This window comes from Benincasa hispida, chromosome 2 (genome assembly GCF_027475165.1).
Source record: "Benincasa hispida cultivar pf3 chromosome 2, pf3_genome.v1.1, whole genome shotgun sequence".
Lineage (NCBI taxonomy): Eukaryota > Viridiplantae > Streptophyta > Magnoliopsida > Cucurbitales > Cucurbitaceae > Benincasa > Benincasa hispida.
Window position 1 is genome coordinate 66,245,803 of NC_143479.1, and position 72,089 is coordinate 66,317,891.

A 72,089-nucleotide genomic window follows, 5' to 3' on the forward strand; every position below is an offset into this window, starting at 1 on the left:
TTTCACCAAGCAAAGAGGATTAACTCACTATACTCGCACAATGCACACCTCTTGGTGGGTTGCTTCATGCGTCCTATCTCTTGGCTACACGATTAAGCATGCGATTGGCTTTGATAAATGAACGTTGAAGATAAAATATGGTAGAAATGAAGATGATGAAGAATACGATAATGGAGGAATTAGGATTTGCATTTATCACAAAATATCTTAATATCTCAAGCAAAAATGTAATACAATACAGAGATTAGAAGGGAGATGAAGAAATCTGCGTCAAGGCTACCGATGATGCCATGGTTGAATGGTGGAGATGTCTCTCTCGAGCTCTATCTCCGACGAATGCTCCGATCGTCACTCGGTCTGGGTTGTGGAGATGAGGAATTCTCACTGGAAATCTCTTTCAGGCTCTCATCTGTGATCACAAACTTCTGCCTTGAGGCAGAAGATCGGATGTCTTAAAATGAAGGTCTCAAGGGCTATTTATAGAGTTTGGACGCCGACAACTGTAATGATGAAGGTATGGCTCGCTGTTGCTTTTATCGCGGTATGGGCATTGTCACATCGCCTTATCTTGTTGATACTCCCAAGGTATGCGTCCGAGCTGAATTCAGCTGAAGTTATCAACACGTTCTACCCATCTTGCGATCTTCTATTATGGTTGTCAATCCGTGGCCGCATTCTCTATTTGTTCACCGCTTTCTCCATGCGTTAGACGCATGTGTTTACCGCAACTTCCATGCGTTAGACGCATGTGATTGTCGTCCGCGTTGTCTTTGCGGTAGATTGGCTTCAGCGCATGCGTTTGTCTGTGATTGTTAGCTTCAAACACGTGTTTGATTCCTGCGATAGCTACAAATATAGACACTTTGGCACAGAATAACGCATAATATTGGGTCAGTGAGGATTTAGGTGCTAATCGACGCAAAACTCAATTTTTCACAAATTCTAAATATTATCACTGTGTTTTCTACCTGTTAACCCTCATAATTTTAAATAAAAGACTTATAATAACTGACATTTCTGCCAGTTATCAATAAGCGTATTCCTTATGCCTCAACTGTGGGCAGCTTAATATATATTATGCTTTACACTAGGCCATACATTTGTTATGTAGTGGGAATAGTCAATAGGTACCAATCCAATAGACCATTGATGTAACGTCGTTGATTAGTTAAGTTGTTATTTCAATAGGATGACCTATACAACTTAGTTTTAATCTTGAGTGTATTATGAATTCTTGTTCACGATGGACTATCCTTTGATTTGTATTGATGAGAGTTGCCAATTTATCGACTCAATAAGCCTACCATTTTAGGGACAATAACGAGTGGGGAGATGAGAACATAATAATACAAGATAAAGTTCACTCCTTCCCGACTTTAGGGTAAGTAGATGAGTGTTCCTTTAAGTGGTGTCTCTGGGACTTGAATAAAGGACCTTACCCTCTCGTTGGCCTACGAGAGGTTTCTGTTCAATGGTAGGACCATAAACAGATTGTTTATAGAAAAACATTGGTACTTAAGGATACAGAGGTAACCCAGAGTAAAACGATAATTTGACCTAGTTGGTGTTACGAACACTCATGAAAGACTAACTTTCTGTTATTGATCTATATCCGTAAACACCAAAATATATCTATAGTGAGAATAGTGCAACTGTAGGTATTTAGCGGAGTGTACCCACAGTTAACGAATATTGATTAATTTAATTAATGAGTTTAACCAATTAATCTCATATTGTTGGAGCTTCTACTTTGTAGGTCCACCAGGTCCCCTTGTTAGCTCATTAAAGAATATTAATGAGGAATGATTTGAATAGTTCAAATCAATTTAGGAAATTATATATCAATATGATTAATATATAATTAATTGTAGATGTGAAATATAATTCAAATTAGGTTAGAGATAAATATTTGAATGAGATTTAAATATTTAATTCATGTGAATTAGATTCATGAAAAATTAATTAATTATATGTAAGAGAGGTGGAAGCATATAAACATGTGATGTTTATATATTAATTAATTATCTATATATAAAATTAGATTTAATATGTGATTATTTAATTAATGTGCCAATTAATTAAATAACCTTATTTAAGTAATTGACATCAAGGGTGAAAAAGGAAATACTTAGAGAAGGGGTAAATCCTTCTCCATATAAATCCATCCTATTAGCCAATTTAGGGCAAGGATTCATTTTTGTGCAAAAATACCTTAGCCTCCAAAATAATTCCTCGCCACACTCATTCTATAATCTCTCTACCTCTTCCTCTTCCGAGTGTTGGAGACAACTCATCCAACTCTTAGAATCATAGAGAACAACAAGATTATTCTTATAGTAGTATTGGTGATCGTTGAGAAGATGTTCATGTGAAGAAGAAGAGGAATTTCAAGAAGTTTGGGAATCTACGAAGGTGAGAATCATTCATTCCTTTGTTTCTCCTATATAATGCATGTTTGTTATGTTGCTTATCCTTTTCCACTATGTTTTAGTATGCTATCTTTTGTCTTTTTAAAATGGAAAAATCGAATGCAAGGCATTCTCACGCTTCCACTTTGGATTCGATCCCTACAAATGCAACATAAGTCTAAAGCCCTTGAAAAGTTCAAGGAGTACAAGGCGGAAGTTGAAAATGCATTAAGAAAAACAATCAAAACGCTTCAATCTGATCAAGGTGGAAAGTATATAGATTTGAAATTCCAAGAATATTTGATAGAACGTAGAATTGTATCCCAAATCTCAGCACCTGGTATATTTGCAAAATGGTGTATTAGAAAAGAGAAATCAAACCTTGTTGAATGTGGTCCGGTCTATGATGAGTTACGCTTCTTTACCTGACTCGTTCTGGGGTTATGTAGTACATACTGCAATTTATATTTTGAATTGTGTTCCATCCAATAGTGTTTATGGAACATATTTGGAGTTATGGAATGGTCGTAAAGGTAGTTTATGCCATTTTAGGATATGAGATTGCCCAAGACACATGTTTGAGGCTAATTCTAAGAAATTGAAACCTCGTTCAAAATTATGCCTATTTGTAGGCTACCCCAAAGGAATAAGAAGTGGTTACTTCTATGATCCTAAAGATAGTAACGTGTTTGTATCGAAAAATGCTACATTTTTAAAAAAGGACCACATTTGGGAGCACAAACCATAGAGTAAGATAGTATGAATGATGTTTCTAATGAAAATACCGATCCTTCAATAAAAGTTGTTGAAGAGCCAAGTAGGTCACATCCACCTCAATCATTGAATGAGCCTCGACGTAATATGAGAGTTACGAACCCGCCTATTCGTTATAGGGTTTAACAAAAACCCTAATCGTCATAACTAATGACAACATTGAGGATCCATTGTCTTATAAGAAAGGCAATGGAAGATGTAGACAAAAATAAATGGATCAAAGCTATAGATCTCGAAATGGAGTCTACGTGCTTCAATTCAGTCTGGGATCTTGTAGATCAACCTGATGGGGTAAAATCTATAGGTTGCAAATGGATCTACAAGAGGAAAACGGGTGCAGATGGTAAGATGTACACCTTCAAGGCCAGTCTTGTGGCAAAGGGCTATACCCAGGTTGGGGGAGTTGACTATAAGGAGACTTTCTCACTTGTTGCCATGTTGAAGTCTATCTGGATACTCCTATTCATTGCCACATATTATGACTATGAAATTTGGAAAATGGACGTTAAGACTGCCTTTCTAAACGGTAATCTTGAGGAGACCATCTATATGTAGCAACCAGAGGGATTTATAACCCAAGATCAAGAGCAAAACTTTGAAAGCTTAATCGATCCATTAATGGATTGAAACAAGCTTTTCAATCTTGGAATATAATGTTTGATACTACGATCAAATCTTATGGCTTTGATCAAAATGTTAATGAGCTTTGTGTCTACAAAAAAATCATCAACAGTTTAGTAGCTTTCTTATTGTTGTACATAGACGATATCTTACTCATTGGAAATGGTGTAAGTCTACTAACTGATATTAAACAATGACTGACGACCCAATTCCAAATGAATGATTTGGGAGAGATGTAGTTTGTTCTGGGTATTCAGATCTTTAGGGATCGAAAGAACAAATTTCTGACCTTGTCTCAAACATCATATATTGACAAGATGCTTGTCAAATATTCGTTGCAAAAATCCAAGAGAGGCTTGCTACCTTTCAGGCATGGAGTTTCTCTGTAAGGAACAATCTTTTAAGACACCTATTGAGAAAATAAAGAACTCTCATGCATTAGCTATTGGTAGCTTGATGTATATGATGTTATATACTATACTTGACATTTGCTATGCAATAAAGATAGTCAGTAGATATCAGTCTAATCCAGGATTAGATCATTGGACTATCGTTAAAACCATCCTCAAGTATCTCCAAAGAATGAAAAACTACATGCTCGTGTATGGGTCTAAGGATTTGATTCTTACAGGATACACAAACTATGATTTTCAGATTGATAAGGATTCCAAGAAATCTACTTCGGGATTAGAATTCACTCTTCATAGAGGAGTTGTAGTCTGAAGAAGCACCAAGCAATGGTGCATTACTGACTCTACCATGGAGACAGAATATGTAGCAGCTTGTGAAGCTACCAATGAGGTTTTCTAGCTCAGGAAATTCTTGATTGATTTGGAAGTAGTTCCAGGCATGTCAAAGCCCATCACCCTTTATTGTGATAATAGTAGTGTTGTGGCTAACTCTAGGGAGCCTAGGAGTCATAAGCGTGAGAAGCACATAGAGCACAAGTATCACTTGATACAGGAGATTGTACATCGAGGGGGTATGATTGTCATGCAGATCGCTTCGGTACATAATGTTGCTGATCCATTTACAAATGCTCTCACGACTAAGGTGTTTGAGTGTCACATGGAGAGTCTGGGTCTACGAGACAGGTCACATCTAGTTAGGGCAAGTGGGAGCTTTTGTACTGGGCGTGTATTGTATGCCATAGTTTCTTGTTTTTATGTACTGTTGTAATAGTTTGACTTTTATGATGTACACTCAACTAGCTTTAGGACAAGTGGGAGATTGCTGGGGTTGATATCTTAAATCTCGTGTGTCTTGTAGTTTGTAATTGTACTGTACAAATAATTTATTTAACTAATAAAATAAGCAGTATTTTATTTAACGTTTAGTAGCATTAACCCATAAAACCAATAAACTAAGATCAAAGGTTATCTTTTATAACTTAAACATGTATGTGGAGAAATATATTTGTAGTGCGAAAAGTGCAACTGTCGGTCTTTAGTTGAATGACCGATAATTAATGGAAGTTGGTTAGTTTAATTAAAGAGTTTAATTAGTTAATCAAGTTCCATTGGAGTTTCAATCTATAGGTTCATAAGGTCCTCTCGATAGCTCGATTGGGATTAATGAGAATCAAATTAATTTTGGATTAATTTGAATTGTTCAAATTAATTCAGGGAATTGATTATGTACGACATAATTAATATAATGTATTTGATACATTATAATATAAAGTTTTATTTGAGAAAGAAATATTTGAATTTGATTCAAATATTAATTATATGAATGTGATTCATATATGAAAACTATAGATTATAATTATATGAATTTGATTCATATTGATTACTATAGGTTAAATGCGAGAATGTTAAATTATAGGTTATATTATATGTGATATGATGTAAACTATAGATCATATGGTTTAATATATGGTATATATAGTACATATAGTAAGGTAGTTATTATATATATTTATACATTAAATTGTTTTAATTTTTTGAAAATTAGTTTTAAATAGTTTTTTTTTTAAATTATTTTTTAAATGAATTAAAAGTGATAATTCTCTCCCCTTAATTCTCTATTTACATGGAAGCGGAGAATTTGATTTATAGGGATTCATCTTCCCACTTCATTAAATGCAGAAGAGTATGTGCTCTCCCAGACAATCCTTATGCAAAAATCGCTCTCTCAAATTCCCCCTCTTCCCTTGTTAAAATTACTATGAGAAGCCCATAAAACTCTCCCTGATTCTCAACTTTGAGAATACCTTGGTTTCGTTGTGGTGGTGTCTATTTTGGGGTTGCTATAATTTTTGGCATGTTCGTATTCCACGGAGAACGTGGAGATCATTTGGAGAGGAACTGTGAAGAATTATGGATCTTCAAGGGTAAGCGTTCTCCAACCCTAAGTTTCTTATCATTTTCATTGATTAAAGCATGTTGTATTAAAATACGTATGAATTGTTTTCGTCCTCTGTAGTTTTATGTTTCTGTAAAAATAAAAATTGGCTAGATCCACTTCTACATCAGATGTTCACGCATCCTTCGGTTTGTCCTATAGTTAATGAATGGAGATAACTAATTAAAGAGTTTAGTTAATTAATCTTATATTATTGGAGTTTATAGTCTATAAGTTGGTCCATTGCTAACTCACAATGGACCAACATGAATCAAATGTATGGAAATAAAATTTGAAATGTTCAAATTATTGAAGGAAAAATATATTTGTTGTATTTGATACAATTAATAAGCATTAATGTATTATGATACATTATTATTATTATAAAGTTTTGAATTAAATTCAAATTTAAAACTTTATAATATGAGAGATTAATGTATTTGAATATGTTTCAAATAATTAATTAAAATTATATAGTAGGGGATAATTGAATTATTTGAATATAATTCAAATAATTAGATATTTTTATTTTAATATGAGATATTACAAAATTAATATAAATAATTAAGATTGACACTAATTAGAATCTATAAATAAGACTTTATAGAGGAAGAACTCTTTGCCGTTTATATACGTCCCCCGAAATCACGGAGAAAGGTTCTATGTTCTCCCAATTCCTTCCATTATTTCAATTCATGAAAAAGAACTTCAATTGGAGAAGAATTTTGTTGCAACTATGTTTCTACAAAGGTATGAATATCATATGTTAACCCTTTTAATGCTTATGTATGTTTTTATTTCTAATAAGAAATCAAAGTACGCAATTCCATCATTTTCGCTGTGGAATTGAAGCGTCCCTTCAATCAATGCAACTTTTTGAAAGTCTATGCATAATATTAAGGAGGTGTCTAACTCATTAATATGAGTTGGGTCGAATTAGTAAAAAATACCAGCTCAATGTTTGACCCACTACCTTTAAATATTGATAGAGTTAAGTTGGTTATTTTAACCAACTCACCCCAAACATCCCTCCTGTTTTCAATGATTCTATTTGTTGGCAACTACTGTTGTCATACTCTAGCGACCACTCAACGATCAACCCCCAACTCCGACAACCACCCATAACTTTGGAAAATACCAACTTTTTTGTTTCTTTAGTAAAATATCAACTTAATTAATAACGATATAAAGTTTTTTGAGGTAATGGTATAAACTTTTATTTAACGAGGATGGGAAAGTATTTGAGGTAATTGCCCAAAAGACCCATTTTAAGGGTTCAAAATGACAAATGACCCAGTTTTTGAAAAAATGTCAAATGTCTATTTGTTGGTGTCATGACCATGTGAAGTTACAGTATACTTTTTTTTTTTTTTTTTTTCTTTTTCCTTCTTCTCTGGTGCGAGAAATCTTCCCGTGCATGTCATCTTCTTCTTTTCTGGCTTCTTCTCGTATGTACTTCTTCTTTTTCGACATGACGAGTCCATGCGAGCAACTTCGATGAGCAAGAGATGAGAGAGAGGAGTGATTTTGTGAGTGAGAAAATGAAGAGAGAGTGAGAGACACAGTGATTTGTGAGTGAAAAAAAAGGAGAGAGCGAGATGAGCGAAAGTGAGACTATTTTTTCGTGTGTGTGAATATATTATGGTAATTTCACAAGAATTTGATGTCATCAAAAGGGTCATTCAACCTTTTTTTTCTTTTCAAAAATCGAATCATTTCATATTTTTTTTATCTAATTTTTGGATCATCCAGCCGGTGGACCAAAGTATTTTTCTCGACGAAAAATAACCCAAACTTAGAATAGTTTCATTTTTCTTTTTATCCGAAACTTATAATAAAGTTAATTATGTCATTCTTGGCAATTTCCGAAGGTTATGGTTTTTGGGGGTAAAAACTTTGGAGGACTTCAATTAGTTTTGTGAATGAATCGGAAGAGAGAGGTGTTGGCTTTCTAAAATCACTGATCTGTCTCCTCTCTTCTCTTCTATCTCTCACTTGCAGGCTTCCGATCCGCCCAGCTCTTCGATCCCACTGTGTTTCTCTCTGCTTGCAGACCCTTCTACACAAGGTAACTCTCTTTCCCTCTCCCTTTTTCGATTCGCCAATTCAATTCAATTCCACCGCACCCATGGCCATCTTCATTGCCTTGCTTTGCTTTGCCTTGATGTGGGAGCACTTGCTTCCGACTTGATTCCCTTGATTCCCTTCATTGCAATTGTGTTTTAAGAACTTCCTTGCTTGGGCTAGATCTCTTTTCTTTTCACGCAATGCAAGCTTCGATTTCATGCTCCAATTTGACTTTCCCGGAATCAATTGACCATTTTCTCTCTCTCAAATCTTGTTTCCTCTACTGCAATTATTTGCGAACCCAATTGACTTGTGAATTAGTTTCAGTTGTGTATGCCTTTTTCGAGTTATGCTTCCTCGATGCCTGCCTCTGCTTTCGGAAATTCTTCTGTTTAGCTAAAGAATCATTTTGAACAATAACAAAGACGGAATCTGGGGGATTGTTTTGCCCCCATCCCATTTCATCGTTCTATTGTAATTTAAACGCGGTTTCGCGCAGACTTAGCAGATGTCTGACTTTTTAGTAAGATTTGTGTCATGGAAGTCCTTATTATTTGCGCTTTGATTGGCAATTCATTCCTCTTTTCTTTAAGAATCGTCTTGATTTTTGTTTTCTTTACCTGTTGGCTGGACAGGTCTGCGTCATGCTAGCATCCCATTAACTCAAAGGGCGTGAGAGTGCGATAATAGAACCCATGGGGACTGAAAATCCTGCTCATCAGAATTTTCCTACTAGACCTGCCGCCACACCTTTTGCTGCCACTCAGACCACTTCACCATTTTCATCTTCTGGTCCTGTAGTTGGATCAGACAACACTCGTTTTAGACCTGCCTCTCCTGCTATGCCCCCAAACACAATGCCTTTTCCTCCATCCTCGGGTCCTGCAGTTGGATCAACGGTTCCTGGGTTTAGACCTATGCAACCGAGTAGGTATTCTGATCCATCCGTTCCACCCCCACCAACATCAAGCGTCCCAGCAACTGCTGGACCTTTCCAGAGTTTCCCAGCTCCGCAGTTTACTTCACCATCTCAACCACCTCCTTCACGAATTCCACCAATGGGGCAACCCCCTGCAGCTTATGTACCACCACCCCCAGTTTCCTTTCACCAGCAAAGTCAGATTCCTTCAGTGCCTATGGGATCACCTCCTCAAATCTTAGGTCCTCCCCCAACAAATGTTCCACAGCCTATGTCAGATCCATCTTTTCCATCAGCCAGGCCTAATTTTCAGTCCTCTTTGCCTGGTTATGTCCATAAGCAACCTAATGCAGATTTACAGTCCCAACAAATGCAACCTCCTCCTTTTGTTAGTCACCAAGGGCAGTATGTTCCTCCTTCAGCACCAGCTTCCCCTTTCCTTCGTCACCAAGGAGGTTATGTCCCCCCTCCTCCTGCTGCAGCCTCTCAAGGTTTGCTGTCTACGGACCAAAAGCCCTATCCAGGCACTGGACCTCCTCTTGGTTCCATTCAAGGATTAGCTGAAGATTTCAACTCGCTTTCTATTGGATCTATTCCTGGATCAATTGATGCAGGCATTGATCCAAAAGCACTTCCAAGGCCATTGAATGGTGATGAAGAACCTAAACTGTTTTCCGAGATGTACCCCATGAACTGCGATCAAAGATATTTACGTTTTACAACCAGTGCTATTCCCAGTTCCCAGTCATTGGTCTCAAGGTGGCATTTACCTCTCGGAGCAATTGTTTGTCCACTTGCAGAAGCTCCTAATGGGGTTAGCGTCTCTGTTCAATATTTTGATTTCTGAGCATGCTGAAGTTACCTTATGAAATTTCTCTTATTTTCCTACAGGAAGAAGTGCCAGTTATCAATTTTGCTTCAACTGGCGTCATCCGCTGTAGGAGGTGTCGCACTTATATAAATCCATATGCCACATTCACAGATGCTGGAAGAAAGTGGCGCTGCAACATTTGTTCTCTGCTCAATGATGGTATGATAAATTATAATTCTCTTGGCTCCTGGACACTTGAATTAGAAATATGACCTGGTGCAATAGGTAGTCACATTTCTTACGTGGAAGCCTAATGCATAGGAAAAATGTTTTTAAGAGTCAAAGTTACGTCCTTTCTTTTGAATTTTAGCCATAGGCTGTACGCTGTATACAGTTTTCTTTTTATTTTCTCCTTCCCTTTCTTGGACACACAATTTAGTGTTACCGTAGAACTCGTGTGTAAACATTCACTTCATTAGCTTTTGTTTTCTTTGGGAAGCGGAAGATATACCTCTTTGTATTATTTGCTGAGAAAATGTAATTTCTTTTTGTATATCACTATATGCACTGTTGAATTATATTCAATTAGGCTGCTTCCTTATTCAGTTCCAGGAGATTATTTTGCCCATTTGGATGCCACTGGTCAGAGAATTGATTTGGATCAACGACCTGAGCTCACTAAGGGTAGTGTGGATTTTGTTGCTCCAACCGAGTATATGGTTCGGCCACCTATGCCTCCACTATACTTTTTCCTTATTGACGTTTCTATAGCTGCAGTTAGAAGTGGGATGTTAGAGGTAAACATTTCTATACAATTTTTTCGACTATTATTATTTATTTTTTTTTCTAAAGAAAACAGAATCACTCATTGATCAAATGAAACTACAGAATGGCGAGATCATGCCAATGGACTACAATTGTTACAATTATTATTGGTTTATTTTCTTCATCTTCTTCTCTTTTTGTATATTTTTTTTATTTCAATGTTTTTTTTTGAAAAGGATACCAAACTTTTCCTTACGAATATGAAGAGACTAGTGCTCCAAAGTACTGAGAAATCATAAGATAATTCTATTTTGAGAATTGTTCTTCCAATCTAAAAGAATGATCACGATATGGAATGAAAGATACCTTTTAGGTTGTGGTATTCTTACCATTATTATAACCAACTGAAATTTAAGCCGATAACAACTAACGGTCAGTTTAACTGGTTTAAAACTAACAAACAACCTAACAACCTACTAACAAGCAACTCATGGCCTAGAACTTATGCTACATCATTTTGGCATTCATGAAGAGTAATTTACCTTTGTGGTAAAGTTTTTTGTCTGGCAGGTTCTCCATGGTAGAATTAATATCTTAGGTAGGGTTTTGAGGAGGGTTTCCAACTTGGTGAGGCCTTCGTGTTGTGTCCTCTACAGCAGTGCAGAGGACCTGAACCATATTCTTTGGTTGTATGATTATTGGTTTGCAGTTTGGAGCTTTTTATTTATTATTATTTATTATTATTATTTTTAGCTTGGTTTGAGTTTGGCTAGACACAGGGGCTGCAACCTGCAGAGATGTGATTGAGAAATTCTTTCTTCATCCTCCTTTTTGCAAGAAAGGAAGGCTTTTGGGGCACATTGAGGTGTGCGTTATTGTTTGGAGGCTTTTGGGAGAAAGGAACAACATAATTTTTAGAGAGTTTGAAAGACTCTTGAGTAAAGTGTGGTCCTTTATTAGGTTCAAAAAATTAAAGAAATTTTAAATGAAGATTTTGAAAGGCCAAAGTCTCAAAAAAGTTCCTCTCCTCTCTTCCTTTGATGGGTCAAACTCTCTTCGAAGAAGTTGTGGGAGGAGGTTTGGAGGGCAACTCATGTCAATGCCTTGACTTTTCTTTTTTGGAAAGGAAATAGAACTTTTCATTCAAAAAATGAAAAGAGACTAATGCTCCAAGATACAATAATCTTCAAGAGCGGAGATAAAAAAAAGTACTACAAAGGTAGACAATAATATTGAGAGACAATAAAAAGAAAACCCCAAATGAGCAAACTCTTAAAAACCGAACAAACCAACACCCAGATCACAAAAACTTTTAATCCAATGCCAACAAAAGACCTGCGAGCAACCAAGGAAAATACTCCTTGAAGACCAAAATTGTGAGCTTCATTCCACAATTGAATGGGAGCAAGATATCTTGAATAAACGAGGAAATCGAGACTTTACATCAAGAGAAAACCAAACCAACTGCATTTCAAGTGCCGCTTCCAAGCTTGAAAACTGCTAGAAAAAACACAACTTCTTTAAAGCAGAACTGTAAGGCTTAGTCTCAAGGCCATGAGAATTCCACCATATTAGTTCCATCCCTGGACATAACCACCAAGCTAGACTTTAACTAAAGAAAAACAAGGTGGTATTGATTTCTACTGCAAAGCACATTTTTCAATTAGTCCTCCGGATTACTATGCTTATAATTTTTTTGTATTCTTGAATTTGGAACTTTGTATCTGGAGCATTATTCTCTTATTTATATCAATGAAAAGTTTGTTTCCGTTTTAAAAAAAGAAAAAAGAATAGAATTTGGCAGGAATAATGAGTGACTTATTTGGTCGATCATTTTATCCATTCGAAAATAAGGTATCAAAACCGTTTGCAAAGTTAACCTTTGAATTATCCTAAGAGTCTATAGTATCCTCATTACTTACACTAACTACTGATTCTCTATCTGAATCGTAAATAGAAGGATTGTTCTTCGGGGTGAACAACTTGAAACTTCTTTAACAAAATGAATATTTGATCTCGGGATATTGATGACCGTTTGGTTGAAATTCATACCAGGAGGCCATGGGTGTAGTTTGTCTAGCGATTGAGAATCTGCTATTAAGAGACGTGCACAAGACTCCTCAAGAGGATAAACTACTTTAGAAGGTAGAAAAGCTTGAACTTTTCATTACTTACCTCCACTAGACCAAAAGAACTGGAACCAAATTTAAAAAAATAATAAAAAAAGACACGCAAATTTGCGTGTCTGACACCTGTAAGGTGTGTGTCGGTGTCGGACACATGTCCGACACCGACACTTCATCCAAAATAAAGTATATGTGCTTCCTAGTTCACCTTGTTAACTGTTATCAATAATATAAACCTCATGCATGTAAGGGAACGTAAGTTTTTTTTTACAAAAGCCAACCCCTATATCCAACAATAAACTTCGATGAGAATGTGCTTTGTAAGACCAATTTTCAAATGAAAGTTACCATTTTCCTCCATTTTCCATCAAAATCCATATCACCAAAGCTATCATCAAGTTTTATCAATGCCGTATCAACCATAAAGGGATTGATTAAAACTTTAGACTGAAAATAATCTTCCAAACGGAACAAATATCCTTCCATGTATAGTAGGCAAGCACTCTAAAAACCACATAACGATTGTTGCAGTTCATATCCAACACTTCCTTATCTCTCCTAACCCAAAAAGAGGAAACATTGTCAGGAGGAGTACTACTAAAAAAATTATTAAAAACCCGCTGAGGATTGTCCTCAAAGTTTCTGGGCACCTTCAAATCATCTGCGGAAATTGAAACTAAAGACTCACTAATCCCATTCAGAGGAAACACTCCAAACCCAATCCGGGGGGAGGACAACAAACATGACTCCACTTTGATGAGAAAATCTCTAATCATCTCCCAGAAAATCATCCAACCTTTCTTCAAGAAACCAGTTGGAACATGTAGATTTTTCCTACCACCCGGTGGGGGGCCAAATAGCACATTCAAAATATCTTTCAATAATGATTTAAACTTAGACAAACAAATGAAACTAGAGTCATTTGATATTTTTTGGAGAAGAATAGATGAACTGAATTCTGTAATAACTCAATCAAGGATAAAACCGAAGAATATAACTCATCATCTCTATTGAGTTAAAAGTCTTATGGCATGAAGAAAATTGAAGGATGCCTAGCAGCATGACAGCAAAAAACTGTAACCCACTCAAGAAAAGCAAAAATAGTTGAAGGAGACAACCTAGGCCGTGGAGACAGTGGCCGGTGACCGGAGGAAATGATGGAGACATCGACTAGAGGCAAGAGAAGGCAGTGGAAGAAAGAGTGGTTAAAAGACCAGAGGTGGGTGAAAGAAGAAGCAAAAACTGTAGAGAGGTAGGTAGAGAAGGAGAGTCGAGAACGGCCGATGACAAAGGAGATCGATGACTGAGGGTGAAGGGGAGAGGTGGACAGAAATGTCTGCATAGTCGGCAGCAACCGCAATGGATGTTGGTCACTACGGATTCTATGAGAGAGAACAATGATGGTTTAGGATTTTGACGAAGAAGGCTAGGGATTTGGACGAAGGAGGTGGAGGATTAGGGTTTCGGCAAGATGTAGTCGGAGGTGACAGCCATGGATGGAAGTGACTAGGGTTTCGATGGGCTAGGGTTTTGGTGGGTTGGAAGGTCTATGTAAAAAAAAGAAAAAAACAAAGTTCCATTTCAATGCCTTGACTTCAGTGATATGCAAAACTAACTGAGATTTGTGATTTTGTGTGAAATACCTTTCCCTTGTAGCAAGGGGAAGTGTTAAGCGGCCTTACAGTGATCATTCTTACTGCTTCCAAGAAACTTTTGTCCTGAAATTTGAGGGGTATGAAGTTAGGAGGTTCCTCAAATCTTTGTGGATCTCTAAAGACATTACTTGTGTAAATGTAGAATCCAATGGTTGTTAGGAAAGCAAATTGAAGATTTTGGAAGTCCTCAAAGGAGGTTATACACACAATCAAAATTTCCTTCCATCTATGATCCTTTGATTTTCTTTTTGGGCCCGAATCACACTTGGGGCAAGTTTACATTTCTTATGGCTTGAAGGTTTGAAGTAGCTAATGGTGGTTTCTTCAACATTTTGTTCGCAAGCTCTTAATCATTCAGGCGCAATTATTGGATTAGTTCTTTGTTTTTTAATGTTTATTTATTTTCATGGTAATTCTCTATATGGTTGTATTTTCTATCTTTGTTTTTTCTCTCTTTTTCACTCCCTTTGGGAGTTTCTTTCCCTTGAACATTTATCCATTTTCATTATATCAGTGAGAAGTTGTTTCTTGTTCAAAATTACATGAGTATAGAATCCAGACGTTTAAGGGTGTGTCCTTCCGAACACATTACAATGATAACTAACTTTTCTTCTCTAACTTCCTTTCTTATATGCACCTGCTACCCAACCACTCGCACATATTCTTTTGTGAGGTGGGAGACAAATACCTATACCATTGGGCCCAAAACCACACACACATATTTTTCCTGAACATAATTGACTTTCTACGCATACCCTTCCTCTCATCAAAAGTTGTGTGTGTATATATATATATATATATATATTGTTTTTCCCATTCTTATTCTCAACATTGGAGCAATTCCTTGTTATTTTCATATTTTGTTTCTGTGGTTTGCTCCTCGTTGGGTATACTATCATTTTTCTCCATGATAATTGGTTTATTATTATTATTATTTTTTTCTAAAATCTGATCAATATCTCCCGGAAGAAAGTGTTTCAAATTCAGTAATACTTAATTGAGGGATTATCAAACAATGAATGCCTAATTTTCAGCATGTCAAAATTTTATTTCCTTGTGCAGGTTGTGGCACAAACAATTAGGTCATGCTTGGATGAGCTGCCTGGTTCAACTAGAACACAAATAGGTTTTGCGACTTTTGACAGCACAATACATTTCTATAATATGAAGGTAGGAAGGATAGGTTCCTATTGTATATTTACCCCAATTTTGATACTTCATGCTAAAAGTCCTGTTTCTTTTGCAGTCGACTTTGACTCAGCCGCAAATGATGGTGGTTTCCGATCTGGATGACATATTTGTACCCTTGCCAGATGATCTCCTTGTCAATTTGTCTGAATCAAGAACTGTGGTGGAATCATTCCTAGATAGCTTGCCGTCCATGTTTCAGGACAATGTGAATGTTGAATCTGCCTTTGGCCCGGCCCTTAAAGCAGCATTTATGGTTATGGTGTGTTATTTACACCTTTTAAATCAGTCACCAATGTCATATTTGTATTTCTAGTTCTATCATGTAAACATTGTTAGTTCCTTGTCATTGAATTAAAATATAAACATGTGGATAATATTGTAAATTCATCTACGACCTTACTTGAATAGGATTTGTTCTATAGGTTGTACAACTGTGTCCTTGAGTTCTAAAAAATATTGTAAATCCATCTATAATCAAATTGATCTAGAATAAAGAGTTTTATATGACCATTGGTTCATCTTTTCATTTCACCTTCTTTGCAGAGCCAACTGGGGGGGAAGTTGTTAATTTTTCAAAACACGTTGCCATCTCTTGGTGTTGGCCGCTTGAAGTTGCGTGGAGATGATCTTCGTGTTTATGGAACAGACAAAGAACATTTACTAAGACTGCCAGAGGATCCATTCTACAAACAAATGGCTGCTGAATTTACCAAGTTCCAAATTGGGGTCAATGTCTATGCATTTAGTGACAAGTATACAGATATTGCTTCCTTGGGTATGCCTCAGGTTTATCATCTCTTATTTATTTGTGTTTGATAAGAAATGGAAACCTTTCGATCCAAAAGATCAAGAGGAACAGACTAATGGGCCAAGGGACAAGGAATCCCTTCATATTGTCTCTGGAGAATGTATTTGTGGTCACATGATTGAATTTGAATCTTAAGAATTTGTTGGGGGTTGTCCTCTCAAATCCTTTTTTCCCTCTTTCAAAAAAAAAAAAAAAAAAGTTTGACTGGGGCCTGCTATGATTGTTTATGCCTTTTCGTAATCACCGTTGAACATCTAAGAATTATATTTTTTTTGAGCTTCTTTGGTCTAGCTTTCAAGATCATTGTGGTCACTTCTTTTCATTTGGGGGGATCCAATTAACTCATAGAACAATTTATGTTGTCATGTTTCTTCTGTGAAGAATGAGGCCTAATGGTTATTTGTTTATTAAGCAAATAACTTTTACACAATAATCCTGGTGCATTCAAATTTGTTATTTCAGTCAGCTTCATGGGGAAACTGAAATTTTAGGTCTACATTTTATGTTTACTGCCACCCATGTACGTTACAACTTGGTGCTTGACATTTCCTTCCTTTTATTTAATTACAAATTTACTGATTATTGTGATGGATCTAATGACAATCCTCACAGTACCCATCTTTATCTTTTTTACATGACATGCAAATATTGCTTCTGGTGCACTGACAATTTGTTTATTATCTTTGTTTCTCTCTTGTATTTAGGGACTTTGGCAAAATATACTGGAGGCCAGGTGTATTATTATCCAGGCTTCCAATCATCCTCTCATGGGGAAAAGTTGAGACATGAGTTAGCAAGGGACTTGACCAGAGAAACTGCCTGGGAAGCTGTAATGCGTATAAGATGTGGAAAAGGTGATCTTTTCCTTTTAAATTGATTCTCATAGAATGCCCGTCTTCTTCATCACTTACAGGTCAACACTTTTCTTCTCATTATTTGTATTTGTTCTCTTAGGGATCCGCTTTACATCATTTCACGGAAATTTTATGTTAAGAAGCACCGATTTATTGGCACTTCCAGCTGTAGATTGTGATAAAGCATTTGCAATGCAAATTTCTTATGAAGAGACCTTACTAACAACTCAGACAGTGTACTTCCAAGTTGCCTTGCTGTATCCTTTGAGTAAAATGTTTGGGACAACACCCATCTAACATCTATTAATTCCCCTAATAGTTACCCTCCCCCCACCAATTTTCTTTTCTTAATATTCATGCATTTGGTCATGGAGATCAATATTGTAGTCCAGGTTCGCAGATGTGAGAATGAGTATCAGCCAGATTTCAAAAAGAGTTTTGCATATAAGATTTTCCTTCTGATCTGTAGAGTACTGTCAGTGTTTCTTGATAGATATAAAAACACATAATCTGTATTCAATCTTAATGTTCTGTCATAATTAATGAATATAGGATAGCGAGTAACCCATTTTTAGGCATACAAATAAACTCATATGTTGCACTTTTGAAAAATTACCTTAACTAATATCAAATTTTCAATCGGTAATAACTAGTTGCACTGTGACCTTGATCTAAACTAGTAACCTCATGAAGATTGTGTGCATGAAACTGTTGTTTTTTCTCATGAGATTGCTTGTTTCCTTTTACCTAGCACATGTATTTCTTTGATCTTGATTTGGTTGAGTTCAATGATATTTCCAAAGTTGGTGGTGTCTAGGGAAGGCTTTTGCAGTGAAAATTGACTTATTTTCTCTACCTTAAGGGTTCAACCGATAAGTTTGTTCTTTGACGATAAAAAGATATACTGCATCTTGTGGAGAGAGACGTATTAGAGTGCATACAGCAGCAGCACCTGTGGTTACAGATTTGGGTGAGATGTACCGCCAGGCTGATGTTGGTGCTATTGTTTCCTTGTTTAGTAGGCTAGGTATGTTAAGCACAAACTTCTATGTATTGGCATGTGAGATTTTGATAGCCTCAATTATTAAGATTTATCCTCTGTTCACTTTATTAATCTCTTATTCTAAATTTTAACTGAAACAACTTGCAGCCATTGAGAAAACGCTGTCCCATAAGCTGGAGGATGCTCGCACTTCAGTTCAACAAAGAATTGTTAAAGCCTTGAGAGAGTATCGTAACCTCTACGCTGTACAGCATCGCTTGGGAGGCAGAATGATATATCCAGATTCTCTTAAGTTCTTGCCTTTATATGGATTAGCATTGTGCAAATCAGTGCCTCTTCGAGGGGGTTACGCTGATGCTGTGCTTGATGAACGATGTGCATTAGGCCTTGCAATGATGATTCTTCCTGTTAAAAACCTATTGAAGCTTTTATATCCCTCATTAATTCGACTCGATGAGTATCTATTGAAGGTTGCAAATCTTATATTTCATTATATATAAAAAAGAAGTTATACATTCTCATGCATTGATTTTACAGAATTTATGAGGTTTATTCTACTCTAACTTGCAGGCATCTCCCGCTCAGACTATTGACCTTAATAGCATAGAGAAAAGATTGCCACTGGCCGCTGATAGCTTAGATTCCAGAGGCCTGTACTTGTATGACGACGGCTTTCGCTTTATTGTTTGGTTTGGTAGAGTGCTTTCACCTGATGTGTCTATGAATTTACTTGGGGCAGACTTTGCAGCAGAACTATCAAAGGTATGTAGTTGTTTTAAAATTTAAATAATAGAGTTCCATAGTTGAATAGGAGTAAAGAATATTTGTGTTAAAAATAAAGAATAGGGAAGAGAAGAACAACAAAGATTACGTGGAAACCCTAGTATAGGGAGAAAAACCACGATATAAAGACTTTCTTATTTTTTTAAATTTGATTCAATGAATACACAGGGATACACTGTATAAATAGACAGTAGAAAACCCTAGGGGTCTACACAATTACATAAATGCCCCTAGGTTAATAACCCTATTTTCAACACTCCCCCTCAAGTTGGAGCATAAATATCGATAAGGCCCAACTTGCTTACACAATAATTAAAATTTTGTCTCAGTAACCCTTTTGTAAGTACATCTTCAACTTGTTGGTTTGAAGGAATATAAGGGATGCATATGTTTCCACTGTCCAACCTCTCCTTAATGTAGTGTCTGTCTATCTCTACGTGTTTAGTTCTGTCATGTTGAACTGGGTTGTTTGCAATACTGATGGCAGCTTTATTATCACAAAACAATTTCATCGAAAGCTCATTATCTTGCTGGAGATCTGATAATACTTTCTTCAACCAGATTTCTTCCCAAATCCCTAGACTCATGGCCCGATACCCAGCCTCAGCACTATTTCTAGCAACAACTCCTTGTTTCTTACTTCTCTAGGTGACTAGATTTTCCCATACAAATGTACAATACCCAGACATCGATTTTCTATTAACAACAGACCCTGCCCAGTCAGAATCAGTATAGGCTTCAACAGATCGTTTATCGGTTTTCCTGAACATTAGGCCTTTACCAGGAGTTCCTTCCAGATACCGAAGAATACGTTCAACTACTGTCATATGATCCTCACAAGGAGTTTGCATAAACTGACTCACAGCACTTACTGCATAAGAAATATCAGGTCTTGTGTGAGACAAGTATATCAACTTTCCGACTAACCGCTGATACCTTTCTTTATTAACAGGAATTCTATCATTCTTATCACCGAGTTTCGCATTGTATTCTACTGGTGTGCCAACAGGTTTACACCCAGTCATACCTGTTTCTTTTAGCAAGTCCAGAGTATATTTTCGTTGAGAAACTGATATACCTTCTTTTGAGCGAGCCACTTCCATTCCCAGAAAGTATCTTAGCTTCCCGAGGTCTTTAATTTCAAACTCTCTGGCCATCTCTGTTTTTAGCCTCATGATCTCTACATCATCATCTCCAGATAAAAAAATGTCATCAACGTAGACAATAAGAACAACTATCTTCCCTGATGTCGATTTTTTTTATACAAAGAGTGTGATCAGAATGCCCCTGAACATACCCCTGTGCTTTCACAAAAGTTGTGAACCTGTCAAACCAGGCCCTTGGAGACTGTTTTAATCCATATAGTGACTTCCTCAATCTACACACCTTGTTTTTGAATTGACTCTCGAACCCGGGAGAGGGACTCATATAGACTTCTTCCTCAAGTTCCCCATTCAAAAACGCATTTTTAACATCAAGTTGGTGTAGAGGCCAATCTTTATTCACAGCGACTGACAAGAGCACTCGGATAGTGTTAAGTTTAGCCACAGGTGAAAAAGTTTCAGAATAATCTACTCCATAGGTTTGAGTAAAGCCTTTTGCAACGAGTCTAGCCTTGTACCGGTTAATCGTCCCATCTGACTTGTACTTTATAATAAACACCCATTTACATCCAATTGTCTTGTGTCCTTCAGGCAAAGTCATCGGTTTCCAGGTTCTATTCTTTTCTAGAGCTCTTATTTCTTCCATAACAGCAGACCGCCATTTTGATTTTTTCATTGCAACACTTATGTCATCTGGAACCACCTCAGTATCCAAACTAGTAGTGAATGCTTTGAACTCGAATGCTAGATTACTATACGTCATGTAACTATGCATAGGGTATTTAGTACATGAACGAGTACCTTTCCTTAGAGCTATAGGAAGATCAAGTGATGCATCACGTTCTTTCACCTCTCCAGGCTCCTCACCATGATCGACTATCTGTGTATCAGAAACTTTAGTAGTATCTTCCACATCATCATTAGCAAGAATCATTTCATTCTCTGCAGTTTCAATCATTTCATCCTCTGCAGTTTCCCCTTCTGTTACCCTTTTAGTATTACTGCTACCTTCTCCCTTGTCTTGCCTGCCTTCATCAGTCTCCATACATGTATCAACATCATTAATTTCAGGAATATACGTACTTGGACCTGATGGCGGGTCTGACTCCTACACTGGAGCCAACAGTTCTAGTTTAACAGGTGACACTGCTTCCTTCTTGAGATTCTTCCAGTAGTAAGTTTTCCAAGGAACTTGATTGGTAGGAAAGACCAGACTATCATGCTCAGAACTAGGGTTAGACAAGGTTTGAATGGACGCTGACTCTAAAGGAATAGCATAAGATGACCAGTTAGTCTCTTCATTTATATTCTCCCCCTGAAGATGACTAACAGGAAAAAACGACTGATCCTCGAGAAAGGTGACATCCATGAAGACATAGTATTTCTGAGACGACGGGTGATAACACTTATATCCACGTTGATGGAGTGGATATCCAACAAAGACACACTCCTAAGCACGAGGAGTAAATTTCGTGCGGTTTGGACCATGGGAGTGAACAAAAGCAACACAACCAAAAACCCGAAGAGAAACATCAGAGACCAATCGAGTAGTTGGAAATGACTCTTTAAACAATTCTAAAGGAGTATGAAGATTAAGGATACGAGAGGGCATCCGATTAATGAGGTGGGCAGCAGTGAGAACTGCATCTCCCTAGAGGTATGACGAAAGAGTAGCAGATAACGTAAGAGACCGGGCTACTTCAACCAGATGCCGATTTTTACGCTCAGCTACTCCATTTTGTTGTGGAGTGTAAGCACATGAGCTCTTGTGGACAATACCCTTAGAAACAAGGAAATCCCTGAAGGAGGTATTAAAAAATTCTCGCACATTATCACTTCTTAAAATCCCAATCTTTGTTTTAAATTGAGTTTCGACAGTTGTATAAAACTGTTGGAAAACAGAGGACACTTTAGATTTTTCAGTAAGAATGAAAATCCAGGTGAGGCGGGTGTGATCATCTATAAATGTGACAAACCACCGTTTTCCAGTGGAAGTAGTAATCGGTGAGGGACCCCATACATCACTATGAACAAGAGAAAACGGACTCGAGGGTTTGTAAGGCTGAGAACGGAAAGAAACACGATGTTGCTTGGCACGAATACACACATCACAATTAAAAGAAGAAGTACTAACATTGCGAAATAAATGGGGAAATAAATACTTCATATATTGAAAATTCGGATGTCCTTAGCGGAAATGCCATAACATAACATCATGTTCAGAAATAGAGAAATTTAAAGACATAAACCCAGTTTGGTAATCATTCCTAGAGGAAGCTTCATCAGAAAGGAAGTATAGTCCCCTATCGTGCCGGGCAATGCCAATCGTCATCCCCGATTTCAGATCCTGAAACAAAACGGAATCTGGTGAGAAAATCGCCTTACACTTCAAATCTCTTGTTATTTTACTGACAGATAACAAATTATACGATATTTTAGGCACATCACGTAGAATTAAACCATTAAACGGAGAGATATTGTCTTTTCCCGCAACAATGGCAAAAGACCCGTCTGCAATTCGAATACGCTCATTACCAGCACTTGGGTTATATGACATAAATAACTCTGAGGAACTCGTAAGATGATCGGTGGCCCCTGAATCCACAATCCATGGTTTTTTTACGGAAATTACCTAACTGTGCCATCGCACTCACCCCAACCGTACTCAAGTTGTGCTTACTGTCACTGGAAGCTTGCTTCTGAGTTTGTTCATCTACTGAGTCACTTACCAGGGCAAGACTAGTATTAGATTTGTCATGAGACTATCGTCGCCTGCTGTTTGGGGGCTTTCCGTGTAATTTCCAACACTGGTCCTTTGTATGCCAAAGCTTCTTACAATGTTCATAAACAGGTGGGGGGGTTTTTATCACCATCAGCACCGGACGACTTGGCGACGAAGGCAGCTGCGTCAGTAGTAGGAATGAGATTATTCATGGTACACGACCGATCCTCTTCCAGCCGTATTTTAGAGCAGACTTCTTTGAGTGAAGGAGTCGGGCGCTGGCCCAATATCCGACTACGGACACTATCAAACTTAGGGTTTAATCCAGCCAAGAACACATAAACACGATCTGCCTCCTCAATCTTCAAGTATTGGGCCCCATCCTGTGGACAGTTGCAGACAATCTCTCTACACAAGTCCATCTCCTGCCACAGCATTAATAGTTTGTTAAAATAAGAAGTAACATCCATGGACCCTTGTTTGCATTCATGGACCTGTTTGTGGAGTGTATATAGCCGAGAGACATTCTGTCTTTTAGAGTATAGATCTTCCGTTGCCTCCCAAATATCCTTGGCGGTTGCAGCATATAGCAATGGCCTTCCTATCTGGGGTTCCATACTATTTACCAAAACAGAACGTAACAACGAATCTTCTCCTTTCCAAATTTGTTCTTGTGGATCACCTGGGGCCGACTTTGGAATTTCCCCTGTCAAATATCCAAACTTGTGATGCCCTTCCAAGGCCATTCAGATTGATTGGGACCAGGAGAAATAATTCTAGCCATTTAATTTTTCCCCTTTGATAAATCCTGCAGAATTACCCATCGAACCAGATAAGTAGGAAACATTAGGCACAATAGGTAACGAGTTTACCGGATTTTCTGAATAAACTGATTGAGGATTTGTATCGAACATTGTATCCAAATCAGAAATCTATTGTTGTAGGTAAGCCAACCGTTGTCTCACATCGTCTGGGTAATGGGTTGAACTACAAGCGGCTGGAAACGGTGCTGGTCGGCTGGGCTGTTCAAGATATCCAGCCCGAAGTCATTCCTTGCAGCAGCGAAGGCCTTGTCGTGGAAGGATTGGCCGGCGCAAAACCCACTGGATTGGAGCGGAAGTCGAAGGGTCGGGTCTGCCCATTGCGGGTCTACCCTTGTTCAACCTGGAATGATCCGATCTGCCCTTGTTCAACCCGGAACGACTCGGTTCGCTCCAGACCGGTACCCGTTCTGCTTAGATCGGACCAATGAGCTTGTTCTTCATGTCCAAGGCTGCCGATTCTGCCTAGATCGTGGTCGATTCTCCCACCGATTCTGCCTAAATCGTGGTCGACTCTCCCCAGGTCGTAGGTCGGTTGTTCTTTGTGGCCAGCTCCGATCGCGACCGGACACTCCACCTGCTGGTCGATTCTTCCCAGATCATTGTTTGTCTGCTCTTCTCGGCCAGCTCCGATCGCGACCGAACGGTCCATCTGCTACTCCCGAGTTCAGCTCGTTTCTGCGTGGAGAAGCCCAATCGGCGCGATCTGATGTGGTGGCTCCCACTGACGGCGACTCTCCAATGACTGTAATTGGACAGCAGAAAGTAACTTCAGTAGGGCAGCCTGAAAACACTCTTTTACAGCTGCTCGGATAGCCGTTTTCATGTCAAAACTTGAAGACCCATCAACAGAAGAAGATTGAGATTGATTATCTTCTATAACGGCTAGGGTTTCGTCACCGAGCTCTGATACCATGTTAAAAATAAAGAATAGGGAAGAGAAGAACAACAAAGATTACGTGGAAACCCTAGTACAGGGAGAAAAACCACGATATAAAGACTTTCTTATTCTTTTAAATCTGATTCACTGAATACACAGGGACACACTGTATAAATAGACGGTAGAAAGCCCTAGGGGTCTACACAATTACATAAATTCTCCTAGGTTAATAACCCTATTTTCAACAATTTGAACCATAACAAGTTGGTTAGGATAACTCGTGAGCCTGCAATAAAAACAAATAACAATTGAACCAAGAAGCAATTCAGAAATTCTCCATCAAATATGCTTTTTTTATTAAAAAAAATCAAACTTTAATGAGATGTTTTTTTTAAAGATGAAAAATAGGATTTAAACAGCATATGTTCGGTTGATGATCGGGGAGTCCCATATGCATTTCAAAGAGAAAGGCCGTTTTCGTTGGTTTTCCAGGGATGTGCTTTATTGTGGGATCTTTGGGGGGAGAGAAACAATAGAGTGTTTTAGGGTGTGGAGGGGGACCTTAGCGAGATTGGGTCTTTGGTGATGTTTCATGCTTTTCTTTGGACTTTAGTTACCTAGACTTTTTGTAATTACTCTCTTGGCAATATCATACCTAGTTGCAAACCTTTTTTTAGTGGAGTTTTTCTTTGGTTTTATTCTGTGGACTTGGTTTTTGTATATCTTTGTGTTCTTTCATTTTTCTCAATGAAAGCTATTGTTTTTATAAAAGAAAAGGTTTTAAACAACATAGCCCAATGGTAATTGAGTATTACCTCCCTTGAGATTGGAGGTTTAAATCCCCACTCTCCTTGTACTTAAAAAAAAAAAAAAACTATTCCAAAGTACCTTAATACCTTTATAAAAGTTACTTTTATGCCGCACTTCCACTAGAATGTTACTTGGAATATCATTCAAGGACCGAAAAGGTCTATATTCTTTCTTGAAAAGAGGTTATCACCATGGTTAGAAATTTTGCTGCTCCAGCTCCACCATATCAGACTTGTTGAGCTTTTAGCATCTGTGTTTTCCAGATGCAGGAAGATTACTCAGCACTTATGCTTTCTCTCTCTCTAAAAAGTTCACCTTTTTTCTTTTCTAGATTCCACATGGTACCTTGGTTAATTGCTTATTTTGTGTATTATTGAACTGATTATTTCTACTCCTTTTGTTTTCTCTATGTTCAATTAATTAGCTTAATTGTACTTTGCTTCTCTGGTGTTATTAATGGTTTTCGTTTTTGAAAATTCAGGTCATCCTGAGTGATCATGATAATGTAATGTCAAGAAAACTATTAGAGACGCTCCAGAAATTTAGAGAAACTGACGCTTCATACTATCAGCTATCTCATCTCGTTAGACAAGGTGAACAACCTAGAGAAGGGTTCCTCCTTCTAGCAAATCTTGTTGAGGACCAAGTGGGTGGCACGAATGGTTATGTTGATTGGCTTCTACAAATACATCGGCAAGTTCAGCAAAATGCTTAATACAAGGTGAGGAATGTCTTGCGCCTTGTTGTAGTTGAGTTTTAAAATCTATTTCTTTTAGTGAAAGACTGTTTCTATATAATTTTTTTAAACCTGATATTCCCTTGCTTTTATCTAATGATTGTTTTTTTTTCTTTTTCTTTAGAACATTACTTTTATCTAATGTAGTTTCTTTCTTCTTCTTTAGAAAGCATTGTCTGGTGAATAATTATTTAAATGCAAAATGATATTATGTTCTGCAATGAATTTGTTAAGTTTTGTACAAGAGATGTGTAAACATTTTTCATAAACTGTTATGCAAAAACTGCCGGTTCACCTCATGGAGATCAATAAGGGCCATGCAAATAATAAAGAGCTTAGAGGGAATTAGTTCAAGTCATGGTGACCTAGAATTTTCTACTCTATGAGTTACCTTGACAATTAGATGTAGTAGGGGCAGGTGTTAGTCCCATAGGAATTATTAAGGTGTGTCCAAGCTAGCTTGAACACTCACATGTATAAAAAAGATAGAAACCGTTACACAAAAAAATTACCAAGAAGATGACCATCGTGTTTACGTTAATTCGTTGTGGCTATAAATGAAAAACAAGGCTTTCAGGTATAAGCGAGGATGTGGATGTGGAGTCATATGAGAAATGTTGGTTATTTTTTCCTCATTAATGGTTACCGTAGGGGTAAAGTTTTGGTTTCATATGAGCTTAGACTGAGAGACCCTTTACCCTTCTTTCTTTTCTTGCTTGTTGTATATGTTCTAAGCAACTCGTTTCTAGGAGCGTTGAAGGGAAAACCATTGAGCTTTTTAAGGTTGGAAAGGAGAATGTGGCTCTTTCTTACCTTCAATTTGCCAATGACACTATTTTCTTTTGCTTTGGCAATGAAGTTCCGTTATCATACCTTGACGTTCTTTGAAGATTTGTCTGGCCTTGAGATTAACAAAAGTAAATGCCAGATTATGGGTTTCAATTGTGATGATGAGAGGATCAGGAGTTGTGTAGAAGTGGTGGTAATTGTGAAGTTGGATTCTGATAAAGTGTTGTTGTAATTAAATTTACCATAACCCATTACCCATCAACTTAAGCTTTTGGGTCAATCAATGATTTAACATGGTATCATAACAAGGGATCTTAGTGTCCAAATCTTTGTAATGCTGTTTCTCCATTTCCACCCCTTCTTCCCCATCAACCATCGAATCAGCTGCCCTTTTTACTTACATACCAAACCCTTTACCTGTGGAATTGGTGTTTAAACCATTTCTCAACCCTAGGTAGAAAATCCGATAATAAAATTTCTATTTAATATAGCGATTTGGGCAAGTATTTTACGATTAATAAGGAACTACGCGTTCTATGAAACGAGAAGCAAGAAAGAGAAAAAGCTATTAAAGTGGTTCAATCCTCCCTTTATTTATCTTTTCCTAATTAATATTGATTTCCACTTGAGTCTTCTACAAATTTTCAAGCCCACAAGTGAAGGAGAGTGTGTTAGTTACTTAAGCACCTTGGGGAACCACACCCCAAAAGCTAGATATTGAGGTGAGAGAGTCAAGCCACTTAAGTACCACATTGGTCATCCCATTCTAACCGATGTGGGACAAAGGTAGCCCCTTGGTTCCTAACAATACCCCATTCTGCGGCTAGAACGACGGTACTTCACTTGGAAACACTCGGTCAGGACCCTTCGCTGGTGCTCCTCTCCGGAATGTCAACAACTGGCTCTAATACAATTGTTACGTATTTAAACTCCTTGGAGAACCACATCCCAAAAGCCAGCTATTGAGGTGAGAGAGCCAAGCCACTTAAGTACCACATTGGTTATCCAAGTCTAACCGTTATGGGACAAAGGTAGCTCGTACTACCTTGGTTTTGTTTACCGACCACTTCTCTTTGAAGTTTTTGCATATTCAAAAGAAATTAGTACACATGGGATTACATTCATTTCAACGGTTTGATTTTGTGATCAAGCATTGCTCTGGTGTAACTAACAATTCTGCTAATGCTCTTAACCGCAAACATCACCTACTGCGCATTGTAAAGGGCGAAGTCCTTGCTTTTGAACGGATTCCTACTTTATTCTACTGACCCTGACTTTGCAAACATTTGGAATTCTTGTTTTTCACATACTAATGCGGGTGACTTTCATCTTTTAAATGGCTCTCTTTAAAGGTGACCAATTGTGTATTCCATATGGATCTCCTCGAGAGGCTTTGCTTAAGGATGTTCATGCTGGTGGCCTTGCAGATCATTTTGGCCAAGAAAAAAGCACTTGACTTCTTGTCTAAACGGTTATTTTGGCCTAAAATATGATAGGATGTTAAGAACTTTGTCAAAAGATGTACTTATCAAATTTCGAAAGGAATTTCTTAAAATACAGAATTATATACAGTATTACCTATTCTGCAAACCATCTGAGAAGATCTTTTCATGGATTTCATCCTTGGACTTCGTAAGACACAACGTGGGCTTGACTCGGTCCTTGCTGTAGTTGACCATTTTAGCAAAATGTCACATTCTTTTTTTTTTTTTTTTTTTTTTTTTTTTTGCAAAAAGACATCTGATGCAGTTCATATAGCCTACTCTATTATTTGAAGAGATTGTCCAACTTCATGGGATTCCTAAATCCATCCTGTCTGACAGGAATGTAAAATTCCTTGGCCACTTTTGGAAAACTATATGGAAAAAGTTCGATACAAGTTTTAAATTCAGCACAATGAGTCATCCCCAAACAAATGTTCAAACTGAGGTGACAAATAGAACCTGGGGCAATCTTATTCAATATTTGGGTGGCACTTGCCCTAAACAAGGGGATATTTCATTGGCACAAGCTGAATTTGCTTTCAATAACATGAAGAGTCGGTCTGTAGGGAAGTCCCCTTTTGAAATAGTGTTTATATCCTTGCCTCAATTGCCTATGAACCTAGCTAATTTACCATCTTCTATTGATTTTGGTGGAGAAGATGAGGAGATGGCCGATTGGATTGGTGACCACTCGGTGAAGTTAAACCTTGAATACAAGACTGCGCTGATACCCATCTTTGTGACAAATCTTTTGCTGTTGGAGTTTTGGTGATGGTCTATCTACGTAAGTCACGACTGCCTTCTGGACATCACTACAAACTTGCCCCAACGAACATTGGTCCAGTACACATTCTTCAAAAGATTGGAGCTAATGCCTAAAGGTTTACACCCACATCCTACTTCCAACGTAAATGACTTATCCGAGTTCCATGCTTCAGATTCCTTTTCCTTGGCTACTTGAACTTGAGGACAAGTTTAATTCTTGGGGGTTGGTATTTTATGTACTTTCTTGAGGATCTTTTATTATCTTTAAAGATCTTTCTTTGATCTTTATCTTTCTTGTACAATCTTTGCAACTCTTTAAAGAAGTTGTTATAATCTTGAAAGTGAGATGTTCTTTGTTTAAATCTTTAGTTATTTCTTTAGTAAGGATTTTTTTTTTTTTTAATAAATAAAATGGAGGGGTAAGACTTAAGGTGTTTTGAAGTCTTGAGTTGCTTTTATTTTTACAGCTCAGGATATGGTAGTTACTGTTACAACTACCTCTTGGTCACAACAGGCTCTAAAATGGCTGGTTTGTATTTATTTTAGGCCGATTATCTAATAAAGTTGAATACTTGAGGTTTTGTTTTCATCTGAAAATATTTTTCTTTGGATAATTGTCTCTCCATATACCTCTAGTCAAGGATGTCTCCAAAATATTACTTTTATCACCCATATCAACTAAGAGGGATTTGGATGAGAAATGCCGATCGAGATTGAGAGCCCATTACTGGGCTTTGCCTGATTGAGAGAGGGTGATCAGTGCCTAGCTCATGCTGAGGTTAGCCCATTCCAAGGCCTCCTCGTCCTTCAAATTCCTCACAAGATTGAGGTCCCAAAAACTATGATTAACATTCCAAGTCTCTTTCACAGTGGCGGTTTTCTGTCTGGTCAATCTATAAGGCAAGGAGAAGCATGGACAAGGGTTATTTGATAGGGCCAATGTGTTGCATCCTCGATAGTAGGAGGGAACAAACCAAATCAAAAAACGGAGGCTACTGTGAGTACCGACTTGGTTCAATCAATTTTACAACTTATGCAGTCGGTGGTCGGTCGGTTGGTGTGTCCAAGAAAGGCTCAAACCGACTGACCTATTGAATGTCATTTTAAAAAATAATAATTAGTTGTTCATGCAACCTCAAAACCAGTTGTTGATTTTTGATAGGTAATGGTTACCTATTTTAAATTATTATTTAAAGATTTTCTTTTAAAATTTTTTCCCCTTCACGGACCAACAAAGAAGATGGGCAGACTCAGCATTTTTATGTTGGATTTACATATATACTAAAAAAAGAATGTATCCCCAACCTGCCGGTATCCTTATTTGTTAAAAATTGACGTATTGCTATGTCTTGCCTGTGTCCTGTGTATTTGTGTTCTCTAGATTTTTGTGTTCAGCAATTCTTTCCCAAAACGATGCTGTTTTAGGCTTGCCATCAATTTTACTCAGAGTGATGTTGAGGCCTGAAGCTTATTCCAAATATTTTTACTATGTTGAAGAAGTTTGTGTTTAGTCACTTGCAAAGAAAAAGAGTGGGACGACATTGTCTGTTAATAAGATAAATGATTATGGTTGTTGGAAGCTGTACTTTTGCCTGTAGGTCGTGGAATTACTTGGCTGGCAATTTGGGAGTTTGTTTTTGCGTCCCTAAGAAAGTGGAAGATTGACTTAGGGTAGGACTAAATGCGTGAACTTGAAAGGGAATGCGAAGGTTGTTGGAAGTTGTGCCTTTATGTCCTCCTTTGCATTGAGAACTCTATTGAAATTGAGATTCCACCTTAGCATCCTTAAAATTCCACAAGAATTAGAACTGCTTTTTCTACCAGGGTTATGTTGAAAAAGCCTAGGGTGTGGAGGAGGTATGCTCATGCTGAGTATCTTCTTCAACTTTTCCCCTGAATTTCTTCCAAATTTTATAAGTGAACAGAAAATTAAATGATCTTTCAATTTATTTATAAAGAATCAATGTGGCTTTTAGAGCTAGCATGTGAGCGTTGCCCTTGAGCGTCAACAAGTCATGTAAATCCCATAGATGCTATTGGTCTCCTTATGCCATCAGAAAGTAGGTTCATTCAGAAATCTCTAAGTGGAGCACAAACAATTAAAGCCTAAACCTTTCCCATGGGTATTTCACAGTCCTAAAAGTTCTCTCATTTTTGTAGCATCGAACAACAGAAGTATGATCAGTTAACTTAAAACAAATGTATTATCTCAACTATGATTGACCATTTCATCAATTGTGAAATAAATTTATCTTTTTTAAGTTTGACTTCCGAGGAATGATATTCCCTTTCTTAGTTATTATTATTTTTTTTGTCATTTATTCATTTATTTATTTTTGTTTTGTGAAAGAAAAGGAGAATTATTGAGATCAATGGCAAATGTTCTTCACCAGGCCAAGGCAGAGTTGAGTTATCAAGGTGAGTTTAGGCGACATTAACTCTACTTTGGCCTGGTGAAGGCAGTTGCTGCTTTAAAGTATCGATGTTACATAAATATAGTCTTATGATGTCATCACATAGGGCATTTGTTGCATTGCACGTCTTTTTACTGTTTCAGGTCTTGTTGGTTGAGACTTTCGGATGACCTAGCTCAATATTCTGTTCAATATAGATTCATTTTTATTGAATATATCAGTTCATGAAGTTCATGTATTAGGATGATGGATGATGAAACAATTTTACCGCGAAAATTTCTACATGACCAATGAAAGCCATATGGATTCTTTTTCTAAATCAGTTTTAAATCTATCAGGACAAAATTTGGCATAAAGTAGCGCGTTGTCTCGGAAACAATGGAAGATTTTACTGGATGCCACGAGAGGGATTCAGCTTCAACAACTAGCTCCAGGAAGCAACATGGATTTGGATTCGGCTGCTTCATAAATTTGTTACCAGATAGATTTTTTTTTGGTCTTTTAACAATAATTTTTCCCCTTCTTGAGAGGTTGTCACCAGTATAGGGATATCTACATCAGATGTTACTTTATTTTTCTTAATCTATTATGTTGTCTATATCTCACCCCTAGATTTGGGTAGAATTGTTGCAAAAGCTTTGGCCACTTCTTTCGATTTTTGTTTGGTTATACAACTTTAATTTTGACCTAGTTCTTGAGATGGTTGTTTGAAGGAAGTTCTGTAATTTTACAACTGGAACTAGATATTATTTATTATTCATATTTATTCAGCCAATTTTGAACTCCTAGGAAAGTGGGTCACAGCCTAATCTTCACATGGTTTTGAATTTCTTCTTTGGTTTCATGCAAATGGTGGCCTTCTGCCATTCCATCTCTACATTACTTCTATTTCTAGATTTATTTGCTGCTGTCTTTTCGATCTTCCATTTTTAGGCCCCAACCAATCTCCCCTCCCATTTCCTTTTCAATAGACCTTTTGGCTATCTCCAAAGAATGCCTATTATTGTAATTTCAGATTATTTTCATTTTCCATAAAGAGAAGAGATTATTAGTTGTTTCAATCACGTCAAGTACTCTAATTATTATGTAGATCAATAAAATGAGCATAGTTCAATGATGAGCACATGTAATAACTTGCTCGAAAGAAATAGTCTATCTCTTGCAATTTATTATGGAGAAAATTACAAATGCTCCTTGCACGACGAATTGAATTGAATGGGTTTTAGAAATCATGGGAAAAGGAAGCAAAAAGAAAAAGTGGGGTTGAAAAATAGGGGAACTAACTAATTGAAGTCTAATAAATCAGAAAGTTTATGTAATCAAATAGGGTTTTTTTTTTCCTTGGGGAAAATGAGGTGCCCACAGAAATAAGGAGAGGGGTTCTCTTCATCACCCTTGAAATTCCTCAAAAAGATTTAGAAAGAGAGAGAGTAAAGGAAGGTTGAATGGTCAAAAGAGAAAGGCAAGCTGGACTTAGCTCAGATTTTAATCTTAATTTTCTTAATCATTAAAATAGTCATAAGTTTATTTAATTAATTTACTAATAAAGAAATGTAAGGACACCTATTTCCATTTTGCTGGGCTCTTCTTTTTCTTTGACTGTCACCAGCGCATTATAGCACATACCATTGCAATACAATAAAGTAAAAAAATAAAATAAAAACTCTTTCTTTCCATTCCATTCCATTTCTTCTCTCTCTCCTAACGCAAAATCCAAAAGGGAAAACCCAGTTCTTCACATCGCACACCTTACGAAACTTTCTCGCGGATCTGATTCTGACCCTTTGATTTTCTCCCACGAATCTGCTTCTCTGTTTTCTCCTCCATGTCTGAAGATTTTACATTCAATCGGTAATGGGTTTCTTATTTTGATTCTGTTTTTTTTTTTTTTAAATTTCTCCCTTGCAATGGGTTTTCTTTATCTGGATGGTGATGTTCTTGGGTAGGATCATTTCGAGTCATTTATCTGGATCACCCACTTGTTTGTTGTTTTTCTTTCTCCTCTGCGTTTATGTTCGTTTTTGGTCCGATGGTTTTTGCAGCTTCCGATGGGATTGGTGGATTGATTATCTAATATTTTATGTTGTATTTGCTTTTGTATGACCTCCGTCTTTAGTTTCGAGTTTTATTTCTCTATATATTGCGGGTTTTTCCCTCCAGTTTCTGTTACGTTGACCTATACCCTTGTTTTGAAGTCAGATCGCATTTTGTTTCTTGCGAGGATTTCTTGAGAAGGTTCTTTTACCGTTTAGAGATGGTTTGGATGAATAATGGTTTGAGTCGAAACTTTATAAAGGCGAGAGAATGACAGATATGAAGATGAACACCTTTTGGGTACTTGGTTTCATTTTCTGCAAAATGGTCAATGAATAGAAAAGCAGAAATAGTCGAATGATTTCTGTGGGCTTTGTAGTGGATTAATGTGCCCGATTTAGCATAGTGTTTTTCTTCTTCTGGGTCCTAGGAGCTGTGAATTTCCAGGAAAGTGCAACGTGGAATGTTAAGTCTAAACTGTAGTGAAGTAGGAATTATTCTTCCCAGCCAGGGTTGAATAGTTGATGCAGATCATATTAATATTTCGCGAAAATTGTGTCAAAAGGATTGAATAATGTGGTAGACGTTACTGGAATGAAGATATATGATTAAGTGATAGCTTATCTGATTTGATTTCAACAGGTGAATGGTTAGTTTTATAAGGATCATTCACTGAAGAAAGCTCGTGACAATTTCAAGAAATGGCTTCTATGGGTGTTGTTTCTACTTCAAGTTTGAGAGAACCAGCTGGTCATAATGTTGGTGTCGATAAGTTACCTGAAGAGATGAATGACATGAAAATTAGAGATGACAAGGTACGCTTGGATCCTTTGATGCCCTTAAATTTTGTTTCTAATTGCTATCGTTTACCTGAATTAGTTTTGGACTTCGTTCTCGTTCTTTTCTATGAGTTCTCATGAGTTGAAACAATGGCTTAGGAAGTGGAGGCAACTGTTGTAGATGGCAATGGGACAGAGACTGGCCATATAATTGTGACAACAATTGGTGGTCGAAATGGCTACTCAAAGCAGGCATGAAATTTATGATATTCAATTTCTTGTATCACATTCTTTTTAAGTGTGTGCACTCATCTGAGCGGGCTGACCAACATTTACTAGTGTGAGATTGCATATATTATATGTCGGTCAATTCTCTTTGCTTCTAAGTGCTGCAATTCATTACATTTTGTACCTATGTTTTGAATCTGAAATATAAATTATTATGTCGTTAGCATGGGTTTTTTACTTATTATCTTTTAGTCATTGTTTCTTGTGCCTCTAATAGTATGTGGTATTACAATGCAGACAATCAGCTACATGGCAGAACGTGCTGTTGGGCATGGATCATTTGGAGTCGTGTTTCAAGTAATGTTTGCAATTTTTTTCCCAACTGATGGCGGCTTTTACCTTTTCATGTTTCTAAAAATTTACCTTTTTAGGATTTTCAGATATTGAGGATGCGTACTTTGTACATGCATTTATTATTTTCTGTATCTTGTTTAGGCAAAGTGCTTAGAGACTGGGGAAACTGTGGCTATAAAGAAGGTTCTCCAAGACAAAAGGTACAAGAACCGTGAGCTGCAAACTATGCGGCTTCTTGACCATCCAAATGTTGTTGCATTAAAGCACTGCTTCTTCTCAACCACCGAAAAAGATGAACTGTATCTCAACTTGGTTCTCGAGTATGTCCCCGAAACAGTTCATAGGGTGATAAAGCACTACAACAAGTTGAATCAGAGGATGCCACTGATCTATGTAAAACTTTACATGTACCAGGTATTGTTCTTCTGAATATCTTTTCAAGAAACGTAATATAAGCCAGTTAGTTAAGGAGAAAGAAAAACCATATTAGATCCATTCCATTCCATTCGGTGGTTTGAAGTTGAACATACCATTTCTTTTTCACTTTTATTACACATTAGTTTTTCTTGTGTATTTTTCTTTGGTTAATGAGTTTAGAAAGTAATGGTGGATGATTGATTGGCTTAAGTTTTATCTCTCTCTCTCTAAATGTTATTATCACAGATTTTTAGAGCATTGTCATATATCCACCGTTGTATTGGGGTGTGCCATCGGGACATTAAACCTCAAAATCTTTTGGTAAGTTGAGAAAAGCAAAAATTAGGATCCTCATTATTTTCTCTCGACACCATATACATAATTTGTTTCTTCTTTCTATCAATTTATGCAGGTGAACCCACATACTCACCAGGTTAAACTATGTGATTTTGGGAGTGCAAAAGTCCTGGTATGTTCTTTCTTCTTTTTCTCATAATAAAAGGTCATTTGGGTTGATTGTTGTCTGACCAAGTAGATGCGATTATGTTTTTTGTGGTGTACAGGTAAAAGGGGAGCCAAATATATCCTACATCTGTTCAAGATACTATAGAGCTCCTGAGCTTATTTTTGGAGCAACAGAGTATACTACAGCAATTGATATATGGTCTGCAGGTTGTGTTCTTGCTGAGCTATTGCTTGGTCAGGTATTTGGTTGTATGTGTTTGCTATTTTGCATGTTTTTTAGTATGAAATTTATGGAAAATAAAGATTTATTTATTTATTTTGTACCAGCCTCTTTTTCCTGGAGAGAGTGGAGTTGACCAGCTTGTTGAGATCATTAAGGTAGCTTCGACATTTCAAATTTCTGAGTAAATATTGCAAATCATGCTCCTAACACTTCCCAATGATGTTTACAGTGTTAAGCTGTCTTTTTTACATGATTTAATGTAGGAAATCCAAAGAATCAGTCAAGATTGTGCTGACTGAGTTTTATAAAGTAAATTCACTGTTAGAATTTTCCGAACCTCAATCTGCTTATCACATTTTTCTTTTCCAAGAAAAAAAGGGAGAAAGTAAATTTGCTATTGTGTTTTAAATGTTTAATGTATATCTCTCCACTGATTTGTATTGGCTGGTTAATTCTTAGAACTTTTCTTCATTGATTTGTATTGGCTGGTTAAATCTTGGGACTTTTCTTGGATGACAAAAAACCACCTATTTTTAATATTGCAATCCTGAGGATGATTACCATTTTCCTTCCTACGGTTTTTACTTTATCCCTAAGTGTTGTTCTAAGCTTTATGTACTTCTTGTATGTAATAGAACTGGTATTTGTAGGTTTTGGGCACTCCTACCAGAGAAGAAATTAAATGCATGAATCCCAATTATACAGAATATAAATTCCCTCAAATTAAAGCCCACCCATGGCACAAGGTAATTGTATATGGAAATGTTGCATGTATATGTATTTATTTATTACTTTTTCTGAACTATGTATTTAGGTATTGACTTATCATGCAGATATTTCACAAACGTATGCCACCAGAAGCCGTTGATCTTGTGTCTAGACTATTGCAATACTCTCCTAACCTAAGGTGCACAGCGGTAAGTATCTGGTCTTACTGCAGACTTGCCATGTATTCCCATGCTAATACATAACGTTTATATTCTGTATTTGGGCTGTACAGATGAAATGAAAATTAGATATACTGACTGCCATTATCTTGATCTGCTTTAAAATTCTGATGGTATTGTGTCTTTTGTCCTCATCGTCTTCTGTTATCAACTTCTACAACATTTTTTCTAATTTATTTTTATTTTTTGTTTTTTAAAATACGCTTGTATATTAGTGTTTTGGTTCCCAACCTTGGACTATTTAAGCATTTTACTTTTTCATTTTTTTGTATTTGAAAATGCTCTATCATTGATTGGAGAAGAAACTCTTCAGTAAAATGGTTCCTTCTACCAATTTTAGATTAGCTGTGCGTAGTGCATGAATCAATAATATTAGAGAATAGGTGGCTATCAAAAAGTGATCTTTATATGGGTTGTCCTGTTGAGCAATATATATTTCCACCTAATGAGAAGGACCTCTGAAATTCAATCTGATAACATCAATCTTTTGACTTTTAGCCCTTTGGGGTAGCATGGTTGTTGACTTGTTGTCTTCATGTGCAAGACATCTACCTGTTCTCATGTTCTCATATCTGCATTTTGTTATAATAGGTTTCTCAATTGTAATGTTAGAATTAATTGATTCCATTTGACATATGATACAGTTGGATGCCTTGACTCATCAATTTTTTGATGAGCTTCGTGACCCGAATACCCGATTGCCTAATGGACGCTTCCTTCCACCACTATTCAACTTTAAAGCTCATGGTATGGTCAGAGATAATATGTTTTTATTGAAAAAATGAGTGCAAACTATTTTATTCCAACTATTATCCTAGTTGACATGCTAATTAATTTTCTGCATTTAATGTTGTGGCTACTGCTGCTGCTTCATTTGACTAGAATTGAAGGGTGTGCCTGTTGAGATATTGGTGAAATTGATACCAGAACATGCAAGAAAACAGTGTCCATTTCTTGGGTTATGAATTGATTAGAAACATAACCGTTTCACCGGTGGTGTTGTCTTGACAAAGAAAGCTACGGGTGTCCCAGTCTGTGCTATTCCTTCTGTTTGCTATGAGTATATCTCTGTATTACCTACTACCTTGTTTTGAAAGAGCAGATCTAGATATGTTCTTAATGAATGGGTAACAACTCTATCTAATGTTCCATGTGTATTGAATTCGGGTTCAAAGTGTTTTAATTTGTATTAGGATTTGGATGTAGTTAAGGTGAAGTTGGCAGCGGATTTCTTGGTCCGGCTGCCCTCGACGGAACTGGCTTACCTGGCTACACAGTCTAGTTATTGGAAAAACATGTGTGTGCCAAGTATGTATCGACCTTTTATCTCCATGTGCAGATGATGATGTATCTACTTCCACTTGTACACTTTTATGAACACGAACTTTCATCATCTTTCTGCTCCACATCTTTTCTTTCCCCCCTTGCTTACACCCTCAATCAGAAGGGTCCATATTGTATATATTTTAGTTTGGATTATATTTAAGAATCACTTTCCCTTGATCAGATTCACAGTGAGATGAAGGACAGGGGACCCTTTTGGCCTTGCTTCTGCTATTACTTTGCTTGATACAGAATGAGGCTCATTGCTACTGGGAATTGTAAGGAAACAAGAAAAATTCATTTGACTTCTTTTTTGAGTGCTCTCTTTTTAATTCCTTGAAACTCTGGTTAAATCCACCATTATGGCAAAGCTTAAAGCTGTCAATTACATGGGGAGTATTCATCCGACGTATTGAAGTGATTTTGAACATAGCTTATTCCATTACAAATTAATCTTTTTGGTGTATTCATCTCTCCCTTTGAGAACATTGATCTTTTCTGGCCTAGGAAGATTGTGTATGCTAAAATTCAACGTTGTTTTGGAGGATTGTTATTATGGTCCAATTTAGATTCTTTGATACAACATAATCGATTACTTTCTGTGGTGGGTTTACTATGGAAGATTTCTACCACTCGTCTGAAATCTATATCAATTCCATGCCATATCGAACATTGTTTCATCACTAGGTATTGGTTGTAGTTCAGGAAGATCTGTCCTTGTGAAAAAGTTTGTGGAGCTGTGAAAGCAGCACAAAAAAGAAACCATTATGAACTTTGTCATTGATTACTTGATTACTTTCTCAAATGTCTTGTGAAAATGGAAATCTCTCTCAATTTTAAAGTTTAAGGCCATTTGGATTGATTAGAGAAAATAAATATTTTTTTTAAAAAATAGTTATTATTTAAACTCTTTTGATAAAAATTGTTTAAAACATACTTATCTGAAATTATTTAAAAATATTTGACATAATACAGCGTGTATAAATTAGGTGTCTTTAAAGTCAGAATTCACAGCTTCGTAAATAATGTAAATATAACAAATACGAATACATAAGACAATCAAGCACTTGCAGATCTCCATTTTGTCTGAAGCATTTGGAACATGCTAAATTGCGATAGCATAATTTGTTGTAGCTTTATCTTGTTCATATGTGACAAAACAAAAAATAGATTTTGAGGGACCATGTGTTATTGTTGAGCAATTGGTCGTGCTCCTCATGGAGGATCAATTCCAGTGGATCCGTCTGAAATTCTTGCAAAAATAGTTTTTCTATGTTTTCTTATGCACTCGATTCTCGCTGCTCTCTAACCTTCCTCGTTTTCTCCTTATAGCACTATCAAATAGTTTTTTCTATCGATGGATTCAGACTAAAAGAACAAAACGCTTCGTCCATGCATCAATTCTTACGTGCAAAATCTTGCACATAGAGCTTTATTGCTGTATGATTTATAGGAGTTATATCATCCAGATCTGGCTATTGAGGTTCACCTTTTCATCATCCAGCACTAGTGGACTTATCATATTGACAATAGGGCTAACGAGAAGAATAACATATTTTAATTTTTTATTTGTAAAAATAGCAAATCATAATTTCATTCATAAAAATAGTAAAACAAATTATAAATAAATTATAAATGGATTTATAAAAGTCTAAACTACCCTTAGTCATACAAATGAGATTGCAAATGATTTATTAAAAAATATTCGTAAGTAATTGTAATTAAAACAAACATCTACATACTGTTGATTAGCCAGATTTTGCACCGACCTCTTTTTCAACCAAGTTGCCGTCATTTTCCTCTCCAAAATTGGCTCCTCTGCGTCATGAATAGAATCCCAAAGTTGGTTAATGCCAACACCTTCCATATGCTTGGCATACTTTTTCACGATGGCTCGAAGAGACTTTGTGACTTGAACTTTTGGTCAATGGTCGAATAAGTCGAGCTTTTCATCTATTCACCAATGGATTTGATTGGTTAAGTCAACCCTCCAAAGTAGACTTGTCGTCTATTGAGAACAAAAAATAAAATCAGTAGAAAATAGATGAAAATTGAAAAATAGATAAAATAAAATTTGAAATTGAAGATAAGATGAAATATGATATTTGGAAAAAAAAATTATATTCGATTTTTAAAAAAGATTACATTTGAATTTTAAAATTCAAAAGTGTAGGGAGATAATTTAGGAGAAAATCGGAATTTATGTTAAAAAATCTACAAATGGGAGAATTAGTTGCAGCGTAACTGAAAATCCAGATGGGGCATTTTAGGGTTAAAGTAAAATTAATTACATTGTTACTCTGACGAGGGTTTTGTAGTCATCAAATATCTTTTGAAAGTTTTTTGCAATACTTCTGATGAAATATTTATGTGACCTACAAATACAATGTAGTTTCTAAACTACGCGCAATAAATACAATAAACTTGAAAAAAATACATCGCAATTGAAAATCACTTAACCAAACCATCTACATCGCTTTTAAACTTACCCAAAATTCTGTAACAATACTTTTTCTTGGTTGTAGACCAAAATATTAGTTTAGAAAGTGAGGGCTGGATTGATAAAATTTTTATCTAAATAATTGCATTCATGAAGAAAAAAACCGAGATTTAGAATGAAGTATGAAAATCCCAATTAAAAATATTAATCAATCATGATGTGGTATCTATGTCAATTGTGGAAATGTCATGAATAGAAAAGAAACAAACAATGTTCGATGATGGTACATCCTTCCTTGATTGAATTGGTCAAGGTGGGTATAAGACCCCAAGGTAAACATGTTAATACAATACTGTCTATATGCTTGATCTACCTTTTCACAATGACTCGATAAGAATCACTTTGAAAAGAAGAGACTCTGTGACTTGAACTATTGGTTGTGGTCGATTAAGTCGAGCCTTTCATCCTACACCAATGGATTTGATCGATTAAGTAGGGCCTCCAAAATAGATTTGTCGTCGATTGAGAATAAAAAATAAAATCAGGAAGAAAAAATTAGATAAAATAAAATTTGAAATTGAAGATAAGATCAAATATGATAATTGAAAAAAAATTACGTTCGATTTTTAAAATTCAAAAAGTGTAGGGAGATAATGTAGGAGACAATCAAGATTTATGCTAAAAATTCTACAAAGGACAAAATTAGTTGCAATGTAACTAAAAATCGATATAAAGGCATTTTAGGGTGAAAAATGAGAATACACGAGACTGTATTTGCTATAAATTTGATGAAATTTATGTTTTTCTATTATTCTCAATTGATTTTTTTTAAAAAAATAGTATGATTCAATTTTTTTTTAAAAAAACTAATTAATAAAAATGAGATTTTTTTTCTATATTCTATGTTTAAAATATATTTATAATAAAGATAATCATAAATATAATTTTAAAAATGTATATTTAGATAAAATCTACTATAAATATAAAAAGCTAGTTACGAAAACTAATATAATATAAGATTTAAAAACCCAAAATAAGATAATTATAAAAATAATTTAAAAATAAGATATTATAATATTTTAATTTCAAGCCAAGATTTGAAAATTAGTTGTTATAGAAGATTGAAATATTCAAACTAACTATTAAATTTGATACAGAAATTCAAAACAGTTGTTAAATCGCAAGATTTATGAAAAATTATCCGCTTGAAGTAATGATGTTAGTTGGCGTTGAAAGTCTAATGGGATGTCAAATTAATTACACTGCAATTAAAAGAGACGATTAGGGCATTTTAGAATTTCAAAAAGTTGGACTCATGTGATATCCATGGTTTTTGCTATAATTCAAAAGTACTCCGTCTTTTGCTATTTTTTCAAATGATAGTGTAATTACTCTATATGCTGTTGGGATTGGTGTCCTAATTCTCTCGGAGTCTCGTTGTTTGTAATTATACACATTGTTATGAATAAAATAAGAGTTATTTCATTCTGGCATTTACTCATATCCAATAAACAAAGCTCCATGGTTATTGTATGTAAACTTAAGCATGTATATGAGATATACAAGTGGACCATGCCTTAAGTGATAACCTAAATAGGTCTGTAGTATAAAAATTAAGGTGAGATACCTGATCCTAGTGACACTACGGATACGACCCACTTTGTAGAGGTTTGTAAGTGTTGTGAACTACTACATATGGTAGATCCTGACTATTCAGTGTCCTATACAAAGAGTTTGTATAAGACTAGACCACGAGATGATTCTTCTCTGTATATAACGTCGTTGATACTAGAGACTTACATCTCACCTAAACAAACATAGGTGACATGACCTCAATCCTAAGTGTTTTGGAAACTCCTGCCTTTGAGGACGGTCCTTCGATTAGTATGGGTGAGAGTGGCCAGATTGCCAACTTAACATGCCTACCTTTTTGGGAACTTGTCTGATTTGGGAGCTGGGAACTTAGTTACACAAGATGAAATTCACTCCTTCCCCGAAGCAGGGGTAAGTAGATAGATTTCTCCCTTAAGGGCTGATTCCGGGGCTTGAACATAGTGGCCACGGCTTCTCTTTGGAAGAGAGAACTTAGTCATAGTAGGACTATGATTTATGTTCATTAGAGGAATCAGTGGTACTTAAGGAGTTAGATGTAACTATAGAAGCATAACGGTTATTGGCCGAGCTGTACTTACGAACGATCTGTGAAGAATTATCACACTGTTGATTGGTTAAGATGGACACATAATATATCTGTAGTAAGGAGAGTTCAGCTATCGGTCTTTAGTGGAGTGCCTGGCAGTTAACGGATGGTGGATCCTGTGATTAAAGAGTTTAGTCAGTTATTCACCTACCGTTAGAGCTTCGAGCTACAGATTCATAAAGTCCCCTTAGTAGCTCAATGGATTCAAGTTGAGGATCAGTTCTTGATGTTGATTTGAAATATTCAAATTGATAAGAGGTAATTCGATTATATATGATATGATTGGTGTGATGTATGAGATACATTTAGTGGAGGATTAATGTAAATGAGATTTACATTAAGGACCATGAAAGAACAAAAGAGTTATGGTTTATATGTTTCATGAGATGAAATATCAAAACTATAGGTTATAAATATAGTATGGTAAGTTGGTTATCATTTATATTTATAATAATATTAATTATTGGATAATTATCTCTTCTTCTCTAATAACCAATTGAATGGAAGGTTATTGGTGGTTTCATGGTAACCGTGAGATAAAAAAGAAAAATGTTTTCCTAATTTTATTGATGTTATTTTGAGATTTCCATTCTCGAAAATTACTCACGGAAAGGTTGTCAAGTAACTAAGATTTGCTAAATGACAACTTGGAGAGACTAGACGATCATGGAGTGCAGCTGGCCGATGAGCCAACGATCACATAACTTTTGCTAAACGATCGCATAACTTTTGTTAAATGATTGGGCATCGTCTATATGATAGAATTTGACATCTCCCAATCGTTTACACGATTGTTCTCCTCCGGTCTCTGCCTCTAACCAAGTCCACACAGAGCCCACACTTCTGGATTCTCACACTGAGAATACTAAAGTAGCCATTATGGTGGTGTCATACTCAACTCGACATCTGTCGAGGTCCTATAGAGGCCGTTCATTGCATTTGTTGTGTTTGTTGCCGTGTTGATCGTGTAGTGTAGTGGTCGTATTGTTCAGTGTTCGGATTGCAGTCTTAGTGTCTGTTCGAGCGTTCATATTCAAGGGTGTTGAAGTTGAGTTTTCAAAGGTATGTTAATTCTTTCCCTTGATCGTGTAGAAAAACATGCTGTAATTTTGGTTTTATGCATAGCCTATTTTTTCTGTTTGTGTACTGTAATTGTTAATGTTTATATACGATTGAAATTTGGAACGATCCTTCCGCTGTTCATGGAAATCCTCATGTTCTATTTCCTTCAATTGGTATCAGAGCCAGGTTGTTCTGATATTCCAAATTTCACTTCTATTTTGAACTTCTTTTACAGTCGTGGTGGGTTTTCTGTATTGCGTTTAATTGTTAAATGCATTTATGGATAGAGTTGATGAATGTTTACAGGTTTAATTGCCTTGTTTCAAGCTTTCTTTAAAGTACAAATTGTTAATTTGTAAGAGCCCCTGTGTTTTTGGGCATAATTAACATGCAATCGAGTCTGTAATTCAAAATGTTTGAGTAAGTCGAGTCGTTCGTGATGAAGTTTCGAAGCATGAAGATGCGGTTCTCAACGAAGAAGAAGACTAAGAGTTGGTCGTGTCGTGTAGCCTCAGGTAAACGGTCATTGGGATTTAACTAAATGATTGTGTAGATTTTCTATACGATCGTGTAGTATTTACTAAACGATCATTTAGCAATGCTAATCGGGTAAATCATTTAATCTATCGCGTAGCATTGGTTGCTCGATTGAATAGACACTAGAGGTAGACGATCGTAGTGGGAGCATTTGATACTCGTCATTTAGAAAAAGGTGCGTGCTAAACGATCGTGTGTTAGTATGCTCATCGCATAGTCACTGACTACACGATCACGCGATATACGATACGAAGGCATTCGTTCAACGATCGTATAAGGCTTGTGTTGCGGAGCGCACTGCACGATCGCGTACCTCATGCTTTATCGCAAAGTAAAAGGTACACGATTATTTCTAAACGATCGTTTAGCTCTAGGAGCATTGGTAAGTGATTGTGCAAAGCGTTTGTTCTTTCGTGTAGACGATTGCAGGGTATTTGGTGCACGATCAGTGGAGACACGTTGCTTCGCCCGGACGGTTCAAGACCCGGTTCACCTGTTTAAATTGGAGACTCCTTGTTTTTGTAATAGTTAGCTTTAGTTTTTGAGGATTTGAGGCAACTTTACCTGGTTCATCAACATTTATTTATTATACATGAGTTGTATGATGTTTATATGGCAAAGTGTTTGACATATAGTTTTAAAACCCACCTTAGGTTGTGCAATTATTCATGCATCATGTATTATAATTGTTATAATATTGGATGAAGAAATTACATGAGAGCATGCACATGTATCATGAAATATAAGAGTTATATTTTTGCATGCAGTAAGCATTATCATGCATCCTCTTTATATTATAAGTGTTATAGTATAAGGGTGAATGGAAGCATGTTTTGCTTGATTCGTTGCTTGTTTGTATAAGAGTTATATAAAAGGTAGCAATGAATGAACAATGCATGAAGAATAACACTTAGGCAGTTTATAAACGTTACGAATGCCTTTCATGTGTTTGCTTAGGGTTGTGTTCGTTGATTTTGGTTGTTTCCATTTGTAAGTGTTATAAAGGAAACTAGAATTAAAATTGATAAAAAAGAGTTACATGCGGACTTAGGGTGAACTCATGTTTTAAAAGGGTTTTAAAATTGGATTGAGATAGACCTAAGTTCAAGGTTCTAATGGGATTAGTAACCTGGTTTAATCTTTTTAAATCGGTTTAATGGGATTAACTTGATTGGCATAAAAGATTAAAATTGTATTAAATCTATCTATAAGGGATCTTTTGTCTAAGGCAGGTTCTGTCTAGGCTGGGGTTCTTAAGCTGACAGAAACGGAACACCCCTACCTGGGAACCTACCTGAAAAGGTGAATTAGATAGATTTTCTGCAAGCATGCGACAGTTGGTCAAAGACTCCATTAAAGAGTTTAATAGATGATGATCAAAAGTTGTTTCAACTATCCAAGGTAAATGTTACTCTTGGGCAAACGTAAAAAGTGACTTAGTTAAAATTCTTAGCCGTGTTTTTTCTAGGTAAACTAAACCCTAGGTTATAAAATACTCAGTGGGAGGAAGAGATGTATCTGATATGTCAATGATTCTACTCACGTTTCTCCCTGAATTTTCACACCGTGAGATTCATGCTTGGCCTCGTGGTGCCTTGAGAGCATCCCCCTTCGGATGGGGTTTGCATGAGTCAATATCAAGGTGGACAGAGAGAGTGTTTATAGTAAGTGAGTGAAGGGTGTGTGTTAACACGTCCTACAGTCTCTGTCATTGGTTCACATCGTGAGATCATTCTGTACTCCCTCGTGGCGCCCTAGGAGCATCCCCTTTCGGATGGGTTTTGTGTAGTTGGTCAAGATCAAGGTGAACTCCAGAAATGGATAGGGTCGCTTTAGGTTTTGCCCCAATCGGATTTTTTCCCTTTGGATTGGCTGCTTGGGGAGGATCTCTAGGGCCTAAAATGTCAGGTCACACTTATGGGAGATTATTAAATAAGTTAATGATCTCTTGACCAAATTAATGATGGCTAGTCGTTATAGGAGCAAGAGTTGTTCTGGTATTAATGACTGGTTGAGAACTTCTCAATTCAGGGGAGGGATAATTGACCTCCCTTCGGCAACTTTTGTCCTAAACCTTTGAAGCGTCATTGCGAAACTAGATATCACACGGGTTCATATTAGTTTTGCTAAACCTTATTGTATGTTGTAGGTTTTCTCAACGGGTATTTGCTTAAAACCTAACGTAGGTCAATGTGTTTTTCTTTTCAGCAACTTGTAAGTATTTTCGTTTAAGCCTTTAATTTGACCGATTACATACAGTGGAAAGAGTCTTGTAAAACATTTTTCGTGGTAAACAACCTCGAATTTGTCATGGTTGAAGAATGTCCTTAACGACCCTTGATGCACCGCAAAGCGTTCGTAATGCATATGAGGTGTGGATAAAGGCTAATTCATTGGCCAGACTTCACATTTTGGCTAGCATACTTGATGTTTTGGCCAAAAGGGTTGAGAATGTGGTCATTGCACACGAGATCATGGACTCCTTGCAAGATTTTTCTGAACGTCGGTTCTTACTTTTCGAGCACAAAGGGATGGATGACAAAACCAATAGTGTTAGTTCCAAAGTTAAACTCGAGGAAGAGGAAACAATTGTTGCTGACTCTGTTGAGGTTCATAAAAGAGAAGTGTTCTCTGACATGTAAGTTGGAGCTTATTTAGGTTATGATACAGATCCCACTACTTTCCAAAAGAGGAGGATGTCTAAATACAGTAAATGGGATTTATTGGTCTTGGAGATGTGTTTGGTAGGGAATGATGATTCTGCCTGTATCCTGGATTAGGGCGCTACAAACCATGTCAGTTCCTATTATCAAGGATTCAGTTCCTGGCAAATGTTGCCACAGGGAGAAATGACTCTTAGAGTCGGTACTGGTGAGGTTGTTTTAGCTGTTGTTGTAGGCAGGCTGATGTTATTTTTGGACAAGAAACATTATCTATTATTGGATAATGTTTTTGTAGTTCATCATATCAATAAGAATTTAATCTCAGTTTCTTGTCTCATTGAACATGGGTATACTGTCTCCTTTTCTGAGAATAAAGTGTTTATTTTCAAGAATGAAATGGAGATTGATTTTGGGTCAATGGAAAGTAACTTGTATGTACTAAGACCGTTAGTCATAAAAGTCTTGTTTAACACTGAAATGTTCAATACAGTTACAACAACTAAAAGACCAAACGTTTCTCTTAAGGAAAACGCCCATCTTTGGCATCTAAGGTTAGGTCACATCAACCTTAATGGGATTAAGCAATTGGTGAAAAATGGACTTTTAAAGAGTTTAGAAGAAAACTCCTTGTCGATGTGTGAAACATGCCTCAAAGGCAAGATGACTAAACGAACTTTTACTGGAAAAGGTTATAGAGCCAAGGAAGCCTTGGAGCTTATACATTCAAACCTCTGTGGTCCGATTAGTGTTAAGGCTCGAGGTGGGCATGAATATTTGATCTCTTTCATAGATGATTATTCAAGGTACGGGTATCTCCATCTAATGCAACGTAAGTCTGAAGCTCTTGACAATTTAAGGAGTATAAGGTTGAAGTTGAAAACTTGTTAGATAAAAAGATAAAAACACTACGATTTGATCGTGGTGGAGAGTATATGGACCTGCAATTCCAGAACTATATGATAGAACATGAGATTGCGTCCCAACTCTCGGCCCTAGGTACACCTCAGCAGAATGGTGTATTAGAAAGGAGAAACAAAACATTGTTGGACATGGTTCAGTCTATGATGAGATATGCTCATCTTCCAAACTTGTTTTGGGGTTTTGCAGTGGAGACTACATGCTACATTTGAACAATGTTCCCTCGAAAAGTGTTTGAGTTGTGGAGAGGCCGTAAAGGTAGTTTATGCCACTTCAGGATTTGGGACTGTTTGACACATGTGCTTGTGACTAACACGAAGAAGTTGGAACCATGTTCGAAAGTTTGCCTCTTTGTAGGCTACCCCAAGGAAACGAGATGTGGATACTTCTATGATCCGAGTGAGAACAAAATGTTTGTTTCTATAAATGCTATCTTCTTGAAAGAAGACCACATGAGGGATCATAAGCCACGAAGTAAGCTTGTTTTACATGAGATTTCTAGTGAGACTGAGACTACTGAGGGTTCAACAAGAGTTGTTGAAAAGGCCAATAGATCAACAAGAATTGTTGAGGTCGGTGCATCTAGTCAACCAACTCAAGAGTTGAGATTGCCTCGACGTAGTAGAAGGGTTATGAACCCACCGTATCGCTACATGGGTTTGACTAAAGCCCAAAACGTCATTTCTAATGATGGGGTCGAGGATCCATTGTCTTTTAAGAAAGCGATGAAGGATGTTGACAAGGATGAGCGAATTAAAGCCATGAACCAAGAGATGGAGTCTATGTACTTCAATAATGTTTGGGAGCTTATTGATCCACCTAATGGGGTAAGACCTATTAGGTGTAAGTGGATCTATAAGCAAAAGAGAGGTGTAGATGGAAAGGTGCAAACCTTTAAGGCTCGACTCGTAGCAAAAGGTTATACCCAGGTCGAGAGAGTTTATTATGAGGAAACTTTCTCACCTGTTGTCATGCTCAAGTCTATCAGGATAATCTTGTCCATAGCCACATTTTATGATTATGAGATATGGCAAATGGACATCAAGACTACCTTTCTTAATGGTAATCTTGAAGAGGCCATCTATATGACTCAACCAGAGGGGTTCGTAGTTCCAGATCAAAAGCAAAGAGTTTGCTTGCTTAATAGGTCCATTTATGGGCTAAAACAATCGTCTAGATCATGGAACATTAGATTTGACACTACGGTCAACTCGTTTGGCTTTGATCAGAATCTTAATGAGCCTTATGTCTACAAGAAGATCATCAACAGCTTAGTAGCTTTCCTGATACTATATGTGGATGATATCCTACTCATTGGGAATGATGTAGGGTATCTGACTGACATTAAAAAGTGGCTAGCTGCCCAGTTCCAAATGAAAGATTTGGGTAAGGCACAGTATGTTCTAGGGATTCAGATCATTCGGGATCGTAACAACAAGAGGTTAGCCTTATCTCAGGCATCGTACATCGATCAAATATTGATCAGGTACTAGATGCAGGATTCCAAGAGGGGTTTGTTACCCTTCCGGCATAGCATCATTTTGTCTAAAGATCAATGTCCTAAGACACCTCAAGAAGTTGAGGAAATGAGACAGATTCCCTATGCTTCAGTTGTTGAAAGCTTAATGTATGCAATGGTGTGTACCAGACCCGACATTTGCTATGCAGTAGGGATTGTCAGTCGGTATCAGTCCAATCCAGGATTTGATCACTGGACGGTGGTCAAGACGATTCTCAAGTATCTTCGGAGAATGAGGGACTACATGCTCGTGTATGGAGATAGGGATACAGGATACACAAACTCTGACTTTCAGGTCGATAGGGATTCTCGTAAATCGACTTTGGGGTTAGTGTTCACTCTGAATGGAGGGGTTGTAGTGTGACGAAGCATCAAGTAAGGATGCATTACAAACTCCACTATGGAAGCCGTATACATAACTGCTTGTGAAGCAGCTAAGGAGGCTATTTGGCTGAGAAAATTTCTTACAGAATTGGAAGTTGTTCCAAATATGGATTTGCCTATCACCCTCTATTGTGATAATAGGAGGCTATGGAAAATTCGGAGGAGCCTCAAATTCATCGTCGAGGCAAGCATATAGAGGGAAAATACCACTTGATCAGGGAGATTGTGCATCGCGGTGATGTGATAGTCACGAAGATCGTGTCGGAGCACAACGTTGCTGATCCGTTTACAAAGGCTCTCACGGCTAAAGTGTTCGAGGGTCACCTAGAGAGTCTGGGTCTGTAGGACATGCGATATCTTGTCTAGGGCAAGTGAGAGATGATACTGGGGTATGTCCTAGTTTATTATATATTCTACATGTATTTATCCTGTATTGTACATTGGTCTCCCAAGGCATAAGGACAAATGAGAGATTGTTGGGATTGGTGTCCTAATTCTCCCAGAGTCTTGTTGTTTGTAATTATACACATTGTTATGAATAAAATAAGAGTTATTTTTGTTGGGGATGATGCTCTAAAGTCTCGTGTCCTATAGTTTGTAAACACAGTTTGTATGAACGCTTGTGATGTATAATATATGATATTTACTTCACTACTTATCTTTGAACATTGGATGTTTTATTTGCTTTACCACATATCTATAAACTAAAATCCCTGGTTGTCATTATGTAACTTAAGCATGTATGTGGTGACATACAAGTGGATCATATCTTAAGTGATAACCAAAATGGTCTGTAGTATATGGATATAGGAGGGAAACCTTATCCTGGTAACGCTACGGATTCGACCCGCTTTGTGGAATAGTTACAAGTGTTGTGATTTCCTACAGATGGTCTGATCCTGATCATTCGTGTAGGGACATGAGAGGGGGGGTGTCCTATACAAACAGTTTGTATAAGACTTGATAAAAAATTATTAACGTCTCGTTATATAACGCCGTTCATGACAGTGACTTTACTTCACTAGGATGACCATTGGTAACATGATCTCACTCTTGAGTGAGTTTGGAATTCCTGCCATTGAGGGCGGTTCTTTGATTTGCATGGGTGCAAGTGGCCAGGTCGCTGACTCAAACTTACCACTTTGGAGATTCTTCTGATTTTGGAGTTGGAAACTCAGCTACACAAGATGGAATTCACTTCTTCCTTGAAGCAAGGGTAAGTAGATAGATTGCTCCCTTAAGGGTTGATCTTGGGGCTTGAACGATGTGGCGCCACATACCTTCTCATGGCCTAAGAGGTGTCCACACATAGTAGGACTATGTTGTATTGTTCATTAGAGGAATCGGTAGTACTTAAGGAGTTAGATGTAACTACAGGGGCAAAACGGTAAATTAGCCCAACTGTACTTACAAGCATCTGTGAATGGTTATTGTACTGTTGATTGGTTATATTCGATAGACACAGAAATATACCTGTGGTAAGGAGAGTTCAGCTGTCGGTCTTTAGTGGAATGTCTGGCAGTTAACGGATGGTGGATCTCGTGGCTAAAGAGTTTAGTCAGCTATTCACGTACTGTTGGAGCTTCGAGCCATATGTCTATAAGGTCCCCTTGGTGGCTCAATGGATTCAAATTGAGAATCAGTTTTTGGGTCAGTTTGAAATGTTCAAATTGACAAGAGGGAGTTCGATTATATATGATATGATTGACTTTATGTATGAGATACATTAATTGGAGGAAAAGGATATAAATATGATTTATATCTAGTGGAGGAGAAAACACTATGGTTTATATATGATATTAAACTATAGGTTAATGAATATAATATGATTATATTTATTATTTTTTTAATTAGACAATTATAGGATAATTGGCTGTCGTTTTCTCTGTAATCGTGCGTTAGCGGGAAGTTCCAATCGGTTTTCGTAACTGAAGAATAAAATGAAATTTGTTTTCATTTTGCAAGAATCATGGTTATTTGCTCATGAAGTGTTGGCTGCCCATCGCTTAGTAAATTGAGAGACTATACGATAGGTTGATTTTACTACACGATCACATACACGCGCGCGCCATCTTTCTAAACGATCGCTTACCTTTTATAAACGATCGTTTAGCGCCGAGCATTTACTAAACGATCACTACCCTTTTCCTACACGATCGTGTACTTCACCTAAAAGATCAAGCATTTTGTCTATATAATAGACTAAGCTTTCTCCCACTTGCTTGATCGTTGTATATGATCTTCCTATCCTCCTCCCCTGTACCAAATCTGAACAGAGCCCACTCTTTGGATTCTCACACCGAGAATACTAAGGGTTCCAAGTGGTGGTGTCGTTCCCATATTATGTCTGTTCGTGTGGAGGCCGTTCGTGGTAGACGATCGAAGTTTTGGTGAACGATAGCCTGATGTTCCAACAAGAGCGAGAGCACCTGTTCTCTTGGAGAGAGCGAGATTTCTGCTGAAGAGAGTCTTCAACTGGTAAGTTTTCTTGTTCTCCTGTTTATTAATCTTAAAGCATGCCGGTAATTTTACAATATGATGTATATCTATTTGTTTGAATGTAAATGTGGTAATTCTGTCACAATGTCTTTGGAAAGATCCGTTTCCGCTCAGAGGTATTTTTGTATAAGAGTTCCTTCAATTTCATTCTAGCATTTACTCATATCCAATAAAAAAAGCTCCATGGTTATTGTATGTAAACTTAAGTATGTATATGAGATATACAAGTGGATCATGCCTTAAGTGATAACCTAAATAGATCTATAGTATAAGGATTAAGGTGGGATACCTAATCCTGGTGATACTACGGATACGACCCGCTTTGTAGAGATTTGCAAGTGTTGTGAACTACTACAGATAGTAGATCCTGACCATTCATGTGGAGATACGCGAGTGGGGGTATCCTATACAAAGAGTTTGTATAAGATCGAACCACGAGATAATTCGTCTCTATATATAACACTGTTGATATTGGAGACTTACATCTCACCTGAATGACCATAGGTGACATGACCTCAATCCTGAGTGTTTTGGGAACTTCTATCTTTGAGAGCAGTCCTTTGATTAGTATGGGTGAGAGTGGCCAGATTGCCAACTCAACATGTCTACCTTTTTGGGGACTTGTCTGATTTGGGAGCTGGGAACTCAATTACACAAGATGGAATTCACTCATTTTTTGAAGCAGGGGTAAGTAGATAGATTGCTCCCTTAAGGGCTGATTCCGGGGCTTGAACATAGTGGCCACAACTTCTCTTTGGAAGAGAGGACTCAATCATAGTAGGACTATGATTTATGTTCATTAGAGAGATCAGTGGTACTTAAGAAGTTAGATGTAACTATAGAGACATAATGGTTATTGACCGAGCTGTACTTACGAGCGATCTATGAAAAGTTATCGCACTGTTGATTGGTTAAGATGGACACATAATGTATCTATAGTAAGAAGAGTTCAGCTGTCAGTCTTTAGTGGAGTGCCTGGCAGTTAATGGATGGTGGATCCTGTGACTAAAGAGTTTAGTCAGTTATTCACCTACCGTTGGAGCTTCGAGCTACAGGTCCATAAGGTCCCCTTGGTAACTCAATAGATTCAAGTTGAGAATCAGTGTTTGGTGTTGATTTCAAATGTTCAAATTGACAAGAGGTAATTCGATTAAATATGATATGATCGGTGTGATGTATGAGATACATCTAGTGGAGGATTAATGTAAATGATGTAGGAATGTATTAACAGCAGCGAAAGAACTAATATCATCTAAGCATTCAAATTCACTAATTTTGGCATAATATAAAGCATGCTTCTGCAGGAAAAATGGGTTTCAAGACCTCTTGTAGAAATTCTTCAAAGCTCCTTCTCTAGCTGCAATCTTCTCCATATCTTGTTGTAGACCACGTCAAGATCTTCCCCACTATTCTCTTGGTGCTTTAGATTGAGTTGTGGGACTCAAAACAAGTTTGAATCAAGGGATGAAGGAGAAAAGCTCACTACAGCAACCTTGTTAAAGAACCATTCTTCAGACCGAATTTTCTCTCAAAATTCTGTAGATTACATGCCCGATTTTCACTCCAATATTCCCATTATATTGCATATCAACATGCAAAGAGAAGAGCTGCATGAGTTGTAGCTCATGCTTGGAGAAGACAAGGCAAATATATTGTTATATGTGCGAGCTAGTTAAATGATGGATAATGAAAAAACTCATTTTTCCATCTTGTGTTTTGATTTTCCAATTTTTCAATTTTATCTAAAAATCAAATTTTGATTTTATAAAATCTATTTTGATTTAAAAAAATGAAAATTTTAATTAATTTCATAAATTAATTATTAAATAAAACTTAATTAATTTAATATCAAATATTAAATTAATTTTAACACATATCTATCTTTATATATTTAAATATATAAATTCTCCTATTCCATTTAATTATAAAATTAAACATAATTATATCTCATATAATTACTAATTTCCTTAATTCTAATTTGAACGTTTCAAATTAACTTATCACGCTATTCTAGAGCTAGTCCGTTACGAGCTAGTAGGGGGACCTCGCGGACCTACAGATCATGGGCTCCAACGATCCGAGATTAATTGGCTAAACTCATTAGACCAAATTAATCCCCATTCGTTAACTAATGGGTTATTCCACTAAAGCCCATAGTTGCACTCCCCTCACTGTATATATATTATATCCACATGATTTAACCATAATCAGCAAGTCGACCCTTCACAGGTTGTTTGTAATAACGGTTGGGTCAAATATCTGTTTTATCCTCGAGATTACGTCTTATTCCTCAAGTTCCTACTGATCCTCTAATGAACAACTAGTTTGTGATCCAATCACCAAACCAAACTCTATCAACCCAGTGAGAGGTTGAGGTCCCTTGTTTAAGACCTGGATTCAGTACTTGAGAGAACAACATTTCTCCTATCCCTAAATCGGGTAGGCGTGAACTCCGTCTTTCACCTTATGTCCCCAGCTATCTATCAGATCTTACCCCTGAAATGGGAGTCTTATTGAGCCGACGCTGTTGAGCCAACCCTCAACTATGCAAATCTAAGGGCAATCCCAAATAAACAGGAGTTCATAGTTAGCTTAGGATTAAGATCGAGTTACCTAGGTCATCTAGGTGAAATAGTCAGTCTTAAACAGTAAACAACGTTATAAAGTAAGAATGACTTATTTCTTGGTCCTGATCTTATACAAACTCATTGCATAGGACGCCCCCACTTCTCATGTCATAACATGTACGAATTAGGATCACATCGTATGTAGCACTTTACAACTCTTTGTAACAGCTACAGAGTAGGCCGCATCCAATGGTATTACTAGAATAAGTTACCAACCTCATTCATGTACCATAGATCATTTTGACTATTTACTCGAACTCGATCCAGTCTTATGTCTCCACATAAAGTTCAAGTACTCATACAATAGTCATGGGTCTTAGTTTATTGGATTTAGACTTTCATACAATTTATGAGATCAATAACAAGTATATTGATTATAGAAAATGTTTATCATTTTACAAACTGCGAGTTTTTAGGACATAAAACCCAACAATACTCCCACTTGGACTAAAACTCCAGTGGATCAATATATACAAATATATACAATGTTGAGTTTACATGGAGAGAATAAAATATACAAATACAATAAACTAGAGCATTACAATACTCATAAATTCTCTCACTTGCCCTAGTGATACAAAACTCGTAGACCTAATCCTATTAGGTGACCCTCGAACATTTTAGTCGAAAGATCCTTCGTAAATGGATTAGCTAGGTTGTCTTGGGAAGAAATCTGAGTGACAATGGCGTCTCTTCTATATACAATCTCCCTGATGAGATGGTCCTTTCGTTCGATATGCTTTCCCCTTTTATGGCTTCGAGGTTCCTTTGAATTTGCAACTGCTCCACTATTGTCACAGTAGAGAGTGACAGGCAGTGTATATTAGGAACTACTTCCAGATTGGTCAGGAACTTTCTGAGCCATACTGCTTCTTTTGCTGCTTCCCTTGTAGCTACATACTCGGCTTCCATTGTGGAGTCCGCAATATAACTCTGCTTGATGCTTTTCCACATAATTGCTCCTCTGTTCAGAGTGAATACTGACCCTGAAATTGATTTCCTCGAATCAATATCGGTCTGGAAGTGAGAATCAGTGTATTCAGTAAGGATCAGATCCTTAGAACCATACACGAGCATATAATCTCTCATTCTTCAAAGATACTTGAGAATGTTTTTAACAACAGTCCAATGGTCATGACCAGGATTGGACTGAAATCTGCTGACAATTCCTACGGCATAGCATATGTTGGGATGAGTACACAACATTGCATACATCAAACTCCCAACTGCAGATGCATATAGAATTTGATTCATCTCCTCAACCTCTTGAGGTGTCTTAGGACTCTGCTCCTTAGACAAGTGAATTCCATGTCTGAAAGGTAAAGATCCTTTCTTGGAATTTTGCATTTTATACCTAGACAACATCTTGTATATTTAAGATGCTTGAGATAATGCCAATCTTTTGTTCTTGCGATTCCGAACTATTTGGATTCCAAGAACATATTGTGCTTCTCTAAATCTTTCATTTGGAATTGTGAAGCCAACCATCTCTTAACGTCAGCTAGATATTCTACCTCATTCCCAATGAGTAGAATATCATCAACATACAACACCAGAAAAGCGACGGTTTTGTTGAGATCTTCTTGTATACACAGGGTTCGTCAACATTTTGTTCAAAACCGTAAGATTTGATTGCAGCATCAAATCTCATATTCCAGGATCTTGAAGCTTGTTTTAATCTATAAATGGATTGATTAAGCTTGCAAACTTTTTGCTCTTGACCTTGCTATATAAACCTTTCTGGTTGAGACATATAGATACTCTTTTCAAGATAGCCATTCAGAAAAGTTGTCTTGACATCCATTTTCCATATTTCATAATCATAAAATGTGGCTATGGATAAGAGTATTCTAATAGATTTTATCATGGCAACTGGAGAGAAGGTTTCTTCAAAATCTAACCTCTCTCTTTAGATAAACCCTTTTGCCACTAGTCTAGTTTTGTAGGTCTGTACCTTATCAGCTTGGTCTCATTTTCTCTTGTAGATCTACTTGCAACCGATGGGTTTTACCCCTTCCGGTTGATCTGCAACCGATGGGTTTTACCCCTTCCGGTTGATCTACAAGATCCCAGATAGAATTGAAATACATAGATTCCATTTCAAGGTCCATGGCTTTAATCTATTGGTCTTTGTCCACATCATTCATTGCTTGATTAAAAGACAATGGATCCTCTAAACCATCATCTGGTATGATGACTTGAGTTTCAGTTAAACCCATGTATCGGTCAGGCTGTTGCACAACCCTCCCACAACAATAAGGCATTCTCAACTCTTGAGAAGGATGTGAAATATCAGTTTCATCAACAACTCTTGTTGACGAACTTGCTCTATCAACAACTTTTGTTGAAGGACCTGCTCGATCAACAACTCTTGTTGATACGTTTGTCGTATCTCTGGACATTTCTTCTATTACTAGCTTACTACGAGGTTGATGGTTCTTTATATAATCTTCCTCTAGGAAGGTTACGTTTTTCGATACAAATACTTTATCTTCCTGAGGATCATAAAAGAGACCACCTCTTTTTTCCTTTGGGTAGCCTACAAATAAACAGACGTTTGAACGGTGTTCCAATTTTTTGGGATTTTACACCAACACATGTGCTGAACAACCCCAAATCCTAAAGTAATATAGATTTCCTCTACGTCCTCTCCAGAGCTCGTAAGGTGTTTCAGAAACACTTTTGGAGGGAACCATGCTCAAAATATATACCACAGTCTCAACTGCGTGTTCCCAAAAAGAATTTGGTAACTGAGCGTAACTCATCATGGAACGAACCATGTCCAACAAGGTTCTGTTTCTCCTCTCTACCACACCATTCTGCCGAGGTGTGCCAGGGGTTGTGAGTTGAGACTGAATTCCATGTTCTATCATATAGTTTTGGAATTCTATGTCCATATACTCACCACCTCGATTTGATCGAAGCGTTTTAATCTTTTTACCTATTTGGTTCTCAACCTCAGCCTTATACTCTTTGAACTTTTCAAAAGTTTTAGACTTTTGGTGTACTAGGTAAACATGTCCATACTTTGAATAATCATCTATAAAAATGATGAAATATTCAAACCCTCCTCTTACTCTAACATTTATAGGCCCGCAAAGGTCTGAATGAATCAACTCTAGGGGTTCTTTGGCTCTAAGACCTTTTCCAGAAAAAGATCTTTTTGTCATTTTACCCTCAAGACAAGACTCACATGGTGGTAAGGAACTGTCTTCCAACTTGTTTAAAAGACTGTTCTTAACCAATCTCTCAATCCTATTGAGATTTGTGTTACCCAGTCTCAAGTGCCAAAGATAGGCATTTAGAGAAATCTTCCTTTTTTATTTTATTTTATTTTATTTTATTTTTTTATGAGTCCCAACAGTTTAAAATATCTCTATGTTCAAAACAGCTTTAACCTCAGTTGGTTTTAACATGTACAAGTTATTTTCTAATTTTGCAGAGAAAATTTGTTTATTACCCATTTTGATGAATACTTCACCATTTTCGAAATAAACTTTATAATTTTGTTCTAGCAAACAGGAGACAGATATTAGATTCCTTTTTATAGAAGGAATATAATATACATTTTTCAAATAATGTACTTATCTCCTATAAATAACTTCATATCTCCCACTACTTTGGCTGAAACAATCTCCCCAGTCCCTACCTTAAAGATTGTTTCACCTTCTGTCAACTGTCTCCAGGAACTTTTTTCATGTGAGATAGTACATACATGATTAGCGGCACCTGAATCAATTATTCAGATTTTATCGTTTTCCACTAAACGTGCTTCGATAATAAGTACATTATATTTATCTTGTTGTTCGAATTGAACATTCTCATCTATATAATTCATAATTTCAGATGAGTTGGGAGATAAAGGACAATCCTCAGTTAAAACACTTTTGGTATAATCAACCGCTAGTAATTTGTTTGTTGATTTGATTTTATTGTTATGTACATCGGAAGCGAGTATTCTAGAATTCGACATGCTAATAAAATTCAAACAAATTCTAATTAGAAAATTGTAACTAAATCCAAAGTCAAATTTTAGCAAAAAGTAATAATGTACCCATAACCATTATTTATTTGCAACGATATTTTAATGACTTAGAATATGTACTACCGTAGGGCAGTCAGATACTCCTTCACTAAAACAAACAATTTTGACCAAACACTATCCCCGGAATAACTCTATTCCTATTGTCTTCAAAATAACTCTTATTCCTATAGTAGTTTGGTTATCGTTTTCGGCCAAGATCTTTACTAACAACTTAGTAATTCTTGTAAGTGTGACCCACCATTTTCAGATTCTATAGGACGGTATGAATTTGCCTCCAAAATAGAAGACAACATCCAAGACGGAACTATAAGACCCTATTCATTTTACTGAAGCCTGGGTTGTTCCGAATCCTATATTACAACCCTCCGTGGGGATAGCCGTCACTAAACACTAGCAAAGGGCCGCTTAAAGCTAACCAGCAGGCGCAACATAGGAATCTCACGTTCAGACTAATGGAGGAGATCGTAGGATATTTTGACACATATCTTTCACCCACTTACTATGAACTACTTCCTCCGTTTACCTTGATATTGACTCACACAAAACACTCTTCGAAGGGAGGTCACTCCCAGGGTGACACGAAGCATCATATGAATCTCATGGTGTAAACTATGTGGAGGCGTGGTAGTTAAAATCTATTTATCGTATAATAGACTTATATTTGAACAACTTCCTTTTATTCACTGTAATCTAGATTTAAGCTAAAAAATACTTTCCGAAGGGAGGTCACTCCCAGGGTGACACGAAGTACCGCTTAAATATAGATTGTGAACTCTTAGAGACGTGAGAGCTAAAAATAATGTATCATATATGTTATTAATCTCCCACTGAAGTTTTCTAATAACTCTATCATATAGAAGTTATTAAACTGCCACTGAAGTGTTCTAATTAGGTATATTTATACTTAGGTTCTTTCTGGCTAATAAACCCTAAGTCTATGTGGTTTATCCAAGTATAACTCTTAAAATTGGATTTTAACCTACGATGTCTAGGTGATAAATCATTTTATTACCTCACATCACTCACGTATGCTCATAAAATCGGTTACCAACACTCAATAATTCGGCCATAATCCCCAGTAGAAGGTGTTCCGTAAACCGTCGACTTAAGAACCCCCAGCCTTAGACAGAATTATATACCAGTTGAGTTTGTAACCTTAGTTTTATAAGTTTTAACAATTAAAACATGTGGTCAACCTACGTGAGCATACAACTGTTGTTTATGGATTTTAAATGTCTAACCCAATTTTATAACAACTTATAAAACTTTAGACATGCTAAACATCCACAACATACATGAGGCATTCAAAATTTAATATAACATTTATATTAAATACGAAAAACCTTAACATGCATACTATATATTATAACAATTATAACATACTTTCAAGCATGTTACATGCTTTCTATGGTGGGATTTTAAATCTAAATGGCATACTGTATGCACATACAAGACTTATTTAATTATAACATACATCATATGCATAAATAATTAAACACAGACTGATATGGTTTTAGTTTTGGCAAAAACAAGCAAACAAAACCTAATTATTACAAAACAGCTTCCAGATCGCTCCCGGACCGCTTGAACCGCTCCAAAACGAACTCAAGTAGCTTGAACCGGACCCAAACCATCTGAATCGAACCAGCCAAGAACCATTCGAAGCTGAATCGAACTAGACCACAAGAGAACCGGTCGAACCGGTAGCCCTTGTACATGTTCAACATCTCACTAAGTCTCATCGTTTAGTAATGAAGACCATCGTCTAGCATTTTGCCAGATCGTTTAATAAATGCTTGATCGTTTAGCCCGTGAAAAGGTAAATGATCGTCTAATGACATAGCATAGCATTCAACGCATCGCTCAGCTACCGGCAAAGGTATGCGATCCCGTAGCATAGCAACTCGACGCATCGCTTAGCTGCCGCATAGAGGTAAACGATCGCGTAGTGCTATCGTATAGCAACTCAATGCATCGTTTAGCTCCGGATTAAAGATAAAAAATCGTGGTAAGCGATCGCTTAGGGCTATCGTATAGCTCTTCATCGCATCACTTAGTTATCATATAGCTATCGCTTAGTTCTATCGTATAGAACCAAACGATCGCTTAACACCATCGTCAAGCACTGCACATCATCATTTGAGTATCTACCATAGCTAAACGATCGCTTAGCTCCATCGTTAGAACATCACCGCGTCGTTCAGCATCATAGGTAAACAATTTGTTTAGTTCTATCGCATAGAAACTTCAACGCATCACTTAGCACTATGTCTACACGATCGCTTAGCTCCGCATCTAAACGATCGCTCAACGCTATCGGGTAGCACTTCATCGCATCGCTTAGCACGCATCGTTGCTAAACGATCGCATAATACCATCGTATAGTAAATTCAACATATCGTTTAGTTCCCACGCTAAAGCTAAACGATCGTTTAATGCTATCGTATAGCAAATTGAACGCATCGTTTAACTCCCGCAGGTACACGATCGTCTAGCGTTTAACATCACAACGACCAGCGCCCATTGCTATACGATCGTCTAGCTTTTCTTTACATTGTGCAACGTCTAGAGCTAGACGATTGTTTAGCAACTGGAACCTCAGCGAAGACAAGAACAGAGGCTGGTTTTCTGGAACTGCAACTCGGCCCCTTCGCTTGTTTCTTCGATTTACAGCTTAATTTCAACTCTAATGACTACAAATAAATTACAGACTCTTAGGAACACATTAAAGCTCATCAAGCAAGAGTCAATTACAAATTTAAATGAGAAATTAAAGAGAATTAAACAGCCAAAACTAAAAAAACCATATCAGTGCATCAATTTCATATTTCTCATATAAAACACCCACCAAACCAAAATTAAACCGAATTGAATGCTTATTTAATACTCTGATACCAATTGTAGGAATGTATCAACAACATGGAAGAACTAGGATCATCTAAGCATTCAAATTCACTAATTTTAGCAAAATATAAAGCATGCTTCTGTAGGAAAAATGAGTTTCAAGACATACCTCTTGTAAAACTTCTTCAAATCTCCTTCTCCAGCTGCAATTTTCTCCATATCTTATTGTAGACCACCTCAAGATCTTTCCCACTATTCTCTTGGTGCTCTAGATTGAGTTGTGGGACTCAAAACAAGTTTGAATCAAAGGATGAAGGAGAAAAACTCACTGCAACAACTTTGTTGAAGAATCATTCTTCAAACCGATTTTTCTCTCAAAATTCTGTAGATTGCATGCCCGATTTTCACTCCAATCTTCCCATTATATTGCATATCAACATGCAAAGAGAAGAGCTACATGAGTTGCAGCTCATGCTTGGAGAAGACAAGGAAAATATATTGCTATATGTGTGAGCTAGTTAAATGATGGATTGGAAAAACTTATTTTTCCATTTTGTGTTTTGATTTTCTAATTTTCCAATTTTATTTAAAAATCAAAATTTGATTTTATAAAATCTTTTTTGATTTTAAAAAATAAAAAATTTAATTAATTTCATAAATTAATTATTAAAGAAAACTTAATTAATTTAATATCAAATATTAAATTAATTTCAACACATATCCATCTTTATATATTTAAATCATATTTAAATATATAAATTCTCCTATCTCGTTTAATTCTAAAATTAAACATAATTATATCTCATATAATTACTAATTTCCTTAATTCTAATTTGAACGTTTCAAATTAACTTTTCACGCTATTCTAGAGCTAGTCCGTTACGAGCTAGTAGGGGGACCTCGTGGACCTATAGATCATGGGCTCCAACGATCCGAGATTAATTGGCTAAACTCATGAGACCAAATTAATCCCTATTCGTTAACTAATGGGTTATTCCACTAAAGCCCATAGTTGCACTCCCCTCACTGTATATATATTATATCCACATGATTTAACCATAATCAGCAAGTCGACCCTTCACAGGTTGTTCGTAATAACGGTTGGGTCAAATATCTGTTTTATCCTCGAGATTACGTCTTATTCCTCAAGTCCCTACTGATCCTCTAATGAACAACTAGTTTGTGATCCAATCACCAAACCAAACTCTATCAACCCAGTGAGAGGTTGAGGTCCTTTGTTTAAGACCTGGATTCAGTACTTGAGAGAACAACATTTCTCCTATCCCTAAATCGGGTAGGCGTGAACTCCGTCTTTCACCTTATGTCCCCAGCTATCTATCAGATCTTACCCCTGAAATGGGAGTCTTATTGAGCCGACGCTGTTGAGCCAACCCTCAACTATGCAAATCTAAGGGCAATCCCAAATAAACAGGAGTTCATAGTTAGCTTAGGATTAAGATCGAGTTACCTAGGTCATCTAGGTGAAATAGTCAATCTTAAACAGTAAACAACGTTATAAAGTAAGAGTGACTTATTTCTTGGTCCTGATCTTATACAAACTCATTGCATAGGACGCCCCCACTTCTCATGTCATAACATGTACGAATTAGGATCACATCGTATGTAACACTTTACAACTCTTTGTAACAACTACAGAGTAGGCCGCATCTAATGGTGTTACTAGAATAAGATACCCAACCTCATTCATGTACCATAGATCATTTTGACTATTTACTCAAACCCGATTCACTTTTAGTCTCCACATAAAGTTCAAGTACTTATACAATAGTCATGGGTCTTAGTTTATTGGATTTAGACTTTCATACAATTTATGAGATCAATAACAAGTATATTGATTATAGAAAATGTTTATCATTTTACAAACTGCGAGTTTTTAGGACATAAAACCCAACAAATGAGATTTACATTAAGGACCATGAAATAGAAAAAGAGCTATGGTTTATATGTTTCATGAGATGAAATATCAAAACTATAGGTTATAAATATAGTATGGTAAGTTAGTTATCATTTATATTTATAATAATATTAATTATTGGATAATTATCTCTTTTTCTCTAATAATCAATTGAGTGAGAGATTATCGGTGGTTTCATGGTAACTGTAAGATAAAAAGGAAAATTTTTTCCCTAATTTTAATGATGTTGTTTTGAAATTTCCATTCTCGAAAATTACTCACGGAAAAGTTATCAAGTAAATAAGATTTGCTAAATGACAGCTTGGAGAGACTAGACAATCGTGGAGTGTTTCAATACGATAGACACTCGGCTAGCCAATGAGCTAAATGATCGCATAGCTTTTGCTAAACGATCGCATAGCTTTTGTTAAACGATTGGGCATCGTCTATATGATAGACTTTGACATCTCCCACTTGCTCAATCGTTTACATGATTGTTCTCCTCTGGTCTCTTCCTCTAACCAAGTCCACATAGAGCCACACTTCTGGATTCTCACACCGAGAATACCAAGGTAGCCATTATGGTGGTGTCATACTCGACTCGACATTAGTCAAGGTTCTGTGGAGGCCATTCGCTGTGTTCGTTGTGTTCATGGTCGTGTTAATTGTGCAATGTAGCGGTCATATTGTTCGAGCATTTGGGTTGCAGTCTTAGTGTCTATTCGAGCGTTTGTGATCAAGGATGTTGAAGATCTGTCTTCAAAGGTATGTTAATTTTTTCCCTTGATCGTGTAGAAAAGCATGCTGTAATTTTGGTTTTATGCATAGCCTGTTGTTTCCGTTTGTGTACTTTAATTGTTAATGTTCATATACGATTGAAATTTGGAACGATCCTTCCACTGCTCATAGAAATCCTCATGTCCGATTTCCTTCATATACCTGATTATTCTTTGAAGATACGTCTATACTACGTTGAAAAACTCCCTTTCGAGTTGCTTTGAACACTCGATAGTTCTAAGATAGGGATTAATATACCAGTCAAAAGTATTACCTTTCAATCTTTAGATGAAAAACTTAGCTAGTAGATCTCTTCTAATACTAGCATTTTCACACGTCATGATGAAGCTAGCAACATGTTATTTGGTATTATCCTTCCCATGAAATTGTTGAAACTTGAGTGTTGGTAGCCACTTGGCATTCTTAGATTATATAAATCTTTTTAGTATATACCTTAAAATACAATAGATGATTTTGAGTACGTCTACCATATTTGAGCTTTAATGAAGTTTGAGATCATGTTCTGAAGTTGCTTGACAAACAATCAATCAATTTAAGTTGAATGTTGTGGTTGGTTTTTTTTTGCAGGATGGTCTTCTTTTTTATAACAGATGTTTGATTTGATACGTCAACATTAGGACTTTTAGTATGGTTCTTTAAAGAGATGATTTTATAATCTCTATATTTGGTCGCTTTCACCAACATGCTAACCTTCTTTTCCAGTTCAACCATCCTTTCTTCACTTGTACCCACGTCAGTTATTATGATTGATAATATATTAGAGTCAGACACATTCTTATTTGATTGTTGGAAGTAGAAGTGGATTTGTTGAATAATGGATTCTCCTTGGTGAAAACTCTACACCTAGTTGGTTCTATCATTTGTGTCCTTTTTAAACTATTAAATTTTCTTCGAGTGTTCATGAGTAATTGACATCCCTATAAGCATCATTTGAAGTCGTTGAAGTTGAAGTGTTGTGTTTAGATGTCATCATTTCTTTAAGGAGATTTATCTTATATGAGAGAAATAAATAAAAGATAAAGATGTCTCAAGACGTGCAAATTTGTTCGACAAGATTTTTTTGAGAAATTTAATTTGGTGAATGAACTTTGAATTTGTATTAATTTCAATATGTTTAGTGTAGTGATTACAGTCTCTAATGCGTAGTCCTTTTGATTCTTTCTCTAAAGGAAGTTTTAGTTTTTCAAGTCTTCTTAAAGCTTTAGTTTTGGAGTCTTTAGGAACTTAAGGAAACTTCAGTCTTTCAAGTATTCAATCTTTGATCATTAGGAGAGTTTAAAGTTGATTTTGACTTTAAGTTTGCTTTAGTTTCTTCAATATTTATACTCACATGGTGAATTATAATCTTCAAATCTCCATAGCTTCAGTAGAGGCTTCCATTTTTCTCATCATCAATCTCCTCACTCAAAATGAAGGTAAGACCTCGATTTATAGAGTTTTGAAAGGCCTTACGTGGGTTTGGGTCTAGTTGTCTTTTGGGCTCATCATTTGTATTTGGGCTTAGACAACAATTGGGCTTGACCCAACTTTTTAGGACTTGAATTAAGTTGAGGAGAATTAGAGCATATGACAGATTTTAGGGTTTGGTTTTTAAAAATGGCAAAATCGGCAAATAATAAGATTTATGGCAACTCATGACATGCACATAGTCACAAATTTTCAAATCCCTGTTTTACCCTTGTCTAGTTCCATGTTTTTATTATTGATGAACCTATAAATACATGTAAGTGTAGAATCATAACAATGATGGGATTCTGTATAGAGAGTAATTGCTGATGCCTTAGTTCTCCACTTTTCCTCTAATTGATTTATTTGTTTCACTAAACATAACTGCGTTCCTCAAAATAACCATTCTTCCTAATTGTTTAAGATTGTACTTAATATTTTATACATAATATCATCTAACCAACTATATATTTCATTTAAATTTGATCATTTTTTGTATTTTTTTAATCATCTTTTATTCATTATCATCTTATTATATTATTATACCATTAATTCATCTTTTTGACAAAGAAATAAGTATTCACTTTTGCAATCTTGCTAATTTTGCTATGCCTCTACAATGAGTTAGACTTCTTTGGTAGGTTTTATGGTTGATGAAGTTATAAATATGTTGAAGCTTAAATGAAAACGAAATCATGAATACAGTGTAATTCTAAATAAATGAACTTCCTTCCTAATTTTTCTCTTCCGAATTATATTTGAATTTATATTTTATTATCAAAATAGATTTTATCTAACTTCTTATTGAATTAATCACAATAAACAAAAAATTTCTGGTTTTTCTCTCCATTTTATATTTGAATTTATCTTTTATTATCAAATTTTATTTTATCCAACTAACTTTCGATTTGTTTAAATATTTGCTACAAATTCAATTGTATCTAAATATTTTTTTCATTATTTTATACATACTTTTATCACATTAATTTGATCTTTTTTTCTTCATATTTTTTATGTTTCAATTTTTCATATAGAAACACGTAAAAATAACTTGTTGTATTTAAAAAGAAATATATAAATGTGAATTAAATTTTAAATGCTTGAAACTTGTGCGTGTATATATATATTTATATATTGTTCATTTTATTATTATTAATAATAACATCATCATCATCATTAATGTTATATATTAAAATAAGATAACAAAAAACTCTTTCTTCATCTTCTTCACTTAGCTCCCCCCCCCCCCCCCCCCCCCCCAAAATCTATTTTTCTCTTTCTCAATTTTATGTCTGCAATCGTTGGTTCAACAACCATTTTTTGAATCCATTGTCTTGGCTACTGGCTAGCTTTTGATGACCACCAACGCCAGGTCTCCGACTTTTTCTGCTTGCACACATGTTTAAAGTTAGTTTTCTAAATCCTATAAACAAAATGGTCATATGGAATGAAGACGATAAAACTCCCTACAACAGGTTTGATGTCAAACGCAATCATATTTCCGATATTCACATCATCCTGAAGTTGCAATTCCTTCAACAACTTCATTGGTACAATCAACTTTGCTCTTTCTCACTTTGGAGGAAGTCTATCGTTATAGACATCCATAAGTTTCTAATAAACCCCACCGCCTGGTCATCATCTTCTCTCGCATACATGCTTTCTATAGGCAACTGGAAACGTTAAAGACCATATTGAGTGATTTTTAATTTTTGCTTCTAGAATGTCTAGATACCGAATCTTTGTGGTATCCGTGTTGTTTTTGGAGTAGTGTTTCTTTGCATTCTCGTTTGTACTTAATTTTGTTGTTTTAGAACAATTTTGTTATTTACTAATTAGTATTTTTTATTATATAAATTTGTTCCGCTATTTTTATAATTTTGTAGTCAACCCAATTTAACATTGTACGCTAATTATCGGTCAAAATATCATCATTGGTTCATCACTGTGATCAAAGGGACATTAATTGTCTCCAAAATTTCAATTTAGGGACATTAATTCATAATTGGAGCTTCATTGTAATGACGTGAGAAATTTAATCTTTCGTGGCTAACTGTGGTTGGAACACTAAATTGGAGCAAAAAATCAATGTCAAAGATTTAAAACTATAAAAAAGAATAGTTTTCAAAAAAATTATTATTATTATTATTAATAATCAATTAATTAATTAAGAATTAATTAAATTTGAAACTTGAATGTAAAGTATTAACTAAGAATTAAAATGTCTAAAAAGAAAATATTTAAAAAAAAACTACAAAATTGTGGGAAAAAATAAACATGATTTTTAAAAACAAAAGAGATAACAAAAGATTGAAGGAGAAAGTGATTAGAAACAGAAAAGCTCAAGAAAGAAGAAACCATTGGAACGAAGAAGAATCGAAGAATCGAAGAATCGAAGAACCGAAGAACCGAAGAATCGAAGAAGAAGATGCCACTGGGAAAATATTATTGCGATTACTGCGAGAAGCAATTCCAAGACACTCCTTTCGCTCGAAAACGCCATCTTCAAAGCCTTTCTCATCAGAAGGCCAAAGCTCTCTGGTTCGACTCTTTCAAAGGTCTCTCCATCTCTGCTTGCTTTCTCCCCTTTTCCCAATTCAATTCTTCATTCTTCTCTTCCTTGCAGACCCCAATCAACCTCTCTTTCATGCCTTCCGACCAGGCTTCTGTAATCGCTTCCTCACTACGGTAATTCTTCTTCCCTTCCCATCGCATCGCTTCCATTTTCTTTTAACCTATTTTTATATACTTTCTTCACTTTCATTTGAAAGGGGTTTTGCCAATACGGTGATTCTTGTAAATATTTTCACCCCAACAACAACTACAACAATAATAATACGCACAACTCCACTTCCCACCCCATTGCAGGTACGCCGAAATTTATTTATTTATTTTTTTTTTCCCATCCATTTCCTGTCTGATTTTAAATCAAATTCACAGGTTTCCCGGAAAATAATCAACCCCCAAATTTTCCGGTGAATCAATTCGCAGACGGCAGCTCTTTCACAGGTAGAACTTGAACCGAACTCCTTTTCCTTGCTGCTTAATTTGACAGCTTTATGTGTTCCGTTTCACACTTTATTTGTTTATTTATTATTACCAACAGCAATGCATTTCCCCCATTCATAGGAACAATCGAGCAATTCCCATCTCCATTCCTCTTTCATTAATCGATTTTGAACAGAACTTGAACCTTTACGTAGTGCTTGTTATGAATCTGCAAATCATTCTGAGTTATGGACAGCACCCATAAATGTTTATGAACGAACCTTTAAATCATCCTGACTTCTACATATTGTTGGCTTTTTATCTTTGTTTTTGGAAACTAAACCTATTTCATCCACATTTTTTTACAATAATTTACATCTTTATTAAGTACAATAGTTAAATTCTTAGGCAAATTCCAAAAACAAAATCAAGTATTTGAAAGCTATTTTTTTTAGTTTCAAAATTTGACTTAATTTTTTAAAACATAGGTGAAAAATAATCTTTACTTTCAGGTAGTTTAGTTAGCGATAGTATGGGAAGAACATCCTGGGGCAATTTACCTCCATCACTGATGCCTCCTCCAGAGGGTGGATACCCACCTCTTCCTTTTGTAGACTGGGGATAATCCATCAATATCAGTTATTGGTACAAGACTCCTGGGCTCTCTTTTTTCTGTCCTACTCTACTTATGCAACAATTTGTACAAATTTGGTGTCATCAAAGGCCAAACAAATGTGCTTTTCCTTGTTTTCCTTTCGGTATGATATACGACTCATAAGTGTCATAAAGATCCATCTTCTGTTAATGTTGAGTATTTAGTTGCATATCTTATAGCTCAAATTGTAATGTCATGATATGTCGAGTTGATGGTGCTCTAAACTTGTTGAGATCATCATGATCAAATGACATGCAATAATATGACGAGAGTAGATGAAGAAATTAAGCAAACACCTGATTCTGAGACCTTTTTTTCACTAGCAAACTGAACTTTTCATTCATATAAACCAGGCATGGTAGGCTCCAAATGTTATTTATGTCGACAAGTAGCCGAAACCATCTAAAGATAAGTATGAAGAACATTTGAATGCATGTTTTTCGAAATACATACATTAGCCCTTAAAGGATATTATTATTTCTTTTATTCAAGCATCTTGACAAACAACCATCACCCCAATACATCCTCCTATACACATTAGTAGCCTAATAACTTGAAGATGCAAGTACCTCTAACAAGGAAGCAATAAATTGCATCTGGGTCTCTTCATCTATAGTTAAGAAGAGAGGAACATGAACAAATAGTGATTTGATGCCGTTCTCTTCTGCATGGCGAAGGGAATGGTAGTAGACATAATTGCACACAAAGCGACCAGCATCGTCTGAAGTCATCACTTCGTAACCCTTCTTTGCCAGTGTCTTGGTTATTTCCTCCACTGGAAGAGAGGTCTGCAGGGCAGAGTTGGGTAAGAAATCAGGTAGAGAACATGATTTGTAATAAAAAAAAAATTTAAGGCCATCAATGATGGTATTAAGAACCAAAAAAAGGGTACTATAACTTCTGCAAATTAAAGATTGCCATCTCCATGTGTATAAGCAACAAAAGTTTTACTATAAGGTTTGCGACCTGCCCTGAAAAGATTCAATATGTTAAAACGTTTTGATGTTGTACCAACTTAAGAAGAATGACAGACAACACACATCAGGGATACAATGAGATGAATTAATCTTTCATTTTTTCTCAATGAAAGCAGTTCTTTCTATTAAAAAAAAAAAGATGAATTACATTTAAATTTTGTCATACATTTCACTATTTTTCACAAATGTATGCTAGCATATGATATTTGCATCTTAAAGACGAGGAGGAAAATGGTATGAAATATAAATTACATATTTCTCAAATAAACAAATATTATTCTAAATGACTTAGACATTTTATCAGAAAGAAACTCCAAATCAGTAGTGTTTATACTTATATATTGATCTTTATTAATTGTCTCAAATATATCATTTAAAGTGTCAGTTGATTTATTTTAAATAAAATAAAAGATCTAACATTTTAGCTCAAGTGTCAAATGACTGTCGAAAAACAAATAAAAGGTTAAAGGTTTGAATCTCCACCCTAACATAGTGAACTCAAAAAAATTAATCAATGCGTTCAATAAGTATTTGAAAGAAAAAACTTCATTTCACCTGTCGCATACGTGATATTTCACCGTCCTCTGGTACAATTGGTACTTTCTGCAGCAGATGAAAGTAACAACAAATGATCAAACTCCCAGGAATATAGATGCTCACGCGAACTAAACTCCATGGAGACTAGGAGATAAATACATATTTAAGCAAATTATCTACCTGGGGCTTCCATCCCATTTCATCAGGACAACGAAAGGTGGCTTCGTTAAAGGCTTGGTGTTCGATAGCAAATCTTGAAGCGCCACTATTAACTCCCAAGTGAAGCTGAAGGATGAACAGCAACAATTTCTAAGTCATCATGTAGAACAGTAATGAAGAAATAGCATTAACATGATGCAAGGCACAAACTTGCATAAGTTCTGCTTTAGGGTTTAACAGTCTGTATTTACACGTGAGTTGATTCCGAATTTATGATACACATATTTATATTGTTTAAGACGACACCGATTCCATGTATATGATATTATACAAAACCAACTATTTTTCCCTCTGTTAGTATTTTCCTTGTGTCGTGTGCATGTTTCTGTTTGTCTTCTCAACTCACTGAAACATTACCATGGTTTTTGAGCCTTATAATAGTACTCCAGTA

The 72,089-nt window shown here is 36.3% G+C and overlaps 4 protein-coding genes across 8 annotated transcripts in view; 3 read left to right on the top strand and 1 right to left on the bottom strand.

Moving 5' to 3' along the window:
* Positions 1-7,995: 7,995 nt before the first annotated feature.
* On the top strand, positions 7,996-32,430 carry ERMO2 (Sec23/Sec24 protein transport family protein). 4 transcript variants are annotated; one of them, XR_005480112.2, is made up of 15 exons: positions 8,006-8,217; positions 8,852-9,949; positions 10,027-10,165; positions 10,553-10,743; positions 15,555-15,662; positions 15,739-15,942; positions 16,227-16,458; positions 17,196-17,345; positions 17,446-17,602; positions 18,245-18,372; positions 18,496-18,818; positions 18,919-19,110; positions 25,949-26,188; positions 31,592-31,659; positions 31,994-32,430. XR_005480112.2 is itself a non-coding variant. In XM_039023063.2 (14 exons), the coding sequence occupies exons 2-13, from the start codon at positions 8,912-8,914 to the stop codon at positions 26,180-26,182; spliced, it is 3,096 nt and encodes a 1,031-aa protein (XP_038878991.1). In that variant the 5' UTR covers positions 7,996-8,217; positions 8,852-8,911; the 3' UTR covers positions 26,183-26,188; positions 31,994-32,430. The 4 variants fall into 4 exon arrangements, 2 of the variants coding, with proteins under 2 accessions (XP_038878991.1, XP_090166857.1); XR_005480113.2 differs by having other exon boundaries at positions 31,597-31,659; XM_039023063.2 differs by lacking the exon at positions 31,592-31,659 and having other exon boundaries at positions 7,996-8,217.
* A 755-nt stretch (positions 32,431-33,185) lies between these two features.
* LOC120071057 (shaggy-related kinase 11) lies at positions 33,186-38,495 on the top strand. Its single transcript, XM_039023064.2, has 13 exons — positions 33,186-33,506; positions 34,332-34,504; positions 34,628-34,720; positions 34,994-35,053; positions 35,192-35,464; positions 35,714-35,788; positions 35,880-35,936; positions 36,031-36,171; positions 36,260-36,310; positions 36,806-36,901; positions 36,989-37,072; positions 37,747-37,849; positions 37,985-38,495. The coding sequence occupies exons 2-13, from the start codon at positions 34,391-34,393 to the stop codon at positions 38,065-38,067; spliced, it is 1,230 nt and encodes a 409-aa protein (XP_038878992.1). The 5' UTR covers positions 33,186-33,506; positions 34,332-34,390; the 3' UTR covers positions 38,068-38,495.
* Positions 38,496-68,595: 30,100 nt separating this feature from the next.
* On the top strand, positions 68,596-70,258 carry LOC120071220 (C2H2 and C2HC zinc fingers superfamily protein). The gene is made up of 5 exons (XM_039023351.2): positions 68,596-68,880; positions 68,949-69,010; positions 69,094-69,190; positions 69,263-69,331; positions 69,823-70,258. The coding sequence occupies exons 1-5, from the start codon at positions 68,751-68,753 to the stop codon at positions 69,933-69,935; spliced, it is 471 nt and encodes a 156-aa protein (XP_038879279.1). The 5' UTR covers positions 68,596-68,750; the 3' UTR covers positions 69,936-70,258.
* Positions 70,206-72,089, bottom strand: part of LOC120071219 (Peptidase C15, pyroglutamyl peptidase I-like protein) — a 3,884-nt gene continuing 2,000 nt past the window's right edge. For both annotated transcript variants that reach the window (XM_090310732.1, XM_039023349.2), the window contains exons 4-6: positions 71,660-71,764; positions 71,498-71,545; positions 70,206-70,753 (exon numbers count right to left, since the gene is read on the bottom strand). In XM_090310732.1, coding sequence (XP_090166858.1) covers positions 70,511-70,753; positions 71,498-71,545; positions 71,660-71,764 — 396 coding nt within the window. In that variant the 3' untranslated portion in view covers positions 70,206-70,510. The remainder of the gene's footprint in view (positions 70,754-71,497; positions 71,546-71,659; positions 71,765-72,089) is intronic.

Excerpts from the sequence above, each read along its gene's own strand:
- ERMO2 (XM_039023063.2), top strand. The coding sequence starts at position 8,912 with ATGGGGACTGAAAATCCTGCTCATCAGAATTTTCCTACTAGACCTGCC. Across the intron at positions 10,744-15,554 it reads TTAGAAGTGGGATGTTAGAG|GTTGTGGCACAAACAATTAG; the intron begins GTAAACATTTCT and ends TTCCTTGTGCAG. Across the intron at positions 18,819-18,918 it reads TCGATGAGTATCTATTGAAG|GCATCTCCCGCTCAGACTAT; the intron begins GTTGCAAATCTT and ends TCTAACTTGCAG.
- LOC120071057 (XM_039023064.2), top strand. The coding sequence starts at position 34,391 with ATGGCTTCTATGGGTGTTGTTTCTACTTCAAGTTTGAGAGAACCAGCT. Across the intron at positions 35,465-35,713 it reads TAAAACTTTACATGTACCAG|ATTTTTAGAGCATTGTCATA; the intron begins GTATTGTTCTTC and ends TTATTATCACAG. Across the intron at positions 36,311-36,805 it reads AGCTTGTTGAGATCATTAAG|GTTTTGGGCACTCCTACCAG; the intron begins GTAGCTTCGACA and ends TGGTATTTGTAG.
- LOC120071220 (XM_039023351.2), top strand. The coding sequence starts at position 68,751 with ATGCCACTGGGAAAATATTATTGCGATTACTGCGAGAAGCAATTCCAA. Across the intron at positions 69,191-69,262 it reads CACTTCCCACCCCATTGCAG|GTTTCCCGGAAAATAATCAA; the intron begins GTACGCCGAAAT and ends TCAAATTCACAG. Across the intron at positions 69,332-69,822 it reads AGACGGCAGCTCTTTCACAG|GTAGTTTAGTTAGCGATAGT; the intron begins GTAGAACTTGAA and ends CTTTACTTTCAG.